Below are 72089 nucleotides of genomic sequence, written 5' to 3' on the forward strand. Positions count from 1 at the left end.
GCCTATGGAATCATCCTATGGTTTGGTCTCAAAATTAGGCCTTGGACACAATTTGGGTAGGATGTCTGGCAATTCTCTTCTTTTGGCTTTGATTTGTCAAAATTTGGTCAAATTTCCACTTTCCATGTGAAAATAGGGTAAAGCCTACCTTCTAAACACACTAGTAACCTCAGATTTTCAAAAAAATGCCCATATCACCCTGTAGAGTAGGATGTCTACGGCTGATTTTTTCAGACTGAAGTGTCCCTGATGCTTCCTTATGCTCTCAGCAAGTTCAAGTATGCTTCACAATTGCAAAAACATGCAAAAATCACTCAATGTAAGCCTTTTCTGAAATTTTACGTTTTCTGACTCCGCCTTTTGGCTTTTGGTCAACAAAAATTAGGAAAACCACCTAGTCAATATGTTACTAGGGTAAAACCTACCCTCTGAACCCACTGGTGCAGTCAGAATTTTCAAATTTGGTCCCTAGAACCCCCTTGAGACATCCTACGCGTAGGATGTCTATGTTTACAGAATTGCATGTTTTCTTCACAAAACCCTTGCAAATGCTCTTTTATATGCACAGCATCAGTCAGTCATACAAAAATATCCACAAAAGCTTGTTTAATGCATTTTTACCCTCAAAAGCACACTTTTCCGTGATTTCAAATGCAATCAAGCACTTTAGCAATGCTGAATAGCTCTAGATCAGAATCGGATCACTTACCTAAAGCTACTCCTACAAATTATATGGGGTTTTGCATCTATGAGTAGAAAAACGCTTTACTGGCACACACGGACAAGTAAACGCTTTTATCACCTCACAAATCACTCGACCACCAACAACTACTCTAATCCATAGATCGTAACTAAACCTATCTAGTCGCAGAGCCTTGGCAAGACACACGCTTCCTGGCTATCCACTCGATCGCAGAATATCCTCTTCCGGATCCACTTAAGAAAAACGCTTTCTTTAGCCGAAACTAAATCAAGCAACCATCACACGAGTGTTAGTAGGAAACCTACTTAGGTCCTTGTGTCCCCGGCAGCGGCACCAATGTTGGACGGGAGCAACTCACACACCCATGAAGTGCATGCAAACACTACCTAGATCAACTAATGTCAATCGAGGACACAGATGACACGATAGGCACACGGAGGAAATCTCTCTAGCTTGTCAGGCTGAGACCATCCTACACATACAACACTCTGGAAGGCCAACTAAACCACAATCAAGAACCTCACTGCTCTCAACTACACTACCTAGCCACATACACACATACGAAAGGTAACTCACCTAATCATGCCAGATTTGTATGAAGCTTAAGAAACACCATCCCCTCACTAGGATACACCTGTCCCAAATCTACTACACTCAAAACCCTCACTCTAAACCCATCTGTGGAAATGCGTAGGATGACAGAACAGAATTTTGAAAGTGCGTCGCCACGATTCTATAGACTACTAGCATGCAGAAAACAGACATCGTTTGATACACTTACGGCCACAAATAGCTCATAGATGCGTCGGTGTGTGCGCTTCATCTCGCGTGGAATGCTTGGCGTTGTCGCGTAGCTCTCCTCGAGCCTACATCAATGGTACAGTCGGATCTCCAATGTGCTGAGCGAGCCGGGTGTAGCAAGAGGATAAAGCTCATGCTCACTCTCTTTCTCTCTCACACATAGTAGACGGCAGCGCTAAAACTTTGATTATGATTAAAAGTCCTTTTACAAAATGACCTAGGTACCTTATATACTAAGGCTACCTTAGGTTTAACCAAAAAATGGGGTTGAAAGGGTCAAATGGCTTTGTATTTACAATCTGGAAGTGCCATTTCACCCCGGCTTCTGAAACTAGAATAACTACTCATTACAAATGACGTTTATAGCCATAATCCGTAGCATTTCATAACTCGCAAAAGATAAGACTTTGGTACGAAACTTGAGTTATGTTGTGTTGTTGACCCAGCGGTGAACAGGGAGAAAGTGAGAGATGCACATAATGAAAACCCCTCGGGATGTAAGGGAAAACTGTTTCAATGCAATATTTACTAAAACCTTATCTTTGGCGAGATGGCAACCATGGTGATAGAGAGATAGAGAGAAATGGTGAGCCTAATAGTGTGTTCTCTATGTGCTTTCATAAGTACGGAGATTCAACTCTCATGTATGTGTGGCAACCCTTGGAGTCTGGGTGTGGACATGGCTTCCTTCGCATAGTGCTAACTTCCCAAAGTCCCCTCTCTCTTTATGCATGTGTGGCCTATCCCCCGATAGTGACCTCTCAGTGACCTTTTATAGGTGTAGGCTGCATTAGGTTTTGGATAATCTGCTAGGTCCCTAATCAGAAAAGACAAAGCAAGGAGTTGGGTCCGAGATGGTTGACCCTTGATTTGTCTTAGGAGAATTTTAAAAATGATATCTCCTAGATGGGCCTTTGTGACCATCACCTAGAGAGAGGTGGAAATTTACAATGAGTTTTTTATACACTATTTTTGGCTTGAAACTGGAAAATAATAATAACTTACAGATGTTATTGTGAAGATGCATCGTGGACAAGATGTGGGTGAATGGAGGGCTTCGATGGTGCATTGGTGTAGCGCGTTTGCCATTTGTGGGGCTAGCCAAGGCATGCCTTTGGTGTGAATCTTCGATTTGATACCGTAGTCGCGTGCTTTTGATCGTTTCTTACTCTCTTTTCTTGATGTTGATTCCGACATCCTTCCGTTTTCCCTATGCATATGGCGATTGTGTATGTATGTTTTTTGTGTGTGCAAGAGTGTGAGTATGTGCTATGGTGTTGTATGTGTGTGTGTGTTGGCAAGAGTAGCTAGTGTGTGTGCATGGGAGCGAGGGTAATAAATTATATATTTTATATTTGTTTTTTTTTAACGTGCTAGCTTGCTTCATAGCAAACAACGTGAATGAGAGAGAGTGTGAGTGAGGAGAGAGAGAAAGAAATTGGCGAGAGACTGAGGGGGGTGAGAGGGGTTGGGGTGTGGGTGTGTGTGTGGCGAGGTAGGGTGTGTGTGTGTATCATGAGAGAGAGAGAGAGAGAGAGAGAGAGAGAGAGAGAGAGAGAGAGAGAGAGAGAGAGAGAGAGAGAGAGAGAGAGAGAGATACTCCTGGCTGCGCCTTCGGGCCGAACGAGAGAGAGAGAGAGAGAGAGAGAGAGAGAGAGAGAGAGAGAGAGAGAGAGAGAGAGAGAGAGAGAGAGAGAGAGAGACAGAGAGAGAGAGGTTGGGAGTGAGAGATGGGGAGAGGGAGTGTGTGAGGGTGTGAGAGGGATTGGAGGGGTATGGGGAGTGTTTGTGTGTGTGTGTGTGTGTGTGTCTGTGTGGATGGCAAGAGAGAGAGAGATTGTTATCTGTTGCAATGGGCTGTCCCGACACTAAAATTGGCGAGAGGGAGAGAGATAGTCAACGGGGGTGGGGGAGAGGGAGAGGGAGTAGCGGGCCAGGGGGGGCGAGCGTGAGGTTGAGGGAAGGGATGAGGGAGATGTGGTGTGTGAGAGAGAGATACCCTATCAATAATGGATGAGAGAGAGAGAGAGAGAGAAATATATATATATATATATATATATATATATATATAGAGAGAGAGAGAGAGAGAGAGAGAGAGAGAGAGAGAGGGAGAGGGTGGCAGGCTCAATGAGAGAGAGAGAGGTTTTGGAGAGAGAGAGAGAGAGAGAGAGAGAGAGAGAGAGAGAGAGTTGTAAGTGTGTGTCTGGTAAGAGAGAGAGAGAGATATACTTCCTTGTGCTCTATGGGCTCCATCGAAAAGAGAAGAAGAGGGGGAGGGAGTGAGAGTGAGTGGGAGAGAGATGTTGAGAGAGCAGGTGATGAAAGATAGTGGAAGGGTGAGTTGGTGGGGTGTGTGTGTGTGAAGTTTTTGCAGGATGGGGTTAACGGGCTAGGTCATGAGGGTAATAACGCTGGCCAAGTGAGGGGGTGGGGGGCATGTGACAAGGTCATGCCAGTAAAAGCCAGGGCTGTGAGGATGACCAGGGCTTTACTAAGCCCTTCGATAGTGTCGCCGTGCTTCAAGTAGAGGAAAAACAAGAAACGTTTCATTTTCTCGTTTTTTTCAAAAATTGGCTATCAGTGACACACAACCCAATGGTTCCACGGGCTCCGATATTTATCAAAGACAGAGAAGCCAAACAGGAGAGCTTGTTGTTTCACCGCTCTCACAATAGTCATACATTCACAGAAAACCTCGACATCGAATGGTGATAAGTATCATGTTTATACCTTCCTCCATGCAAAGCATCAATTTTTCCATGCATTGCTTGAGTATGCATATAGGGCCTCATTACATGGCCAACATTAGCAGAATGTTGATTCCTATGCACAACACATACCCTAGGGTAATACATCGTCGTCCAAGAGGACTACAACTAGGAAGGGGGGAGGCATTCTCAATGCGAACCCGACAGGCTTACAAGTGTAAAAAGGGACACTATTTTCAACTATTTCGGGGTTTTGTGTGTCCTATTGTGAGAATTCTGGTAATGTGGTACAACAGGAAACAGAGGATAAACACCAAAGATGAGCCTGTAGATGTGTATGCATATGTAAAAATCACTGTTTTTATGCCAAAAAAGTGAGAAAACGGAGCAACTCGGCCAAAAATACTACAAATGGATGTATACATTGGTTTACTATGCTATTATCTAATTATTTTTATTTTTCTAGAGAAAAAAAAAGAAAATAGAAAAAGCAGGTAAAATGGCGACATAGTGACAAAAGAAAAATATGGGAGTGATCAACAAGTCAAGAACAGCTTATGGTGAAGACAAGGTGCAATTATGAGAAAGTTACGAAAAGCTCGATATGGCCAATTTTTGGACGATATGACAAATTTTCCAAAAACAGAACAAACAAAGTCAAATGAAGAAATTTTTGACCCTAAAGTGCACTTCGGGACAAGATAAGAGAAGATGTCAAGTTTGACAACAACTAGTCGGGGAAACCTCGATATAAGATAATTTGGGCCAACTTATTAGCTCATCTATACTTCTGTTATGCAGCTTGAGACTTTCAAGCTCTTTGAGCCCCTCCACCTGTGGCATGCTAAAGGGGTTTGTTTTGGTTGGTTTTTCAAAAAAAAAAATGGTTCAAGCGCTGACTTGATTGGTTAGAGTCGTATTAGACTGCTCATCGTTCATGCTGCGTTTAATGGATTTGACAAGTTTGTGTGTGTGTGAGGTCTGTTCGCAGTGCATGTGCTGCCCAATCAAGGCTACGATGTTGGAGAGCCCAATCAAGGCAAGCATGTGAGAAGATCTCAAGGAGGGTGGACTTCTTGAAAATTATCTCAGCCGAGGTCCCCTGCTGTTGCGGCGTGTGAGAGTGAGACAGAGAGAGCGAATAAGAAGAGAAAATTGACGTCTTTGAGTGAGAGAGGGAGAGGGAGAGGGGGAGAGAAAGATAAGATCAAGGTGCGCGGCTCGCTGTGTGTGCGGCTCGAGGTCAGTAAGGTTTCTCTCTCTCTCTCTCTCTCTCTCTCTCTCTCTCTCTCTCTCTCTCTCTCTCTCTCTCTCTCTCTCTCTCTCTCTCTCTCTCTCTCTAAACCAACTCCTGCTCCCTCCTCCATGAGAGCAATGGTGACTTCGAATCGTATGTGTGTCGTGTGTCGTGCTGTCCAGCTTGCAACAAGGTGTCTCCTCTATCGTGCCCTTCAGGACTGCCCCCTCGACACAAAGTGTCTCCTCGCATGATCTGCAGACACGCCCCAACAACCAACACAAACACCATCACCTGCGTAGGGGTGAAGCCAAGATCCACCTACTCAGTAGGTTGTGATCGAGGAGAGCGACAGCATAGAGTCAGAAACGGGAGAGAAGCAGGGCTCTCGCACCAGAGCCAGGGGGTCAGAGAGAGACCGTCGCAAGTCTTGGAGAAAGAGCCGGAGATGGAAAGAGCCGGAGACAAAAACAAGGACATGCCTCACCGTCGATTTGTGCTCTCTCTCTCTCTCTCTCTCTCTGACACAAGGCAAGGCAGGCCACAGGAAGCGGGTGATGTGGCAAAAGAATCTCTCTCTCTTTCACTCTCCACTCCAAGTGGCCACCTCTCCCTTTTCTTTTACTACCCTCCAAACAAAGAATCTTTAGAAATTCCATGTAATAAAACATGCGTGCCAACCTATTGTATGGCTATTTAAAAGGGTCCATTCACAAGAAGATTTAGAAATTTTCTCATGTAGTAAAAGGAGGACTTTTTCAGTGTTTTTCATACAATGCATAACATCATGAGCTTCTGCTCCGAAGGCAGCGCGTCCCTAGCTAGGTACGATTGGGGGCACGGGACCACTATTCCCCCCGTCGGGCCAGCGGTCCCCTGCCCCCAATCGTACCTAGCTAGGTATGTCGTGCCTCCCTCACAGAAGCTCATGATGTTGCGTTAAGTCATAATGTGGGAATTATTGTGAGAATTTGTCCAAAACTTATTGTGATTGAGTCTACCCTCGAACGCGAATCATTTGCGTCGTGCGTGAGACAATAAAAAGGCTTTGGGGTGGAGGCAAATCATTATATCTTTTTATTTTCTCCATAAAAGGCGAGAGTGAGCAAGGCAACGGGCTTGCTGGAGTGGTTATATGCGCGCAAGGATGGGGACGGGGGTAGGGGACACCCAGAGTTTGGGGTGGAAGCAAAATTTTCTATCTTTTTTTTGCATAGATTGCCAATGTGAGCCATGTAAAGGGCTTGCTGGAGTGGTTGAGTGCGATTGTTGGGTGCGGGTTAGAATTCCAACCTTTACTTTTGTAAAGGTAGGAGATCCTTGTGAGAGAATCTGGTAGAAGAATCTAAGTGAAAATTGAATAAAATAGTAGAGGATCGAGTAGGCACAATATAAGTAATTCATGGTGCTCTTTGATGACTTAAATTCTTTCGCCTTGATATGGTTTCTTTACCATAGGGATGAGACTTGTGAGACCTTTATAAATGGCGCACACTTGTGGAGAAGTACTTCCAATGCAATAATGTAGTTCTGCTATCTGAGGGAAGCAACATAGAGAGACTTTATGAAAGTACTCTATTCGGTAAGCCTTGAAGATTTTGGAGCCTTCTATATTTCTATTATGCAACTTGAGATTTTCGAGCTCTTTGAGCCCCTCCACGTGTCGCATGCTGGAGGGGTTTGTTTTGGTTGGTTTGTCAAAAAAAAAATGGTCCAAGCGCTGACTTGATGGGTTAGAGTCGTATTAGACTGTTTATTGTGCATGCTACTGAGAGGCGGAAGTGAAAAATAGACCCGGCGGCCTCTACACCAAGACTATGCACAATGGCCTCATCATGGGGGATACACAATAGGGGCACCACCTAGCCAGATATGCGGCTAGGACGCATACATATACACAATGCAGCATGCCATATAAAACAATTTCAAGATCCACTGCCAAATGTGGAATGGGGTGGTCGGAGAATAAGGTGAGAGGAGTGGTGAATGAGTGAGTGGGCTTGCTACTCGTGCATGTTAGTAAGTAAGATAATGAGGTAGGGGAAACTTGCGAGTATGCTCACTTATCATACAAGAGGCGGAAAATCCGCACACCTCAAGATGGAAGTAGCAAGATGATAGGAATATGAGAGGGAGAGAGAGAGTGTCTGTGTATGGTGGCGAATCCACACACCCATACATAAGCAGAAAAAAAAGGCAAGGAACAAGCATATACCATACTCACAATGAGATGTATCCAAAGCGACACAATGTATGGCACCAAGATGGAGTGTGTTGATTGCTTGCAATAGATGAATACAATAGGTAGCGTATGGCAGGAAAATGAGAAGGGGACAAGATCATAGGAGGCATAATGGAGAGATGGGAGTTGATGGCGAGGAATATCATGAGTGTGTCCACCCTTCTTCTTCCTGAAATTGTGCCTTCAACCCTTAATTACAAGTGGTGTGGAGGTGTGGTGCTCATCTTTTGTGTATGGTTATGGTGATGATGATGGTGTTGTGATTATGTGATTAGGGTTCATTCTACAAGCATGTAGCACAAGAGTGTGTATGGATAGGTGTGTGTGTGTGTGTGTTTTTTTCAAGTGAGCTCTCATGGCCTCCTTATATAGGGAAGGAGGGGAGGATTTAGCAATATTTCTATTTGAGGTGAGTGTCCCACTTTGGTGACTAGGAAAATGGGGTGCATGTGACTGTGGCTCCCATCTTGTCTCCTCATTATTTAAAATACCAGAGTCAATAGAGAGAGAAGATGAGAGAATGTGGGTAGTATGTAGAGGATAGGAGATATTTACAATAGTCTAGCTTTGGCTAGACATAAGCTTATTAGGGAGAGAAGAGAGAGGTAAGAAATTTACAAGAGAGATTGTCAAAGGTGGATAGTTATTGATGAGGATGGATCCTCCAAAAATGGTGATAGAATCACTCTAGACTTGACAAGACCTCATTAAAAGAGCCTTGTCTCTTGTAATCATGCTTGAAGACTTGTAGAATCATAGCCATTCTAGAGGGAAGAAAATTGGGGATGGCCTGTGTCACCATTACACGAGAAAAATGGGGTCCACTACAAAACTCATATCTCCGTGTTCATAACTCCAAAAATTTTGAAAAAAATTGAGCTAAAAGTTGAGATCACGAGCTACATCTTTCATGTTGAACGCTCCTTCAGATTTGGGGTTCTTTTCTACTTAAAAAATTCAGCCAAATAATGTATTATTTGTGGCTGCAAAGGTCTTTTGGTGGTCCCCTTTGAGTGGACTTCTCTCTTGCCTTCAAGTGTAAGCTCCTTCATGTGTATGAAAACATGACCTAGAGTTTTAAAAAGATTGCCAATCATCTAGATGGAGGTATTATTGAAATTTGAAAGTGGGGTTGAGGTTTGAAAATGAAAACTAGTGAATAAAATATTTGGTAGGGTGGAATAATATACATACATGAAAAATATATTAGAAAATACTAAAATATATAATGTAGTTTAGAATATATATATTTAATATTTAAGGTCAAAAGAGATATCAACAAAGAAAGCTTACTTATTTATGCTACATCGTGATTGATTAGCATAAGTCTTATTTATTTAATAAAGGCTAAAACTTTTGTGAAAAAAGGAAGAAAAATCAAAAGTAACTTATATAATAGGAAATATTTTGGTAAAAGGGCAAAGATATATGGGGGGTTTCCATGCATGGAAAAGCTTGCCTCACTACGTTTAATGGATTCGACGAGTTTGTGTGTGTGTGAGGTCTGCCCATCGTGCATGTGCTGCCCAATCAAGGCTACGACGCTGGAGAGCCCAATCAAGGCAAGCGTGAAGAAGAAGAGAAACTGGACGTCTCTGCGTGAGAGAGGGAGAGGGAGAGGGAGAGAGAAAAATAACATCAAGGTGCATGGCTCGTTGTGTGTGTGGCTCAAGGTCAGTAAGGTTTCTCTCTCTCTCTCTCTCTCTCTCTCTCTCTCTCACTCAACCAACTGCTGCTGCCTCCTCCATGAGAGCAATGGTGGCTTCGTATCTTATGTGTGTCATGTTTTTCTAGCTTTCAACAAGGTGTCTCCTCCATCGTGCCCTTCAGGACTTCCCCCCTCGACACAAAGTGTCTCCTCGCATGATCTGCAAACACAGCCCCAACAACCAACACAAAAACCATCGCCTACATAGGGGTGAAGCCAAGATCCTCCTACTCAGCATGCTGTGATCGAGGAGACGAGGCCATAGAGACAAACACGGGAGAGAAGCAGGGCTCTCGCAGTAGAGCCACGGGGACAGAGAGACCGTTGCAGGTCTTGGAGCGAGAGCCGAAGATGAAAGAAGACGACGTCACAGGTCTTGGAGCGTGAGCCGGAGACGAAAACAAGGACATGCCTCACCTTGGATAAGTGCGTTTTCTCTCTCTCTCTCTCTCTCTCTCTCTCTCTCTCTCTCTCTCTGACCCAATGCAAGGCAGGCCGCAGGAAGCGGGTGATGTGGCAAAAGAATCTCTCTCTCTTTCTCTCTCTCCTCCAAGTGGCCACCTCTCCCTTTTCTTTTACTACCCTCCAAACAAAGAATCTTTAGAAATTCCATGTAATAAAACATCCGTGCCAACCTATTTGTATGGCTATTTAAAAGGGTCCATTGACAAGAAGATTTGGAAATTTTCTCATGTAGGAAAAAGAGGACTTTTTCAGTGTTTTTCATACAACTCATAACATCATGAGCTTCTGCTCGGGAGGCACCACGTACCTAGCTAGGTACGCTTGGGGGCACGGGACCACTCGTCCCCCCGTTGGGTTGGTGGTCCCCTGTCCCCAATCGTACCTAGCTAGGTATGCCGTGCCTCCCTCACAGAAGCTCATGATGTTGCGTTAAGTCATAATGTGGGAATTATTGTGAGAATATGTCCAAAACTTATTGTGATTGAGTCTACCCTCCAATGCGAATCATTTGTGTCGTGCGTGAGACAATAAAAAGGCTTTGGGGTGGAGGAAAATCATTATATCTTTTTATTTTCACCATAAAAGGCGAGAGTGAGCAAGGCGACGGGCTTGCTGGATTGGTTAGATGCGCGCAAGGATGGGGACGGGGGTAGGGGACACCTAGAGTTTGGGGTGGAGGCAAATCATTATATCTTTTTTTTGCATAGATTGCCAATGTGAGGCATGCGGCGGGCTTGTGGAGTGGTTGAGTGCGATTGACGAGCGCGGGTTAGAATTCCGACCTTTATTTTTGTAAAGATAGGAGATCCTTGCGAGAGAATCTGGTAGAAGAATTTGAGTGCAAATTGAATAAAATAGTAGAGGAGCGAGTAGGCACAATATAAGTAATTCCTGGTGCTCTTTGATGACTCGCATGGATATGGTTTTTTTACCATAGGGATGAGACTTGTGAGACCTTTATAAATGGCACACACTTGTGGAGAAGTACTTCTAATGCAATGATGTAGTTCTGCTATCTCAGGGAAGCAACATAGAGAGACTTTATGAAAGTACTCTATTCGGTAGGCCTCATGCCTATATACACATGCGCATTTAAGAAGCTCGTTCATGGGATTGACGGCGCGGAACTGGGGCGGGATCGGCGAGATGATCTGGATCGTCCACGTGGCGGGGCCGGGCTCGGGGTACGAGGTAAAATCAGGCGACGAATGGAGAGACAACGTGGCGTTGGGTGAGTGACGTGGCCTCAGGTGATGAGGTGCCACGTGGATAAAGGGGCAGGTGGGTGGCCGAGGCGGCTTTTCGTGCGCGGACAATGATTGTCGATTAGGGCGTTGAAAGGGATTGCTTCATGCAAGGTGGGGTGGCGGGCCAATTTCATATTTGAATTGGGGAAGGTCGTGCAACAGAGCAGATGTAGGGGTGGGGGTAAACCCGGGCTTCTGAACAGGGGGCGCAGGCGGGTGTTTTGTGTTGACGAAGATGCACGCCTCCGCCAGCGGAGGGGCAGCGGTTGGGGGGCCTTGTGGGTGGGATGTGAATGGGTTGAGTTTGCAACTACAAGGCAATGAGAGCTTCGGGGAGCTTGATGGTGCTTGGAACGAGTCCGTGGTGGGGGCGGTTGGCGCTTCGTAGGGAAACTCAAGTGATATGGATGAGTTCTTTGAAGAGCATCAAAGTGGGTGTTTGGATGCATTTGCTTTTGCATCAACTAGGTACTTTACTTTTGATAGACAAACATACGGGCTTATGTAGCTTCTATCGAAAGTGGCCAAACGATTACCATAAGTGCTCTCAAAGCCCATGACAAGCGAGGTGTGCTAGACTTGAAAAAATAGGCAAGAATGAGGGATTCACTCCACGTAATGGTTGACCAAGGTGGATCATCCCGTATTGTTATTGAGAATGCAAAGTTGATTGCATGTATAGAAGATTGGGAAAGAATTGTTTCCGCATGCCCCTCAAACGACCATTTATGCTTGCGGGCAATGATGGCATCCATTGCATGTACATGGTGCGCAAGTATTAGACAGCATGGAATCCCACTTGCTTATGTGAAGGAGTTTTTGTACTTGTGTGTTTGTGCATCGTTGTCCGGGTTGGGGGAGTTGGAGAGCCATGACACCACTTCCACTGAAAATTTCCCGGGTTTACAAGACAAGCAAAAGAGTCCCGGCAAGCATGAAGGTGGTGTTGAGGAGCATACAGCGCCGATGGATGATATTCAAAATGTGATCAATGCTATTGCCATCAAGCACAAGGCTAGATTCGTAGAGCGGCAATCATCGTCGTCGAGGGGCTTCATTCAACTTTTGTGTCATCGCAATGGGGAGGCACGAAGAAAGGGCTATGATCATCGAAGACTACGCACATCAAAGAAGTGTGGATACCCGTTTACTATCGTCATTCAACGCGTCTATGATAAATAGGAAAGTGTAAGGATAAGGGTTCATGTTGGCCACAAAGGTCAGGTGCCGGCATCACGCGAGGATCTTTGTCACTTGCCAGTGCATCCTACTGTGAGGAAACGATGCATGGAAGATTTGTTTGACGTTGGAACATATCGCCATGTCGCAAAGATGAGTGTCTCCAAGAGCTATTTCACTTCAATATGGCATTGCCGATAGAGCAAGTGTCACATAGATTCTCCATGATACCAAAGGAAATTCAAATGATGGCATATCAGCTCTGATCCAAAGGTAAATAAAGCCCTGAATGTCTCCTTGTTGGGATAATCATAGGTTTGTATGGGCTTATCTATCATGGTGCATGGGTTTATTTTGGGGTAGTGCCTGGGTTTATTTATTATTTTGCATGGGTTTATCTGTCAGATTCATTTAAGACTTGAGTTTAATTGACTGCTTTTGTTTAGGAAGGCTAGGAAGCGATGATTGGTCTTCAATGTACCAGGAGGCTCTAAAATTAAAAGAGCAAAAAAAGGTTCTCTATTGTCAACCCTACAACCCGGATGCCTTTGATGAGATGGAAATGCCATTCATACTCATTATTCAGAATGATTGGATGCTCCGCATGTGCTTGCATTTTTCAACAAACAATGCTTGGGCAATAGACTTCACATTCGAAACAGAAGTTTTTGGGATGCCACTCTATGCAGCCGTATTACCAAATCAAAATGGAATTGGTTTACCCTTGTGGTTTATGTTGTGCACACATGATGTAGGAACATCTCAAGAAAGCATTGCTTTGCAAGTGACACTAAGGCTTGTCTTCCACAGAATGAACAACATTCGCCCTCGAGCATTGGTGATTGACAAGTGTATGACTTCATTATTGGCCATCAATAAAGTTGTTCCTGCTGATCAATCTTGTTGGGAGGTGGACAACGATGGGACAACTCAACAAGTTGCATGTACTGTCTTGCTATGTTGGTTCCATACCAATAAATCATGGGTGGAGCACTTGCTTCCACAGGTTTGTAATATGGTTTTGTATATGTGTACGTGGGTTTATCAGCGTGTCAAAAGTTTATCTGTTAGTGCTCGGGTTTATCTATTAGTGCCTAAGGTTATTTGTCAATGCCTGGGTTTATCTGTCTATGCCTAGATTTATTTGTTGGTGCCTGGGTTTATCTGTCAATGCCTGGATTTATTTGTTGGTGCCTGGGTTTATCTGTCAGTGCCTTGGTTTTTCTGTGTGTGAGAGCTTATATGTGTGGACTTGGGTTGATATGGGTGAACTATAGATTATCTCGTATATGTTTCTTGATATGCCTGCCCACTTTTTTTGTAGGCTCCTAAGGAGATGCGTGAAACCCTATATGCATCAATGGTAAATCTAATGCAATGTGGTAGAGAGGACAATTTGAGACTCGGTATGCCCAGTTGTTGATAGAATGTGAAGGCCACCCTAATATTGTAAGGTATATCTGCAATGGTTGGGCCGCAAAGACATGCATCTGGCGATGAATGTGGCCAAAATACGGTCGTTTATTTCCACATGGGCATGTGGACACTACCAATTTGGTCGAGATACAATGGCAGTATGTGAAATACACGCTTAAAGATGCAAGGATCAATCGATCAGCCTTGGATCTAGCTAATGCATCCCGTGGTGGGTGACTCCAACAGCGGGACACAAATGGGTGGCACTGCTATCGAGTTCTTTCTTCAGAAGCAAGAGATTGGTATAATATTTTCTTTTCGTATTAATCAAAGCAAAGGCAATGGGTTTTTCTATGACTGCCTAGTAGGATTATTCTTTTGCATGAAGACTTGCATTTGTGCCTAGGTTTATAGTATGGTATAGGTTTATATGGTTGCCCAGGTTTATCTGTGTCTGGATTTCTTCGAAGCTGATCACTGTATATTTTGTGTAGTTGACTCTAGAAAGCACAACATTTATGGAAATGATCGGCTGCAGACCACAAGACTTGCACGAAGTGAAGAAATCTTAGGGAGATATGCAAATGACCCATTGACATTTCAAGTTATCCATGAAGCTGCACTCTTATTTAAGGTCTTGAGCATGTCATCCACAGGAACATGGTATCAAGTTAGTATACAGTCAGCATATTGTGACTGCCCAGATTGGTTTAGCAACTGGAAACATCTGTATGGAATGCAACTCATCTTAAGGGACTTCTTTTCTCATATAAGCCATATTCTACCCATCATTGACACATCCCGAGAGCTAGTCATGGAGCACGATCCTGAACAGTTTGAGGATACTACCATTGATGTAGAGCCAACACAAGATGCAGGTGGGCAAGGACCTCCTCCAACACAAGTTTTGACCAAATGCATTGACGAGCTAAAAGCACTCTTGCACAACATTGAAGAGGGAATTCCATCATATAGTGACTCAAAGATCTTGTCATTGGTGGGGCATATGCGAGCAGCATATGTTGGCCTCTTTGCTCAAAGAGCACCCATGGAGATCGATTTTCCAAAGAAGGGAAGTGTAACACAAGTACAGGCACATGTAACTTCCACTCAACATGGCCAACCTAGGCCAGAAGGAGTAAATATGCAAATCACGGTGCCCTCACGGCTTGCTAGACACAAAGAGGCCGTAAGCGAGTTTGGTTTTCTTCACAAAGGCGGCTTTACTGTCATCATTGTTTCACAAAGACTTTCTTGGTGGACAAGGGGGTCGATACATGCCACACTTGCAATGCATTGTTGCCTATGACTCCATGGCTAAGAGCTCAAGAAAATCTAGGAGCATTGATAGGCCGACAAGCCTTGTTGTTTCATGTGTCTAATGCTTATGAATGCCTTATTACATTCGTGGTATGCGGACCAAACAATGACGAGGAGCATTTGTTTGATCGGAAGTTCAATGATGGGGAAACCATGCATGGAGTATTGGCATCAGCTCATCGAATTGTACTTTTGTAAAGATAAGCAGTAAACATCTTTCTCTTGTCTTGCTGTTTTTCCCGAGTTTATCTCTATCCCATGTTTGGTTATTTGTGCTATTTTTGGACCTCTCAATCACCTACCATATCTTTTCACTTGAAACTGAGCAGTGAACATCTTCCTCTTGTCTTGCTGTTTTACCTGGGTTTTATCTGTATCCCATGCTTGGTTAATTGTACTATTTTTGGACCTCTCAATCACCTACCATATCTTTTCACCTGAAACTGATCAGTAAACCTCTGCCTCTTGTCTTGCTGTTTTCCCGGGTTTATCTGTATCCCATGTTTGGTTATTTGTACTATTATTGGACCTCTCTTTAAACTTATTATTATGGTGGTAAAGGAGTGGACTATTCTTACTTTCTACAACTTGATAGGGTTTTTGTTTGTCTTCTTTCAATCAATCTTATACCTGTTTTGGGTTTTTCTCAACTTATCGACACTACTTATTGTCTTGTGATGGAGAATTTTGACTCGTTACCTTCCCTAAAATAATTTTCAATACCTCTGCTTTATACACTTAATTCCATACCTATTTTGATTGACCATGGGCTACCTCTTTGTGGAAGTTTCATTCTCGATGTCCTCTTAGGATTGTATTTCTTGTGCAACTATTAGGTGTATAGTTTTTCTCAACTTTGATAGAGATTCCAGTGTCTATATAGTTAGATTTAAGTTATACAATAATAATTTTTTATGTTAATATTAGACTAATTAGTTTCAAACACGGAGAGAGAGAGACTATCAACATAGTTTAGTTGTAGAAATGTACGTGATGCAAGTGGAGAAGAGATTTGTCCTTCTAGTATGATTCTCTTATACTCTTGGCAGTATCTTCCTTTCCTCTTTCTACCATCATCATTGTGGATTTTCACTACTACCACATCTACTAATAGCAGCAGACAAACCTGCAGGTTATACGTCACCATGTGGCAAAGATGAGTGTCTCCAAGGATCTATTTTACTTCAATATGGCATTGCCGATAGAGCAAGTGTCACATAGATTCTCCATGATACCAAAGGAAATTCAAATGATGGCATATCAGCTCTGATCCAAAGGTAAATAAAGCCCTGAATGTTTCCTTGTTGGGATAATCATAGGTTTGTATGGGCTTATCTATCATGGTGCATGGGTTTATTTTGGGGTGGTAGTGCCTGTGTTTATTTATTATTTTGCATGGGTTTATCTGTCAGATTCATTTAAGACTTAAGTTTAATTGACTGTTTCTTTTTAGGAGGCTAGGAAGCGATGACTGGTCTTCAATGTACGAGGAGGCTCTAAAATTAAAAGAGCAAAAAAAAAAATCTCTATGTCAACCCTACAACCCCGATCCTTTGATGAGATGGGAATGCCATTCATACTCATTATTCAGAATGATTGGATGCTCTGCAAGTGCTTGCATTTCTCAACAAACCAATGCCTGGGCAATAGACCTCTACATTCAAAAACAAATATTTTTTGGATGCCACTCTATGCAGCCGTATTACCAAATCAAAATGGAATTGGTTTACCCTTGTGGTTTATGTTGTGCACACATGATAGTAGGAACATCTCAAGCAATCATTGCTTCTGCAAGTGTCACTAACGCTTGTGTTCCACAGACGAACAACATTCGCCTCGAGCATTGGTGATTGATAGTGTATGACTTCATTATTGGCCATCAATAAAGTTTTTCATGCTGATCAATCTTGTTGGGAGGCTGGAACAAAGATTGGACAACTAACAAGTTGCATGTACTGTCTTGCTATGTTGGTTCCATAAGCAGGAAGCATGGGTGTAGCACTTGCTTCCAGAGGTTTGTAATATGGTTTTGTATATGTGTACGTGGCTTTATCTGCGTGTCAGAGGTTTATATGTTAGTGCTTCGGTTTATCTGTTAGTGCCTAAGGTTATTTGTCAATGCCTGGGTTTTTTTTTCTATGCCTGAGATTATCTATCAATGCCTGGATTTATTTGTTGGTGCCTGGGCTTATCTGTCAGTGCCTTGGTTTTTCTGTGTGTGAGAGCTTATCTATGTGGACTTGGGTTGATATGGGTGAACTATAGATTATCTCGTATATGTTTCTTGATATGCCTGCCTACTTTTTTTGGAGGCTCCTAAGGAGATGCATGAAACCCTATATGCATCAATGTAAAATCTAGTGCAATGTGGTACAGAGGACAATTTCGAGGCTTGGTATGCCTAGTTGGTGATAGAATGTGAAGGCCACCCTAATATTGTAAGGTATATCTGCAATGGTTGGGCCACAAAGACATGCATCTTGCGACGAATGTGGCCAAAATACGGTCGTTTATTTCCACATGGGCATGTGGACACTACCAATTTGGTCGAGAGACTATGGTAGTATCTGAAATACACGCTTCTAGATGCAAGGATCAATCGATCAGCCTTAGATCTATTGCATTCGTTGGTGGGTGACTCCAACACCGGGACACAAATGGGTGGCACTGCTATCGAGTTCTTTCTTCAGAAGCAAGAGATTGGTATAATATTTTCTTTTTGTATTAATCAAAGCAAAGGAAATGGATTTTTCTATGACTGCCTAGTAGGATTATTCGTTTGCATGAAGACTTGCATTTGTGCCTGGGTTTATAGTATGGTATAGGTTTATATGGTTGCCCAGGTTTATCTGTGTCTGGATTGCTTCTGAAGCGGATCACTGTATCTTTTGTGTACTTGACTCTGGAAAGCACAACATTTATGGAAATGATCGGCTGCAGACCACAAGACTTGCACGAGGTGAAGAAATCTTAAGGAGATATGCAAATGACCCATTGACGATTCAAGTTATCGATGAATCTGCACTCTTAATTAAGGTCTTGATCATGTCATCCACAGGAACATGGTATCAAGTTAGTATACAGTCGCATATTGTGACTGCCCAGATTGTTTTAGCAACTGCAAGCATCTGTATGGAATGCAACTCATCTTAAGGGACTTCTTTTCTCATATAAGCCATATTCTACCCATCATTGACACAGCCCGAGAGCTAGTCATGGAGCACGATCCTGAACATTTTGAGGATACTACCATTGATGTAGAGCCCACACAAGATGCAAATGGGCAAGGACCTCCTCCAACACAAGTTTTGACCAAATGCATTGACGAGCTAAAAGCACTCTTGCACAACATTGAAGAGGGAATTCCATCATATAGTGACTCAAAGATCTTGTCATTGGTGAGGCAAGTGCGAGCAGCATATGTTGGCCTCATTGCTCAAAGAGCACCCATGGAGATCGATTTGCCAAAGAAGGGAAGTGTAACACAAGTACAGGCACATGTAACTTCCACTCGACTTCGGCATGGCCAACCTAGGCCAGAGAAAGAGTGAATATGAAAATCACGGTGCCCACACGGCCTGATAGACAAACGGGTGTCTTGCAACATAAGCATCAAAGGGGCCGTAAGCGAGTTTGGTTTGCTTCACAAAGGCGGGTTTAGTGTCATCATTGTTGCACAAAGACTTTCTTGGTGGACGAGGGGGTCGATACACGCCGCACTTGCAATGCATTGTTTCCTATGACTCCACTGCTAAGAGCTCAAGAAAATCTAGGAGCATTGATAGGCCGACAAGCCTTGTTGTTTCATGGGTATTATGCTTATGAATGCCTTATTACATTCGTGGTATGTGGACCAAACAATGAAGATGAGCGTTTGTTTGATCTGAAGTTCAATGATGGGGAAACCATGCATGGAGTATTGGCATCAGCTCATCGAATTGTACTTTTGTAAAACTGAGCAGTAAACATCTTCCTCTTGTCTTGCTGTTTTTTCCGAGATTATCTCTATCCCATGTTTGGTTATTTGTACTATTCTTGGACCTCTCAATCACCTACCATATCTTTTCACCTGAAACTGAGCAGTGAACATCTTCCTCTTATCTTGCTATTTTGCCTGGGTTTATCTGTATCCCATGTTTGGTTATTTTTACTATTTTTGGACCTCTCAATCACCTACTATATGTTTTCACTTGAAACTGAGCAGTGAACATCTTCCTCTTGTCTTGCTGTTTTGCCCGGGTTTATCTGTATCCCATGTTTGGCACTATTTTTGGACCTCTCAATCACCTACCATATCTTTTCACCTGAAACTGAGCAGTAAACCTCTGCCTCTTGTCTTGCTGTTTTTGCCTGGGTTTATCTGTATCCCATGTTTGGTTATTTGTACTATTCTTGGACCTCTCAATCACCTACCATCTCTTTTCACTTGAATAAGGCAATTTTTATACTTATTATTATGGTGGTAAAGGAGTGGACTATTCTTACTTTCTACAACTTGATAGGCTTTTTGTTTATCTTCTTTCAATCAATCTTATACCTATTTTGGGTTTTTCTCAACCTATCGGCACTACTTCTTGTCTTGTGATGGAGAATTTTAACTCATTAACTACCCTAAAATAATTTTCAATACCTCTGCTTTATACACTTAATTCCATACCTATTTTAATTGACCATGGGCTACCTCTTTGTTGCAGTTCATTCTCGATGTCCTCTTAGGATTGTATTTCTTGTTCACCTATTAGGTGTATAGTTTTTCTCAACTTTGATAGAGATTGCAGTGTCTACATAGTTAGATTTAAGTTATACAATAATAATTTTTTATGTTAATATTATACTAATTAGGTTCAAAACGGACGGAGAGAGAGAGACTATCAACATAGTTTAGTTGTAGAAATGTACGTGATGCAAGTGGAGAAGAGATTTGTCCTTCTAGTATGATTCTCTTATACTCTTGGCAGTATCTTCCTTTCCTCTTCTACCATCATCATTGTGGATTTTCACTACGAGCACTAATACTACTACCACTACTAATAGCTTAGGCTCAATGGCAATGTCAATGTTTTTTTTGAAACTTGTCCAAGGAAAACCAAATGCATGACTAACGCACCAAAACATAAAACACGATGAGGCCTCATAAAACATTGGATGAGTTTTCGTGTGTGTGTGTGTGTGTGTGTGTGAGAGAGAGAGAGAGAGAGAGAGAGAGGCTTTCAAACCATATGGTGAAATTTTCCATGACACCAAAGAACACAACTTGCAAATACAACTTGAATGACAGCTTGCAAATACAACCACAAAATCTACGCACTTCACAAGCTCACATATACCATGGATGTCTACCCAAGGCACACTATTCAAACTATGAAGCAACTGAACGTCATAACTTAAGCCAAGAGAGAGAAGGGAAAGCAAACACATTGCATGGTAAAGCTGATGAGTATGTGATGCAAGTTCATACAAACAACATTTTCTATGTTTGCAGCACACTATACAAATAACATATAAACCATAAATGCAAACCACTATACAAATAACATGTAACCCCAACAACATATCAACCCAGGAAATCCATAAAACCTAGACTTATTTGATAATTGATAAAGTAAACCCAGTACACATATCAACCCAGGCAAGCCATAAACTCAGACTTAATTTAACATGCGAACATGTAAACGTGGATAACATGTCAACCCAAACAAATTGTAACACAAAAGTTTTTTAACCACCTAGCATAAGACGAGGAGAGAATGAAAAGTTCGCATTCCATGTTAGAGCTGATAAGTATGTGAAACAAAATCATACAAATGACATAGTCACTCAAAACAATCTCAAGCAGCTGAAGATAAAATCTCTTGCGCCTCATCCTCGTCACTACTAACATCTGGGGCACCATCCTCACTGTCCCCTTTGCCACTTCCACCGCCGTCATCCTCGTCATCAGTCCCATCATCCTCACCATCATCACCGCCACCACTTATGTCACCCCCACCATCATCATCACCGCCTCTCCAGGTACATCCGCCTATAGAGGAGCATCTTGGCCCTGAGGCGTTGCAATCTTCAAACCCTGCACACGTTGGAACAAGTAAACCCAAACGTCCACAGATAAACCCGGACATTCACAGGTAAGCCCGGGAACTTTCTTACTTGTTCTGGCTGTTGGGCCTTTAAAGCCCCCTTCTTCCCTTCCTTGGTCATAGCAGCAGCAGGCTTGCATGGCTCCGGTTCTACAACCGCCAATGGAGGAACATCGTCATTGTTTGGTCCATTCCCCGCTTTCTTCTTCCTTTCCCCAGTCAGAGCAACAGTCTTGACCGGCGAAGGCTCCGAAACAACATCGGGCTGAGACACTTCAAAAAGGAGCCCCCCCCCCACCTCTTTGACCTCCTCAACCAGGGTTGGGCCCCGCTGGCCTCGCCCTCGACCGTGTGGCTCTCATCGCAGGCGGCTTTTTGGCTCCCCCCCCTAGTCCTTCCAGCAGGCTTCTTTGGTGGAGGTGTAGAGTAGGCGCCCCTCATTCCCTTCCTCCCTCCCTTCTTTGCCTTGCCCGCCATCTCTGGGCAATCCTGGACAGAGCTCCCCCTTGCCTGCGATGCCCTTCAAACCCCTTGGACAGACCTGCGTGATGCCCTAAAACACCCCCTCAAACCCCAAAATAGAGATGGCAATGTTGAACGCCCATCTCCTAAGCTATACACAGAAGGTGCAAAGTGAAAGCAACCCGTGCGACATGGCGGGACGACCTGCAGGCTCCCGAGTTGAGGTGACACACCCCACTTCAAAATCATGGCGGTGATCATGTCGGATTCCCCCCCCCCGTCATAATTAATGCCGACATGGATCATTCGTGGCCATCTCACGCCCGTCTGGAGGCCACATCACCCACTCGGCGCCACATCGTCCCGCCATTCGTCGTCCGAGTTTACCTCCTACCCCGAACCTGGCCCCACCACGCGAACGATCCAGATCATCTCACTCATCTCGCCTTAGTTCCGCACCGTCGATCCCATGAACGAGCTTCTTAAATGCGCATGTGTATATAGTCCTGACTCCTGTGGGCAAGTAAGCCTTGAATATTTTGGAGCCTTGGTGTACCTATTGAAGCCTTGAAGATTTTGGAGCCTTGGTGTACCTATGCAGGCTCCATCACTTGAGAGTGCCCTTTATTTGATGTTACTTGATGACTCCAATCATTTCACCTGGATATGTTTTCTTTATCGTAAGGATGAGAGTCATAAGACCTTTGATAAATTGGTATATATGCTCATGAAGCAGTACTTTCGATGCCTCAATCCATTTCCAAAGAAGTAGAGGGGGAACTTGGGAATTTTGTCTTGAAAGTCCAATAAAATTATATATGCTAGCTATAACACTTTTTTTCAAAAGCGCTTTTATGGTCTGGTGTAGGAGGATATCATAGTCACAAAGATGATGTCTTTGACAAGAATCTTCTTAATGAAGTAGCACAAAAAATATTTAGGGTGTAAAAAACATTTTTCAAACATACAAAATTCCTTTCCTTTAATTTGCCAAGGGGAAATTTTGAAAAAATAAGTTTATTTTTTGAACTTTTTACACAATTTTGACTATTTCGGAGCAAAATTTCACCTTTTTGCCTTGCCCTCAACCGGCAGTTTTGAAATTGAGAATGGCACAATATTAAGTTGAAACACATTTTTCCGGAACATTGCGGGCCATGCGAGACGAATTCATGTCCTTTGACGGTTATCTTGCACTGATGCTTTTGGGATAGAATTTGGCCTTTTCCCCTTGCCCCTCACCTTATTGCCAAGCGTTGCATAGATTTTCTTGATTTTTTGGAGCAAAGTTCCACTTTTTCCCTTGCCCCCAACTGGCTCTTTTCAATTGCTAGACCGAAAGTTTATTTAAAAGAAAGGTTGTTATCCAAGGTTTTGCGGCGGAATTTTGCCTTTTCCTTTCCCTAAAATGAAACTTTGGGAAATAGTTGTTTTGAAAGTTTGGACATTAAGGTGTAAAAACCTTTTAAAACATACAAAATTCCTTTCCTTTAATTTGCCAAGGGGAAATTTTAAAAAAATAATTTTATTTATTCTATTTTTATACTATTTTTCTCTATTTTAGGGTAGAAATTCTCCTTTTCCCCTTGCCCTCAATCAGCATTTTTGAAATTGAGAACAACACAATATTGTGCTGGAACTCATTTTTCCTAAACACTGCAAGCCATGTGAGGTAGACCCATGTACTTTGACGGCTATCTCGCACCCATGCTTTTGGGGCAGAACTTGGCCTTTTCCCCTTGCCCTCACCTTGCTCTTGCATATAGAAAACCGTTTTTCATTCATACAAAATTCTTTTCCTTTAATTTGCCAAGGGGAATTTTTTTAATCAAAGTTTACATATAATGCCTTATTGGTGTGCGAGGCACTCTAGAAAGAGATCACTAACTGTAAATGCCCTCGATTGGCATTTTTGACATTGAGAACCACACAATATTAAGATGGGACACTTTTTTTCCAAACATTGTTGCGAAGCGAACCCCATGTACTTTGACGATTGTCTTGCACCCGTGCTTTTGGGGCGGAGTTTGGCCTTTTCCCTTTGCCCTCAAGTTATTGCCAAGCTTGCACTAATTTTCTCAATTTTTTGGGGTGGAGTTTCACCTTTTCCCCTTGCCCCCAATTGGCGCTTTTCGATTGCTAGATCGAAAGTTTTTTTAAAAATTGGTTGTTTTCCAGGGTTTTGCAATACTTTTTCTCTATTTTGGTGTGGAATTTCGCCTTCTCCCCTTGTTGAACTTATATGTGAAGCTACTCAATATATGGCTTCTCTATATATGGCACCCAGGTCCCCTCTATATATACATCATCTCATGTGTGTATTCTACACACTTTGGGGTTCTACTTCTGTGCTCTCTCCTTCTCTCTCAACATGGTATCAGAGCAGTACGTTTTTGTTTTCGATTTTTCTCCTGATCAAAATCGATTTTACAGAAACTACCCGCGTGAGAGACCGGAATCGTTCACGGACTGCGTACATACCTGAAAAACAGCTTTCGTGTTTTGTTTTTGATTTTTCTGCTAATTGGAAACGATTTTGCAAAAACTACCCATGAAAGAGATCGGAATCGATGTGGTCTACAACTTTGCAGGAGGAAGTTTCTTCAAATTCTACACCGATTTTGAGTTATCGTTCACGGACTACGTACATACCTGAAAAACAGCTTTCGCGTTTTGTTTTTGATTTTTCTGCTAATTGGAAACGATTTTGCAGAAACTACCCGCTGTAGAGACTGGAATCCATGTAGTCTACAACTTTGCAGAAGGAAGTTTTTTCCAATTCTGCACCGATTTTGAGTTATCGTTCGCGGACTGCGTACATACCTAAAAAGCAACTTCTGCTTTCTGTTTTTGATTTTTTTGCTAATTAGAAACGATTTTGCAAAAACTACTTGAGAGTGAAACCGGAATCGATGTGTTCTACAACTTTGCAGAAGGAAGTTTTTTCAAATTCTGCACCAATTTTGAGTTATCGTTCGCGGACTGCGTACATACCTGAAAAGCAACTTCCGCGTTTTGTTTTTGATTTTTCTGCTAATTGAAAACGATTTTGCAGAAACTACCCATGAAAGACCGGAATCGATGTGGTCTACAACTTTGCAGAAGGAAGTGTTTTCAAATTCTGCACCGATTTTGAGTTACTGTTCGCGGACTACGTACATACCTGAAAAGCAATTTTTGCTTTTTGTTTTTGATTTTTCTGCTTATTGAAAACGATTTTGCAGAAACCACCCACGTGAAAAGACCGGAATCGATGTGGTCTACAAATTTGCAGAAGAAAGTGTTTTCAAATTCTGCACCGATTTTGAGTTATCGTTCGAGGACTGCGTACATCCCTAAAAAGCAATTTCCGTTTTTTGTTTTTTTTATTTTTCTGCTTATTGAAAACGATTTTGCAGAAACTACCCACGTGAGAGACCGGAATCGATGTGTTCTTCAACTTTGTAGAAGAAACTACTCGCGATGCGGATTGGAATCGATGTGGTCTATAACTTTGCAGAAGAAAGTTTCTCTAAATTCTGCACCGATTTTGGGTTATCGTCTCGGACTGCGAATATGTTTGAAAATCAAAATTTTACTTTTTGCTTTTGATTTTTCTCATAATTGAAAACTTCTCAATTATATTTTTCTTCATCAATCATATATTTGTTTCTGACGTAACTTTGCTGCAGAAGCCAGTTACACATCGTTCCGATTCAGTCGAGCCGTTGATGATCGTCCAAATTCTATCGAGCTACTGTTGGTACATGATCTTTTGTTATATGATATACTCGTTCATTGATTCTCGTATAATTATTCTTTTAGAGATATAGTTTACGTCGTTTTATTGATAATTTCTCATTGATACCATAGTGATTTTGATGGTACCATGATGATGTTTTGTTAATACTTTGGTCATGGTGATTTTCGTTGATACCATGATGATATGTCATTGATACCATAGTTATTCTCGGTGGTGCCATGAAAATATTTCGTTGATACCATGGATATTCTCGGTGATTCCATGATGATATTTCCTTGATTCCATGGTGATTTTTGTTGATACCATGATGATGTTTTATTGACACCATGGTTATTCTCGGTGATACCATGATGTTGTTTCGTTGATACCATGGTTATTCTCGGTGATGCCATGATGATGTTTCGTTGATACCATGGTTATTCTCGGTGATGCCATGATGTTGTTTCGTTGATACAATGATTATTCTCGATGATATCATGATGCTTTTCGTTGATACCATGATCATTTATTCATTTTTATTGATATAATGATGATATTTTGTTAATACTTTGATGGTATTCATTGATCACTACATTGATAAATGTTGTTTTATGTAGTATATACACATATCATTTGTATCACGTAATCACACATTTTGTACTTTTACGTTTATACTTTATGTACCATATGTTGTCGTGCGTATATATGTCATCAAAAGAGTGGCGTCGCGAACCATCTCTTATGGCATTGTGAACGTAATTATTTCATTAACGATGCTAATAATTTTCATGACATGTTTTTTTTTGGAGTCTATGATCTATGTAGGATTGATCAAAGAATTGATTTTATGAAGACAAACTTGGTGACAATAAAAGATTTATGAAGATATGTTTGGTGATGCCATATTGATGACAACATGAAGACATGTTTGGTGATGCGATATTGATGACAAGCTACACAGCAGATTCACAGAGACACTTTTGATTACAAGCTAATCGATAGCTTTTACACCTCTTTATTGAACCTTTGTATTCATTATTGTATTGATAGGATAGGAGTAATGTAACTCCTCATAAAACATTCATTGTAAAAGGAGTGATGTAGCTCCTCGTAAACATTTGTATATTCAATGATTTTTATAATATAACGGTGGGTGTATATAGAGCTGTGGGTTTTTCCCTTGATCCCCCAAGGGTTTTTTCATCCATAGTTATGGACCCTTATTTGAGCAGGGGTGTTGAACTTATATGTGAAGCTACTCAATATATGGCTTCTCTATATATGGCACCCAGGTCCCCTCTATATATACATCATCTCATGTGTGTATTCTACACACTTTGGGGTTCTACTTCTGTGCTCTCTCCTTCTCTCTCAACACCCCTTGCCCTCAATCGGGACTTTTTATTAACGAGGGGAAAGTTTGGAAACTAGGGTGTTCTTGCATTGTTTTCCTCGATCTTGGGGCGGAATTGGTGTATAATCTTAGGAATTCGTGTGATAGTGGACATAGTTGCCCCACAACTAAGTCTATTATTATAATGGTAGAAAATGGTATGATGTTAAGCCGAGACACATTTTTCCCGAACACATTGTGTGTGTGTGTGTGTGTGTGTGTGTGTGTGTGTGTGTGTGTGTGTGTGTGTGTGTGTGTGTGTGTGTGTGTGTGTGTGTGTGTGTGTGAGAGAGAGAGAGAGAGAGAGAGAGAGAGAGAGAGAGAGAAAAAATAAGATGCTAATTCTATATATTGGTTTTTGTCATTGACAAGGCCCAAAGCAAGAAGCCAAGTCCAAGGTTGAAGGCAAGCAAATCCGAGGCAAAGAGTGAGAAAATCCAAGGCAGCATGAGTGAATTCGAGGCGACAAAGGTGGAGGAAAATCTTGACTAAAGTTGAAGGTTTTCTCTAAACTGTATGCCATTCTCACCTTTGATTAGGGATTTCAAGGTCTAAATGAAAATTTGAAAATTATATAATTTGTCAGGTGGGATTACACTAAACCGGTCCTCTTGACATTGCTTTTTCTTTGCATTTCGTGGGTGCAATCACCTTATGGTGTTCTCAAGGTCAAAATGAAAATCTCAAGGTAAATATTAAAATTTGTTAGGTGGGACTACACTAAGCTGATCTTTAGAGCACTCTCATAGCCAAATATTTTTTTTCAAAACACTGATGATGAAGGGAACGACGAATTAGGCTAGCCCTCCACTATATTTGGAGATTTCTAAATTAAATTCCTCCAAGTTTCATGCGTGCTATCACCTTGGGGTCAAATTTAGAGATAAATCTCAAAACTCGTAGGTGGGATTGCACTTAAGTTAGGATGCTTTTCTCCAAAACATGGGTGCTTTGAGTTTCATGGGTGCTATTACCTTTCGTAGGTGCTATCATCTTGAGGTGAAAGTTTAGAGGTGGATCTCAAAATTCATAGGTGGGATTGCACTAAACTTGGATTTTTCATGTGTGTCAATGAGTGGCGGTCTTTTGACGTGGTGTGTTTTCCCTTGGGCCCAGAAAGAGAAGCAAAAGCCTTTAATTTGGTGATGGTTCAAATGGTCTCACCTACAGTCAATGTTGTGTGGTTGACTTTATCATGATTGAGATTATTTGGCCCTCTTTTTTAAAATAAGATATCCATGGATGGAAGTACACTAAACCAATCTTCAAGCACTCCAATACAAAATGATTTTGCCTAAAATGTGAGTGGTGAAGATGGGTGGTGGCAAAGGGAAACCCTTGCGTATATTTGATGTTTTTTACACCCTAAATTCCTTTGAGCTTTGGAGGTGTTCTTGCTTTCCAGTTGGAATTTAGAGGTGAATTCCAAATTTGCAAGTGAGAATGCACTAAACCTAGGTTTGAACAATGTTTAAAGAAAAATTATAGCTTTTGAGACAACTGTCTCCCTCCCCCCTCCCTCTTTCTATCATAGCCACTTTTGGCCACGAGCTATCCTCTATGTCTTTGTAGGTTTTCTCAACTTCAGATAATGATTTCAAAGGTAAATTGTCAAGTAAAAGCTACGTGGGATTACACTAAACATAGCTCTTTTTTGAGCACTTGGATAAAAAATATTAATGCTACAATACTTGAGAGATTTAAGATTTCTTTTGGAGTGATTTAGTCTATCACCCTGCTAAAACATCTCTCTCTCTCTCTCTCTCTCTCTCTCTCTCTCTCTCTCAATCACTTTTGACCACTAGCTACCTCTCTACACCTTTGCACCATAGCCTTCGGGACCATTGGGACTACTACACCTATGTTATATCACGCTGCCATGATGTCTAAATTGATTATACATATTGAATTGCTAAAAGAGGCCCAATGGAACCTCGTCTCAACATCTCCAAGCATCAGGAAAGTGCATGATTCACGCTCATGAGAAAAGCCGCTCTATTTCTTTTTTTTTACACATGAAACATGCAATTGCTAGCCTATGCTCTATCATGCTGCCATGATGTCTAAATTGATTATACATATTGAACTACTAAAAGAGGCCCAATGGAACCTCGTCTCAACATCTCCAAGCATCAGGCAAGTGCATGATTCACACTCATGAGAAAAGCCGCTCTATTTCTTTTTTTTTACACATGAAACATATGCAATATATTCCTAGCCTTGTAAAGCGCACGTGCGCGCGTGCGCGCGCACACACACACACACAGAAAAAAGAGGTCGAATACAACCGCATCTCAACATATCTTAACATCAAGCAAGTGCGTGATTCACACTCATGACAAAAGGCACTCTATATTTCTAAAAAACTACATGACACGTGCAATTCCTAAAAAACTATATATATATATATATATAGATAGATAGATAGATAGATAGATAGATAAAGAGAGAGAGAGCAATCAAGAAAGTTTGTGCCAAAAACTAGCCGGAATATTTTCTATTTTAGAGGAAACCCAAGTAATTCCTCTTACTACAGTCATAAATGTAGAGCTCATTACCTCATTTGTGTTAAGCTAAGAAAGAAATATTGCATGAGACAAGTAAGGCCCCTTGACATGTCCACATGTCAATGAACTAGAATTTTTCTCTTAATCACGAGCAACGTAGCTGTCCAAAATGGAGAAGGAAATGGGAGACCCAATCTATTGCAACGGGGCAAGAAAATCTGATAACCAATCTACCAAACTTCAAGCTTCCTCTCCTTCTTAATGTATGTAGCCATGATAAACACATTTTCTAGCACCATAGAGAGAGATAAAAGACTCCAAATGTTACCTCATCTCAACATTCCCTACTATAAAAGAAGGCAGTCTGCATTTCAAAACAAAACACGTACATGGCACATGCAATTCCTAGCATTGTACATGTGAGGTATAGATAGATAGATAGAGAGAGAGAGAGAGAGAGAGAGAGCGGTCAAATTTGTGACAAAAACTAGCCCCAAAAGTTTCTATTTCAAAGGAAACCCAAGTGATTCCTCATATTACAATGGAAAACGTAGAGCTCCTTACCTCATTTACGTTATTCTGAGAAATACTGCATGAGACAAGCAAGACCCCTTGAAACTCTTGCTCTTAGCATAGCAGTCAAAAATGGAAAGGGAGCTGGGAGAGCCACTCTACTACAACAGGGCAAGAAACTCTGATAATTAATCTACCAAACTTTAAGATTCCTCCTCTTCTTCATGCAGGTAGCCATGATAGGCACGTTTTGTAGCACAATAAGAAGACCCCATTACGGGGCAGGTTTTGAATGTCATACGGGCAATGCTAATAGGCTTGCACGATGAGTCTTGATACCTAAGTAAACTATTCAATGGAATTTTGAGAACCAACCTACTATATTTGTGAGAAGGAATTGGAAAACCCAATCTATCACATTGGGTGAGAAAACCAACAAAACCACTCTTACCACACTTGGGTGGTTCAACCTTTCTCTCCTTCTCTCATGCAAGAACCCATGAATAATATGTTCTTGATGTCATAGAGAGAACCAATGATAGAGATGCTAAATAACCTTCAAGAAGTCTCACAACTGAGTCTTCAACTCCAATGTGTCATTTCATATTCAATTTATCCTATGACGTCTATAAAATTTAATATATCTTACTGATAGAATAAGTGGGAGGATGCATGAAAGGAAATGTTTGTCAAGCAATAGAAAGGATCTATCAAACAAGCCTTGAACTCATGCGCACAAATTCCTAACTCATCTTATATTAAAAGTATAGAAGCTTACACTATTACAAGAAGATTTAGAAATTTTCTCATATAGAAAATGAGTCTTTTTCATAGTTTTTCATACAATGCATAACATCATGAGCTTCTGCTCGAGAGGCATTGCATACCTAGCTAGGTACGATTGGGGCAGGGGACCTCTGTCCCCCCCCCCCAAAACCAGGCCGGCGGGGCCCTTGGCCCCAATCGTACCTAGCTAGGTATGCAGGCCCTCTCTCATAGAAGCTCATGATGTTGAGGTAAGTCACAATGTGGGAATTATTGTGAGAATCCGTCCAAAACTTCTTGTGGGCTGATATGATGAACAGGAGACGTCGTGTTCACGCAAAGGAAGGCCCTTCGTGCAGTCAGGACTCAGCACTAGTGTGTAAAGGCTGAGCAGGAGATGTACACGTCGATGTGGACAATGCTTTCTTGTTATTAGATGCAACCATTTATTCCCGAGTTGGCCGAGAAGGAAGTTATCTTGGACTGTAGACATCGAGAGTTACAGTCTCTATTTGCTAGCTAGTTATATAGCCGAGCGACTATAATTAAAAGCAAGCATGGAGATCAGAGTGGCAATACGTCTAGCTGTGCAGCAGACAAACCTGCAGGTTATTGAATAAATTTTGTAGGCCTTTAGATTTTGAATAGTTGCGTTTAAAATTTGACGTGTTGTTTTTTCTTTGAAATCTGTTCAGAAGTCGAAGAAATCATTGATGTGCCGAAAACCATTGCTGACCTAATTCTGGGTAACTTTCAATGGACTAGTCACTAGACCGCTAAAGCTAATTACTCTGGTGAAAAAAAAAAAAAAAGACAAACCTGCTGGTTATTGAATAAATTTTGTAGGGCTTTAGACTTTGAAATTTGAATAGTTGCAATATCCTGGGGGAGATTACAAAACCAGCGAGGTACAAGTAGCTGGGAGATATTGTAATTTGTAACCTTGTTTCTTATCTAATATTCACTCTCAATGCTTTTTATGGGAATTTTTTTTTTGTTTTTGAATAGTTGCGTTTCAAATTTGACACGATTTTTTTTGTGAAGTCTGTTCAGAAGAAGAAATCAATCGTTATCATGAGATAATAATTGGTGTGTCGGAAACAGAGGAAGAAATCGTCCCCAAAGAGTTGGTCTAACGGTAAGGCTTTGGCCTCTCAACCTACGAGTTGTGGGTTCAAATCCCCTATTGGGTCACACTCTAGAGGGACACCTTGTGCTCATCTGGTGTTCACGTTGCTAGGGCTCTTGCCCTTGGACACTCGAGTGCATCCTCCTCTTGGGGTGGGTCACCCGAGGAGGACATTCCTAGCTGGTTGCTACGAGTTCTCTCCGTCGTTCCCACCATGTGGTGCATCAATTAGGTGGCCATGGTGATGCCTATGCGTGGCTCTTGCCCGATGGTACACGGCCCTTCCCCGACCATGTAACATGGCTAATATTTGGAAGGGATAAGCACCTCCCCCTGTGCCCTCTAGTGTGTCGAAAAAAAAACAGAGGAAGAAATCATTGGTGAGCTAATTCAGAGTGGCAATACGTCTAGCTGTCTGGCAGCAGACAAACCTGCAGTTATACGTTATTGAATAAATTTTGTAGGCCTTTCGATTTTTTATTTATTTTTTTACCTTAAAGGGCGTGAGAACGTTATATTGAGTAGAGAACAAAATCACATTGTGGGGCTTTACAAAATGTTGCTTCCATATGAACCAATAGTAATGAGGTAATTACAAAAAATTGGGGAGCATCAACACCATTCTGCATACATTTTAGGTTTTCAGGCCTTTTGATTTTGAATAGTTGCGTTTAAAATTTGACGTGTTGTTTTTTGTTTTAGAATGTAACTCTCAATGGACTAGACGACTAAAGCTAATAACTCTGGATTACCTGCAAATGGACATGGACTTCGTAGACAAGTGGATTAAATCTAAGGTATCTAGAACAATCAATATCTAGATCTTTTTTTTTGTTTTGAAAATGATTTCACTCAACACAGTACAGCAGCCAGCTGGTAAATTAGGTTGCACTTAGCCTAAAATCGGTCCCATGCAGGCTGAAAGATATGGGTGAAACCTCCTCAAATTTTCAAGATTTTAGTTATCCCACTTTCATTCTGAGTACGTACCTGCAAGAGAGCCAGAATTAGCATATCTATAGCTTGCACAGCCAACCGTTAAAAGGTCCAGTAAACTCGGATCGGGTTAGCTAGGAAGGAGGGAATCATAAACACAACGAACCATCCAATGTAAAGACGGTTTTCGGTTCTCAATCGCAGAAACAACACCCCATAAACTTAGGTTGCACGTTCGGGTGATTCTAAAGTTGGGGGATGATGATGATGGTCTGTTTTCGAGAGATGATGGTCTGTTGCGCTGGGGTGGGACGTGTCGATGGTCCGGCCTACCTCCCACGGCCAGCGCCTGTGTGGGCTTTGATAGAAAGCAAGGTCTCATAGTTTTGAACTGTAGAACAGATTACTCCCAGCTTGAACTGTAGAACAGATTACTCCCAGCAACCTCAGTTTTGGCTTTACTTTTAATTCGATCGAACGGTCGATATAACTGGGGCTAGGGGAGAATGTAGCCTAGAAAACGTTTGTTTTTCAAATGAACTTCATGTCATGCAGAGTACATGTGTGATTCTAACTCGACTGAATTGTTGCAAGTATAGGAACACAATTGGCTATTATATGATAAGGAACGTCATCTATTCGAGGCATGGCTACAAGTGTAGCTGAACTATGTCCGGATGATCATCAACAACAGCTGGCAGCTTTCTTAATCCTGCAGTCCGATAAGAAATATATCCCTCAAACATATCTATGGTTTGCTGCAAAGACAGCGGCCCTAAGCAACAACAAGGAACTGGTGCTTGGCCTCATCGACAAGCTCGACCCAAAAAGCGCATGTGATCAGGTATCACAAGCTACATGGCTTGTAATATATGGCTTGTAATATATTCGTGGCTTTACATTATATGGCGGTTTCTTGTCAACCTCGATGAAGAAAAAGTGAGTAAGCTTTTCTTCTGCCTTTTTTCTTCTTTCAATAAAGTCCTTTTGTATTGAGCTTAATAAGGTGCATAGAAGGTAGAAGCCTATGACATAATGAGGGGGAAGGCGGAAAATTTAATAACTTTTTTCCTTTTCAACTAGATAAATTTTAGAAAAAATTACCAAAATACCCCTCTAATTTGAGGAAATTCTCAAAATACCCTTCAAATTTCAAAAATTCTCAAAATACCCTTGTACCTATTTTGGCTGCATTGTTCAAGATTTTCTAATCTTCATTCGTTTTTGACAATTGAGATCCGTTTTTTAGCGTTTAGCATGTAATTTGTCACCAGTTACAATCGCAAAAAAGGCAATTATGTTTAAAAATAATGAAGCAATTTATCTCCAAAGCCTACATAACCAACTCAAATTGTAGTTTTAGCATCTTGTACGATAGACAATCACTCTTCTTGTGAAACCCTACAATAAATTTTATTTTTTGAGAAATTTACTCTCACAACCGGGGCTATTTTGGGAGTTTTGGTAAATTTGAAGGGCATTTTGGCAATTATATGACAAAATATCGGAGGTATTTTGGGAATTTTTGAAATTTGAGGGGTATTTTCGTAATTTTTCCTAAATTTTATTACAATTGAAAATAGATTTCCCTCATCAAAAGTGTAATTTGCCAATTATAGCTTCACGTTCTAATCTTTCACATACTATATATTGCACCTTTTCGTAAAATGAAAATATGAACTATATTTTGATCATCTACTATTATGGCATAAAAATTAGATTCTTAATAGCAAGAAACCATGGTAGTTGCTATCAAGAAACCCCTTTATAGAGATATCACTATCTCACATTCAGCACATATTCTGCAATGAACTTAATGATAAATGCATCACCTATTGAGCAATGAGTAGATGCTCAATCACTTCATATGAATTTTTGTGAGCTTATCTCCCACGACACTAAGTGACATCGAAGAGGGTAGAACTGGGCTAGTGGGATTGATGGTACCTAGACCAAGCACAAATCACGAAGTAAATCGGTGTTGGCAAAGAAAGTGCCAACCAACCGGACCCAGATTGTGCACTCACTATGAAAATATCAAAACGTTTACCGCACCTTTTTACCACGTTTTGTAGAGTGAGAGAGAGCCCAAAATGGGTAGGCACAATGTTATCTCCTAGTCCACTTTGAAATCCAAGCATACAAATAAAGCTATAGGTTTTCAACTCAAGAATGTAACTTTTCCAAAGTTTAAGGGTGACGAATGAGAATCCAAAAAGGATGCAATTTTGACCTTCTTATACAAGTGGCACGACATTCACGAATAGGGAGGTACCTTAGATCAGGAAACAACCACATATACTAGTTTATCTCTAAAAGGAAATCGTACAAGTGTTGGATGCCTTTTCTGCTTGAGGCTAGCCAATGTCTTCGGATGAGTTCAAAATGGTTCTACGCAAGGAGCTCTTGACAGACAACAAGCAATCAAATAAAAAATATCATGGGACACTTGTTGCATGGGTTGCATGTCTCTTATAGATTATATATCCAAGTATAGGGATATTACACTAATTGTGGATGATCTAAATGAATTCTAGAAGCAAAGGGCTTTTGTTCAAGGTCTCCAACAAGAATACAAGCTTCACATTAAGTATCAATATCCAAAAACATTGGATGAAGCAATTAAACATGCTGAGAAATTTGATGATGATCTACAAAAGGAAAAGAAGGATGGAGGCCACTCTAGCAACAATACTTGGTAGCGTTCTAGTTTTGATTTCTCGTGTGTCAAAGGATACAAGAAGCGTGAAAGCCTTCTTTTTCATTTTTGAAAATGTCGAAGTTATTACTATCACCGACACTTGATAGTGACATCTTGTACAAGCGTCGAACATATTTTTATGACCCGATGTTACTATCCTATAAAGTGAAGTACTTGTACGTGTACATCTCGCATAAGCATCAATCATCTTTTTATGAGCTACTTGCAATGCAAATTTGAACGGATCTTGCTTGCTAGCAATTAATATGTACTACTTAAGACAATGAAGGGGTCAAAACCAAGCGAATAGATGTCCATAAGGGGTCTCTCAAACTTCTATTGATTTGATTCTGACCTCCGGAGGCCCTAGGCTTAAAAAGGCTATATCTTGAGATAGAGATGTCATATTTGAGCGTTTTAAAGTACTATACTAAGATATTTGGACGTTCCAAATACATATGTGGTATTCTATTTGTACTTTGAAAACATCTCTTATGTGTTTTCTCTCATCGCACATCACATCACTCTTTAAGATTTATGGACATGGTTTTTTGTGCACACTTAAGTTGAGCTCTCAAAAAGCATCTTTTACGAGTATGCATTTAAGTGATTGAGTAAAATTTTACGTATGTACTATGAGAAATACAATTTAAAAAAGTTAATTTTGTATTTTTCAAAATTACCTCTCTCTTTGCTGAGTTGGCATTTTTTACAAGGCCCAAAATTGAGTCCAAATTTCTCGTAATGATTGATCTTATTTGGAGCATACCAAGAAGGAAAAACTTTGCTAAAAATTTCTTTCTAATAAGCATTCAAAGAATGATTGTCCACGATTTCAAAATAAGCACGTAGAAGCATCCAAAGGAAAGTGAAGGCTTTACACATGGTACAACACTTGACCCTAGATTCATCGCCAAAGATGTTGTGTCTTTGTAGCTATGTGGTAGTCCACTTTTGGTCCACATAGGTTGTTTTATATGCATGACACTATTAACGAAGAGAGAGTTTGCATTTTAATGGATGACGGAGTGACTCATAACTTTCTTAATTACAAGCTAGTCAAGAAATTGAAGCTTCCCCATACTACTTGTTCTTATGGAATAGATGATTGGACATGATAAGGATGTTTGGGACACAATTTTACAAGGAGTTTAGCTTAATGTTTAGCTTAACGAAACTTGACTTGAAGTTCTAGGTCACGAACATGGACAAAGCTGATGTGGTTCTGGGACATTAAGAATGGTTGCATAGTTTAGGAAATAATTTGCACTGCAATCATAAACACGATTACTTTTTGTCACTTTTCGTAGATGGAAAGCATGTGCATTTTAGTTTTTTTTGTTTCTTCTTGTGAAGAAGATAATGTGAATTCTAATGTGCAGTATGCTATGAATTCTTTAAAGACAGAACAAGATGTTCCTAAGGTTTGAGTTCTTTGTCCTCAAGCAAGGGAGAATTTAGATCCCAACCACCCTCTCAGGATGTGTAAATGTTATATCCAGCCATGTATCCATGATGTTGAGAATTCTCCTTAGTGGTAATTGTGTTGTGGTGGTAGCTTCTAGGGTGAAAACTGAAGCTCTCTTTTTGATGGGCATGCCCCATTCCCCCCTTATTGGTTCCCCCCATTTTAGGTATCAGAATCTAGCCCCTTCGCACTTGTCCCGTGCTGTCTTTTTCATGGCACCCACCGTGGGTTCTTGTATAAGAAACATGGTTCGACAAAGGTAGCAACTCTTCAAACATAAGAGTTGTACCAATAGCTCATTGAAACCTAGCTCGACGCTCTGTTGCCTTGACAGCCTTGGTGCTACTGCATGAGCCAGGAGGGGCTCCCGGCGGGATGTCCTGGGGTCAAGGAGGGAGTGCTGAGCTGGGGAGGTTTTGGCTATGGTAGATCGGCATCGACTTGGACTAGTGCTTCGACGACCATCCATTTTTGGAATCAGGGTTGATGATGGACAGGCAAAGCAGATGGTGTCAAAACCTCTACTCGCTCTGGTTTGTGTGTTGTTGTCCTTGTTCGGTTCTGGTGCTGCGAGGTTTTCTCAGATACAGTGGTACGGTATGATGGAACTTTTGTTCAGTTGCGAGGACTGTGGAGGGTTTGGTTGCGTCTGGTTGGGCCTTGTTGTGGAGTCCCAGCTTCGTGGGTCTACTGCTTTGTAGGTTATTGGCTTCCTGGCAAAAAGCCTATGTATGGTCATTATTGGTTGTAGTTGTTTGGTCATACTGTATGGTTACGGCTCCATGTAAAATCCGAGTCGAATGTACTTGTCTTGTATGCTTGGGAGTTTATGTTGTTTAGGGGTTCCCTAGAGGGTGAGGCTGTCTCGTGAGTAGAAGTCATGATAGTCTTGGTGGCACCCCTTCGGGGTTATGTAACCATTTCTTTTTTGTTGTCTGTGGTCGGATTGTGGTAGTATCCTTTGTGTATGAGCTCCATGGCTCGTGTTGAGCATGGACAGGATGTAATCTGTTTTGTTATTATGCTAATAGTAAAAACACTACTCACAGTTGTGAGTTTGGCAAAAAAAAAAAAACATGGTTCGACAGAGGGGTGGGCCTGGGTTTAGCTTGCATTTTACCCTTCCCGCGAGGTTGTAGAGTTGGGGAGCTCATAGGCGACGCCTGCCGGCAGGGGGCAAGCTCAGGCAGGATGGTGGCATCGCGCCGATTTCAAGCTGGTGGCTCTGGTGGTGGGGTTTTGCCCTGGTGGGGGCCTTCTGGCGGTCGCTTCCCCAGCCTTGGCATGCCCTCTCTTTCCCCCTAAATTTTTGCCTGCAGGGAGAGGCCATCCTCCCTCCTCTTTCCCGAGAGGCATTGGTGGCCAGATCTTATGATGCTTGTCTGGCAGGGTGGGCTCGTTGTGGCAGAATGTGCCTATCGTGGTGGCACAGGTGAATGGTCTTTGGAGGGGTGTGCTTCCTCTTAAAGCTTGGCTTCTGTGCTACTCGGCTCGATCAACGCTGTGACTGCTCATCCTCGAAGTTGGGGCTGTTGGTTCTTCTTTCGACTTGTGTTTTTGTTGGTATGTGTTCCTTCGGCTTTAATCGGTTGTATGCTTGCTGGTTGGGGCCTGGGCATGGTCTGCCCTCGTTTATAAGTGACACGGGGTGTGTAATAGGACTAGTCTTTGAAGTTCTTAAAGTTGAAAAGAATGTAGCAGGGCATATCTTTCGTTAGCACGATTTGAAAGATTGTTGAATAGTCTATTAAATAGAGCTTATACGAATGAGTTGAGATATTAAGAGAGAACATATATTCTTTTTTTTAAATAATACACTAAAGACGGATTTGATAAAGATTAATGAATAACAGATAGTCTGTCTATGAACAGTAAAATTGAGATTTTTATTAATATCAATGTTTTATATTTATGTGTTTTAACTTAAAATGCATGGGTAGGCTTAAAATAAGTTGTAAAAGTAGTGGAGACCCAAAAATAGAGGTTTTATGAGTCGCGACCTAAAAGTTGCGTTTTTAGCCAAACAGAGACGTTTTTCGCAATTCTGTTCGCGTTGCCTTGTAGATAAGACCTATTCCCGTCGTTTTGAGTACCTGGATTGCTCTGTTCTGAGTTCGTTTGTAAAAGTTATGATGAAAACAAACAGAAAACAGCAGCAGTGTAGTGTACACAGGGACAAACAGACATACAACATCATACAGTTCTCCCTGCTATCAACCAAGAAGTGGATTGTTTCTTCATGGTAGAGTATGACAATTGAGATTATGAAGGTATATAATTATGTTTTTTTACTTTGATTATCATGTTGAATTGGTTGCAGGAGTATGTTCTTTTGGCTATTTTGTAGGCGATGCAGAAATCAATGTGTGAAACAGGATCTGTGCAAAGTGTCATGATAGAAATCTAACCTTTACGGATCGCTTAGCGATCACGTTCTTATATTATTCTCGCAGGTATACTTGGTACGAAGATCGTGCAAGCTTTTCGAGGAAAAGAAGGATAAAAGCACGACGGGTGGTGCGTTTGGGATCATTCATTGATCTCTTCTTCTGCGAGTGCGAGTGCAAGTGCGAGTGAGAGTGAGAGTGAGAGTGCGAGTGCGAGTGCGAGTGAGACACTGCATGCAAGCGAACTGAAGCTCGGGGGTGGTCGGGAGGTTCGAGCTCCGTACAACGGAGTGCGCCCATATATTTTGCTCCTCTGTTGTATCAAAACTCTACAAAGATTCATCAATACAAAGATCTATTTCTCTATCTTTTGCTATCGATCTCTATTATTCGATTCCCGTGACAATTGGTATCAGAGCAAGCGGTTGATTCTGGACATGGACGGATACGAGAAGAAGATAAAGGAGCAAGAATACCTGATTCGATGACTACGAGAGGATCTGGAAATTTCAAATCGGGAGCGTGCTGAGGCTCTGCGAGGCAAAGCAACACGAGACCCTGATATCTATGTGGAAATTAATGGTGAACAGGAAGACGAAACCATGCTCTTCCACCAGGAAACAATAATCAACGAGTGGGCGCTGGGGCACCGAGCGGTGGAGATGGTGGTGATGATGGAGATGATGATGATGGGAACGGTGGTGATGGACGTCGCGGTCGTCCACACGAAAGAGAGCGGAATGACGGCGAAGCGGAAACTAAGGAAAGGAAAGGACGAAGAAGGGAACGTGATGAAGAAGATGCAGATGAAGATTCTGAAAGGGCAGCTTTGCAGCAAGTCTTCAAGAAGGCAAAGATTAACGAGTTTAATGGCATCGAGAAAACTGGTGAAGATCTCGAAGCATGGATTGAAGAGTTAGAAGATTATTTTGCATTGAAGAAGTTCTCTGAAGAGGCAAAAGCAAAGGTTGCAGTTGTTCATCTTCGACAAACCGCAAAGCTTTGGTGGAAAGCATACCTTAAACAACGAACAAAGGTTACTCCAATCACTTGGGAGGAATTTAAAATGCAAGCGTATAAAAGGTACTGTTCTCCACACTATGAGATGGATAAAAAGATGGAGTTTTACAAGTTTCAGCAGCAACCTGAGGACGAGCCAAGTCTTACTGTACATGAGTATAAGGAGAAGTTTTTGCGACTTCACAAGTATGCACCGGAAGTAGAAGGAGAGGCGTTGACAAACAAATTTATCGAAGGACTGCGTAAAGATCTGTATTATCAAGTAAAGGGCAGGGGCTACCGATTTTCTGGATGCTATTGCGAAGGCCAAAAATTATGAGAAGAAGGTGAAGTATGAGAGCCGCAACCCTACTCCAAGCAGAATTATACCTACCAGGCATAGAATGCAGAATAGGCCTGTTCAGACAAACACTGAGTTTCCCCGAAGAAATTTTACAAATAATCAGAGAAGACCACCTAATAATTTTTCAAATCAGAATCAGAATTTCAATCGAAATCAGAGTACAAATCAGAATGCTGTAACCAACCGCAATCAAAATTTGGGACAGAATACTGTAAACAACCGCAATCAAAATTTGGGTCAAAATGATGCAAATCAGAATCAAAGAAGACGACAACCGCTGCGGTGGCAACATGATCCTGCTTTTCTAGAACGAGCAAGGAGATTTGGGTTATGTTTTCGTTGCGGTGAGCAAGGTCACAAGACGTTCGAATGCCCAAATAAGGAGATCGATCAGGCTGTTCTTGCACGAATGGAAGCCAATATGAATGCGATGGACACCACGATTGAGGAAGCGAGCGAGGAAGGTAAGTGCTCTGAAATTCCTATGAAATGCATGACAACGTCTGTCCATCATTTAAGGGCATCCGTTATAAGAATTCGGGGTAAGATAGGAACTGAAATTGTGAATTTTCTCATTGATTCGGGTAGTACGCATTGTTTTATGTCTAACAAGCTTGCACAGACTTTGAAATTGAATTCTGATTCCCATATTAGGAGACCTGTAGAATTGGCCAATGGGAAGAAACATTATACACAGGGTCATATTCAGAACTTACCTTTTTTGCTGAACAAAGAGAAACATTCGGGAGAATTTTATGTTATTAGCATGGGTGAACGGGATGTAATTTTGGGAATGGATTGGTTGGCTGCGAACCATGCATTGATTGATTGTGAGAGGGGTGAGTTGGTTTTTAAAAACAGAGATGGTCATGCGATTAAAGCTGAGGAGAGAAATACTAAATCACTTCTGATTTCTGCCATGAAACTTTTGAGGGGGGTGAGACAAGGGTGTGAGACGTTTCTTGTGTTTCCCGTGAAAATAACTGATACTGCTTTGACCATTGCACGCTTGTTGTGAAAGAGATATTTCGTTTGCATGGCATGCCCAAGAGCATAGTGTCTGACAGAGATTCTAAGTTCACTTCACATTTCTGGAGAGCGACTTTTGACTCTATAGGTACCCAGCTACGCATGTCTACTGCTTTTCATCCTCAAACCGATGGGAAACAGAGAGAGTGAATCGTATTTTAGAATATATGTTACGAATGTATGTCAATGAAAACCAATCTAATTGGAATGAATATTTGCCTTTGGTTGAATTTGCATATAACAGTTCATATCATTCATCTATTAGGATGACCCCGTTTGAAGCAATGTATGGCTATAACTGTCCCACACCATAAATTTTCTTAGCTCAAGGAATAAGGTAGAACTGTCACGTGAGATGCTTGAAAAGATGGATAACGAGTTGGCCAAAATCAGGGGGAATATTAGAGAAGCCCAAAAGAGACATAAACTGTATTATGACAAGAAACATCGTGTTGTGGAGTATGAAACTGGTGATATGGTTTTTTAAAGGTTATTCCTGAGAAGTCTCATTTGATTCTTGGAAATGATAGAAGATTGTCTCCACGATTTGTTGATCCATTTAAAATTTTGAAGCGCATTGGTTCATTAGCTTACAAATTGGAACTGCCTTCTCATGTTTAAGTGCATGATCATGTATTCTATGTGAGTTTATTGAAAAAGTATGTTCCTAATGTGCATCATGTTTTAGAGGACAACTCTAAGTTGAAAGATGACGGACCATTGACTGTAGAACCAGACTTAATACTAGATAGGCGTTTTAAACATCTGAGAAATAGAGACATTGTGGAAGTTTTGGTTAAGTGGCAGAACTATCCATAGTAGAGGATGCATCATGGGTTGATCTTAGTGTTTTGCAAAGAGAATTTTTCTCTTTTTAGACCAACTCTGAGGACAGAGTTAATTTTGATAAGGGGAGAATGTAATAGGACTAGTCTTTGAAGTTCTTAAAGTTGAAAAGAATGTAGCAGGGCATATCTTTCGTTAGCACGATTTGAAAGATTGTTGAATAGTCTATTAAATAGAGCTTATACGAATGAGTTGAGATATTAAGAGAGAACATATATTCTTTTTTTTAAATAATACACTAAAGACGGATTTGATAAAGATTAATGAATAACAGATAGTCTGTCTATGAACAGTAAAATTGAGATTTTTATTAATATCAATGTTTTATATTTATGTGTTTTAACTTAAAATGCATGGGTAGGCTTAAAATAAGTTGTAAAAGTAGTGGAGACCCAAAAATATAGGTTTTATGAGTCACGACCTAAAAGTTGCGTTTTTAGCCAAACAGAGACGTTTTTCGCAATTCTGTTCGCGTTGCCTTGTAGATCATACCTATTCGCGTCGTTTTGAGTACCTGGATTGCTCTGTTCTGAGTTCGTTTATAAAAGTTATGATGAAAACAAACAGAAAGCAGCAGCAGTGTAGTGTACACAGGGACAGACAGACATACAACATCATACAGTTCTCCCTGCTATCAACCAAGAAGTGGATTGTTTCTTCATGGTAGAGTATGAAAATTGAGATTATGAAGGTATATAATATGTTTTTTTTTTACTTTGATTATCATGTTGAATTGGTTGCGCGAGTATGTTCTTTTGGCTATTTTGTAGGCGATGCAGAAATCAATGTGTGAAACAGGATCTGTGCAAAATGTCATGATAGAAATCTAACCTTTACGGATCGCTTAGCGATCACGTTCTTATATTATTCTCGCAGGTATACTTGGTACGAAGATGGTGCAGGCTTTTCGAGGAAAAGAAGGATAAAAGCACGATGGGTGGTGCGTTTGGGGATCATTCATTGATCTCTTCTTCTGCGAGTGCGAGTGCGAGTGAGAGTGAGAGTGAGAGTGCGAGTGCGAGTGCGAGTGAGACGCTGCATGCAAGCGAACTGAAGCTCGGGGGTGGTCGGGAGGTTCGAGCTCCGTACAACGGAGTGCGCCCATATATTTTGCTCCTCTGTTGTATCAAAACTCTACAAAGATTCATCAATACAAAGATCTATTTCTCTATCTTTTGCTATCGATCTCTATTATTCGGTTCCCGTGACAGGGTGTCACTCGAGGGATCAACGGCGGGGGCGTATTTTCGGCGAGGAGGAGAGCTTTGGGCGGTCGGCGGATCAACACAGCGGGGGGGACAAGAGTTATATAGTACAGGCCTCGCATAGCTTTCAACGTGGCGCGCTAGGCGAGATGGATTGAGTGTGGGTGTGTGAAGGGGTAGGTCGCAGGGTCGAACCCTGACAGTGGATGAGGACCATTCTTTTTTGTGCTTCCTTGAAATGAATCGATGGTGGATCCGTTGCGCGTCGTTGATCCCTTGAATCAATCCCGTGACACCTATTAACGAGGATGGTCTGCCTTGTGGGAGGTGGGAGGATCTTGTATCAGCAGGCCTTAAAGTTGACTCCCTCCTTTAGATTTTGGTTAAATATATACGACTCCTAGTCTACATTTATCGAGCTTCAAATTACACTCAACCTATAAAAGTTGAGCGTCAATCGATTTTTGAGTTGTGTAGTTCAAATGACGTTTAACATTGTACGATACTATGTCACTACAATATAACAAGTGACACCTCTACACATGCATGCATTCATAATAAACATTTGAAACATGAGAGAGCTCATATTCAAAATTGCATAGTATTTTGAAGTATCTAACCTTGAGATAATAAGAATACACAAGTTACAACACAAGTTACAACACCCTACTTCTTATACTTGGGAGTCTAATGACACCTTGCCCTTAGTAAGAAAGTTTCATGGTGAAGCCTTTGTGGACCATTCTAGCCTTCATTTGATGCCCAAAATGCCAATGACGCCCAAAATGGCCTCCAAATTTAAGGCCTGTGTATCAGTTAAAGGATTCCGTGTAAAAAGCCTACATATCTGGATTGTGTTGTGGTTTTATGGGGTGTTTATATCATGTAACCATGCATATGATGAACGTTTGTGGTGCTTTTGTACCGTCTGAGCATGGGTTTTATGTACTTTTGTTTAGCTTTAATACAATATCACTCGCTCGTTTTGAGTGAGTATATATGAAATTAAAAAAAAAAACCATGGTTCCTTAGCCCTGTACTCTCTCTGTCTTTTTATTATGATTTCTGCTTTTGTAGAAAAATAAATAAAAGGTAATCAATAAACCGTCTTAAAATTAAAACGGTAAATTTATTATATATATAAGATTAAGGGTAAGATCTTGAAATTAAATAAAAAATGGTATAATTTTAATTTGTCTCGTTTTATGTGAAGCTGCGTCCTACAGTTCAGGATTGGCAAAATATCTTGTCACGTACAGAATATTCCCTTGATGCAAAATATTTCCCCTGATGATGGATGGGCGTCCTTACATTTTGCTGCTGCATGGGGAGATGCCAAGTGCGTGGAGAAATTGCTCAAAGTGCCGTACAGTATTGTGCAGGTGAAGGCGAAGACCAAAACATTAAAAGGCTATACGCCATTACATTTAGCAGCTTACCATGGGAATGTTTCCATTGTGAAGTTACTTCTACAGGCGGATGCAGGTGGGAGTAAAGTAAAAGACAGCAAAGGGCGCAAAAGCATTGTTGCATATTACAGAACATGACGTGGATGCAGTTGATGAAAATGGAATGACCCCTTTACACCTTGCCAGCTGCCGAGGTCATAGTGCAGTAGTAAGAGAGCTGTTGTGTCATGCGCATCGACCCGATAAACAATGTGACAAGAACCTTACTGCAACGATCCAAAGACTATTCATCCCCGTTCTTCTTCAAGAAAGAAGGGAACAAGTGTGGTCTAGCCGGTTTTCCATCTCCGACCTCGACCTTGAGTCTTGTTTCGCTCCCAATGCCGTCTTCCTAGAACCTAACCAACTGCAGTCAGAAGTATGGTGCCCTGGAGGATTCAATGCTCTACATTTTGCTGTTGTTTATGGAGACAAGAGCACCGTGACGGAGATCTTGCAAAAATATGCCCCGGACAAGGAACTACAAGCTAAAGACAGCTTAGGTCTCACTACTGCTGATTGGTTTGGGCCCAAGCTATGGAAGTACCTGAATTATATAGCAAAAGCAACTTGCTGATGCAGCCCATCAATTTTGAAAAGGCCAAAACGTACCGCCATCATATTAGAGAAGCCGAACAAGAGAGAAGGAAACTAGAATGGGCAATTGACATGACCGAGGCTATACTAAGCAGAAGATGGCTAGCAGCAGGATGCATAGCGCGCCGTGGGGTGACAGATAACATCGGCATTGACAAAGCTGTCTGGGGCCATCTAGAGACCGCAATCAATAAGGTATTCGAAAATAGCTGCACGCAAAAATATCGTCAGGATCTCATTGAGAGGATGCTGGCGGAGTTGGTGAGTGGGGGGGCTTTCTCCAAGAGTAGCTTAGTAATTATGCAATGTTTCGTGAAGTGGCCAATTAAGCAGGAGATGGTGCATCTAGTGAAGGATATTGTGAAAAACACTACGAAGGTAGGTGAATTCCTGATCAATACTGTGGAGGTGGATCATCACGGCATAATTCAATCAGCTGATATTGACTATCCATTGGAGGCACAAATGGTGGATCATCACGGCATAAGTAATCAATCATCTCATAATGACTCTCCACTGGAGGCAGCCAGTAGGATAAAGGGGACAAAGGGATCACAAATGGTGGCAGCGATAGAGGAACAGGCAGAGGTGAAGAGGATTCTACTTGAAGACCGGCAGGTGTACGTGGAATATTCCAACACAATCTTGGTAGGGGCGGTGCTGGTAGCAGCACTGGCATTCCAAGGGTGGGTGCAGACACCGCAAGGGTATGCAGGGATTCCACTAGACTCATCCAGCAACCGCATGCTACGCTTTGCACGCTGCAACAGCTTGGGTTTCTTCTTCGCGATGGGGGCATTCATGGCCGGTGCGGTGGGTGCGATGCCACCCAAAAGTGGCGAGTTTGTTAAATACAGCGAGAAAGTGATTCGAGCAGCGTGTGTGGCCAGCCTCCTCATGGCGGTGGCGGTGGCATGTCAGGTGGTGGACTTCCCTTTGACTTATGTTTCCACAGTGTTCACCATTATCAGCTCTACAGGCTAGGCGTAGCATAGGTAGGCTGTAGCTACATGCGGACTCCCCAACCGCCACCTAGTTAGATATGCTACGCCAGTGGCTTAGCATATCTAACTCGGTAACGCCAGTAGTACGCCTTGCCTAGAGACGCTCATGATGTCATCATAAATGCAACGTGGGAATTTGTCTAAAACTTCTTGTGTGCAGGTGGTGGGCTTTGCCAGCGCCCTGGTAGCCATTCAGTCGGGCGGCCGACACAATATTCAAGACATGCTTGTCTTCAATAAATTTGGAACAATCATTATTTTCATCCTCTCCTTCTGGTTTCTTGCTCGCCTCAACAATGTGATAAATATTTTCTGCCTGCTTCTGGAAGCTCTGCCCAGAACCTTCCACTACATCTTCATGGTCATGTTTAACTTCTGGCGCACATTCCGAAAGTCCCCACCCTTTCGGCGCTTTGTCCTCTATCCTTTCTATGGACTTGTGTTATACCCACTCCCTCTTCACCTTCGTCAACATGTCACAGAAACAACTCGCTCAATCTCTTTGACATTTCAATTAAACACTGATGATTTCAAGCTCAAATTAAACCGTCTGAGAAAATCTATCGACAGCTGGTTGCTAAAGCAACAAATATTGTACGAAGGAAAGGAAGGTGATGAACGAGAGGTCGGCTTAAAGAGCCCGGAACATGGAGACGAGCATATCTTGGTAGAAAGAAAGGTGTACACGAGGCCTTCTCCCCTTCCCACCCACCTTTAGTGGTCTAGCCCTACACATGTATGTCACTACTTTTGTGCAAGGCCTTCCCGACGAAAAGCATACCATTCAGACACCCCTTCTCAATGGACGGGTCCTTTGAAAAAAAGGGTGCTTATATAAAACTTGAGCCTAAGTTCTAAGGTGTAACTCGAATGTGTTGCATTCGGGATCGACTCGTTTGTGTTTGAGCCTTGTGGTGGTAGGAAGTTTCTCTTGGGAGCCTATGGTTTGCTATTGTCATGCTTCATTTTGTCTTTCTGTGTACTCGACATATTGCGGGTTCATGTAAAAGCCAAGATGTTTGTAGTGTTTTTCTCCATCAATATACGTAGCTCCTATTGAGCATTGTTTGTAATTAGAAAAAGAAAATCAAAGCTTGAGTTCTAAGGTGGTAAAATATAAGTTTATAATTATTTAAATTTGAGTCATACCTCCTAAATCAAAGAAGAGAAAACAATTTGGATGTCTTATTTTTAACAAAGACCTTCAAAAAATCAAAATGCGATCAGACTCGAGTCACAACTTACTTGTCGTGCTTTTTCTACAACTGTAGATGCTTATCAATGCAAAGATAATTGATGCAACCATTCTTTTGATGTTTGCCATGTGTGTGTTGGTTTTAGAATCTAGCTAAGATACTCTTTTAATGTTCTAGCCTCGAGTGCAGGTGTGAATATAAGCTATCGATTGTGAGAAAGCACAACACACACAAGAGATAAGGGACCAAATGTAGATAATCCATACGTTGTCGTGTCGTTGCATGTGCATAATGTGAAAATTAAAATATCTACCTCACTCTCAATGATTTTGTTATGTGGGACCAAATGCTATGATGTACATAGTGTGATATATGTGAAAATAGATGCCACGACTACAACCGTGTACATACCTTGTCGGGCAGACGAGGCGCTAGACGTGGCACTATGGCATGCTTTTTTACATAAATATATGCCTATTTTGCTTTAGAAATGTACAAATTTCAAGTGTATCGAAGCGGCATGCTCGTTTTGCCTAGAAAGTTCAATGCGGACAATCTTGGCAAAAAATAGCAAGTTTCGTACGCTGACATAAAAGACATGTCCAAAGTACTTACCAAATGGAAAAATGTGGTTCAACATGAAATTTGAACCCAATGGGATTTTTCCTCAATTTTAGGGATTTTTTCCAGTTCGTGTGGGCTTTTTACGGGCAAAAAGGGACATTTTTGGTCTAAAAATGGCTAAAAATGGCCTTAAAATGGTCAAAAATAGCTCTAAATGCCACACCAATGACGGTGCCGTCGTTGCCTACATTGTGAGGAAAGTTTTAGAGAAAAACATGAGCTCTTTTGGACATGTGAGCAAGGAGATACAACCATTCCTTCACAGGGTGCTAGTGCAGTCCCGTGCTGCTTCCTCTATATGGTTGAGGCTGTGAGGCCTCCAATTAGGGTTTCTTCTCCTCAAATAACTAGTTGGGCTTTTCCAATGAAGTATTGAAGCTTCCATGAAATAGTCATGATGAATAATCGAAGCGTAAATTTAGGGTTTTTAACTGTGCAATTGGGAGCAAGGTTACACCTAATATTCACACACACAAGAGTTTTGAGTTAGTATTGGTTCTTTTTCAAAGTGGAGCTTTCATGGCTAGAATTTTGTTCTTTTTCAGTGTGGTTTTGGATTCAAATCATCTACGCCTTGCTTGATTTTGCTACGAATCCTCACAGTCGGAGGCCCTACGTTTTCCTAGTCACACTATGCACTTCTTGACACATCTTTGGTGAACTCGACGCGAAGTAGGATAGGGTGAGGGTTCAAAGGCTTCATTGAAGGTATCAAAACAAATTTTTAAATCTATGGAGCAACAAGAGCAACAGGGGGTTCGGTTTGATCCAGTCACAATGCAAATGTTTCAAGCTTTTGTAGTGTTTATGCGCAGTAGCAAGCTGCATAAAGGAGGGAGCTCTCCTCAACCAAAGCACTTCAATCTGTGGTGAAGAAAATGGATCAATTTAAAGGTAAAGATGTAACAAAGTATCTTTGTGGATATGTTAAGGAGATGGAGCTTCATGGAGTGTCCGAAGCAGAGATGGTGTAAAGTTTTGAACTTGCTGTGGTTCCTGAGATCAAAGAGCATGTAAGGGGAATTAGAAATGAGTATGGGGAAACTTGGGAAGCATTCAAATTAGCTTTGAAGGAAGATTATTTCATGGAGGACTCCAAAAGGGTAACAAAGAGGAATTTTTTAGAGTGGGTAGTTCGGCCAAAAGAGGGGCTCTCATCTACAGAACTGCTAAGGAAATTCGAACGTCATTATGATCAAATTTCAAGGACTGAAAAGGCTACCATAAATTCAAAGAATACAAAGCTCTTTTTGCAGGCTGCAGGTAAAGAGATTCAAGAGAAGTTAAAGGTATTACTTGAGGATAAGGATGCGGAACAAGGCTTGAAGACCAATTGGAATGAGGTTGAAGATGCCATTTCACTGCTTGCTAAGCGACAACGATGAAGAGACAAGATAATAGTCAACCCTACTCAAGTCTCAAGTGTTCCCGAGAGTCCTATAAACCCTATGATTGTGGTTCCAAAGAGTGACAAATCCATCCTAGATGATATTGTCAAAGGAATGCAAGAGCTCAAGTTAAAGCTTACAAGGCTAGAAGAAAAGGGATAACCATCAGGACAATCTACAAGGCAAAGACCTCAAAACAGAGAAGGCTTTGTAAATAGATGCATATGGTGCGATAGTACTAACCATAGAAGGTGGGATTGTGAAAGTTTTAAAGACGCTTTGAGAAAGGAGCTTGTTTTCTTTAAAGATGGAAAAATTCACTTAAGTGAAACAGGTAAGCTCTTGGGGACGAACTTTGGAAAATGCAAGATGAAGAAGCTAGTTGAGGACATGGCTGCTAGCCATGCCATCTCAATGGTTGAGGCAGCCGCCTATGGGTTGAAGGTGGATCCTATTAAGAAAAAAGGACTATTAGAAGTTGGAGAAGAGGAGTCTAATTGTATTGGAGAGCTATGGCCATGTGCTATAGAGTCTGCTATGAAGGGTAAAATGACTACAGAGGTTTTACATGAGGCTGGAGATTGCATTTGGCTTGAAACAAGTTGGAATGACCCCGTGGACTCTTTGTCAGTGCATGCATACATTTCCAAATGTCAAGCAAATGAGGCCACTGTTGAAGAGAAATGTAGGCACGAGAATTGGGATGAAGGGCCTTCAAAGTAGGCTACGAGGAGTGGAGATAGAAATGACACAGTGCCTCCTAGATCACCTTCCCCGCAACAGATGCCTCTCCTCGAAGTGCCTATGCAAGAAGCCTCTAAAGAAAAGAAGAAGGATGCAACAAAATCCAAAGAAAAGGGTCCCGGCCTACAAAATCCAATCCGATATAGAGGCAGCAATGGATCTCAAAAAGGTTTTGGAAGAGAGGATTCTAAACAGTAAGTTGGAATTTACCTTGGGTGAGGTCCTTGGTATAGCAAAGTGGGAATTCCACGAAGAAATAATTGATATCATAAAGAGGAAGTGGTAGCCTCTTTCTAAATCTATCCATGTACAAGGTGAAGAAGAGATTTTAAATGCACAGCGTGTATAGGTCTATGGCGAGCAAGGTGAAGAAACTATTGTTGGATGCTACAAGTCTAGGGGAGGAATAAAACATGTTCGCTTCTTGGATGATGAAGATGAAGTTGAGACCACTCACAAGAGTTACTACTATGCAAGACTTGTAGTCTTTAGTGGATTGAAATTTGCCAATGGGAAGTGAGGTCGTGAAAGTATGCTCAATAGAAATGTACAAGGTCGTTGAGGATTTCAAAAATGCTCAAGGTGTTGATGTACGAGTGGAGACTAAGTATAAGTCCGTGGCAAAGAAAGTGAAACTAGTGGCATTAGCTCTACCAAAAGATTGCACAAATAAGATGGAACAAGCAGCTTTGCAACCGAGCCTTCGTGACCCAAGCAAGATTGGACACAAGTTCACACAGGATTGTTTGAAGGAGTTAAAGGTTGGTTGCGAGGACAGTTTGACAAAAGCTGAAAAGATATGCTTTGAAGACATGCTTGCCAAACACGGAAAAGCTTTTGCATTTAAGCCGCATGAGATAGGGTGTGTTGATACATCCGTTGTTGCTCCGATGGTGATCTTCACTATCCCTCATGTACCTTGGAACTTGAGGCCTATTCATGTTCCAAAGGCTCATTTGCCAAAACTCATTGATTTGCTTAATGAAAAGATCAAGATGGGTATTTTGGATCCTTCTTATGCTCCATAGTCAAACATGTGGTTCACAATTCCGAAGAAAAATGGTTCTTTACGCTTTATTCAAGATATGCAACCTGTAAATAAGACGACAATCAGAAATGTGGGTATAGGGCCAGTTGTTGATGAGTTTGCAGACGCATTTTCAAGAAGGGCAATATATTCTATGGGATATTCGTACTCAAGGTATGATCAGTTCCAACTACCAATGGAAAGCAGGGACGTGACTACCATGAAGACACCCTTGGGTTTAGTAAGGGTGTGCACCTTACCTCAGGGGGCAAAATGTGACAAAGAGTATTTGATAGGAGCAAATGTAATAGCAGAGACTGATTGTCTACCCCTTCTTGGAATGATCACAAGCTGCTCAACTTCCGACATTGCTATGTTAAGATGGATTGCCTACATAAAGTCCTTGAATCCAGAATTTAAGCATATTGTAGGGAAAGATAATCCAGTTGCGGATATGCTTTCAAGAGCAAGGTATGAAAATGAAGAAGATATGGTTGTCGAGGGCGATGATGTAGGCACACAATTCTATAGTATCTCTCATGCCAAGGGTGATCATGTTTGGCTATCAAATGCACTTGAATTGTTTACAGAGGACCTATATCAAGGTGATTGGCTTCTCATTGGACGCTACCTTAGCACTTTGACAAGGCAAGAAGGGTGGACTGATTAAGAGTTCAAAAGAATACAGAGAAAGGCCTATGGATACTTTTTGAAAGATGGGTACTTATGGAAGCGTCTAAAACAAAGAGATGGAATGCCGATGAGAATTGTGAATGATAAGGACGCTCAAAATGAGCTTATGAAAAAGTTTCACGAGAGTCTTTATGCTGGACATAGAGGTGTATGGGCCACCTTTACTAAAATCAAAGAGAGGTATTGGTGGAAAGGTATGTATAAAGATGTATCTCACTTTGTGGAGTCCTATGAAACCTCTAAAATGTACTCAAATGTACGTCATCGTGATGGGTTTCACTCTACTTACCCATTGGCCATGCACTATAAGTGGGTAGTAGATTTGGTTACAATGGCGTTAGGCTTATGGCAAATGAGATACATAGTGCTTGCATGAGAAGACTTAACTAACCAAGTTGAAGGTCGTGCTCTAAGAAAAAAAGCAAAAACGGATATGTAAGTTCCTCTTGGATGATTAATTAGCCATTATGGTTGTGTTGGGAAAATAACAGCAGACAGGGGTGAGTTGGATGCTAACAAAGCAAGCGAGTTTTTCTCTAGGTTGGGCATTAAACTTGCTCTCACTACTACATATAATCCTAAGGAAAATGGTAAATCAGAGCGTGGAATCCTCCTATCATTAAAGCTTTGGCTAAAGCCTGCAAAGGTAAAATGGGAGAGTGGCCTAGGTTGTTGCCTTATGCTTTATGGGTTGATCGTACAACTCATAGCTCAGTTACTGGTTATATGCCTTTTGAGTTGATGTATGGTCAAAAACCTATAATGCCAATTGAGGATTTAATTACCACATGGAATGTATTACCTTGGGAAGATGGAATGAGAAAGGAATACCTTCACTACAAGAGGCTATTCATATAAGCGACGCTCACACAGCGACGCTCAAAAAAAAAATCCCGGCGTCGCTATGAGCGTCGCAAATTTCTTTGGAAATTTGCGACGCTCATAGCGACGCCGACTGGGCTAAAAAAATAATAGAGCGTGCCCAAAAACTCAGATCTCATATCTGAGTTTTTCGGCGCCCTCAAGCAAGGAGCAGGTAACGCTCTCTCTCTCTCTCTCTCTCTCTCTCTCTCTCTCTCTCTTTCTTCTCCACACACACACACACAAACACACACACACAGACGAGGAGAGGAAGGAGAGCCAGGTATGCTCCTTCCCTCTCCTCACTCTCATGTTCCCTTCCCCTCTTTCTCTCTCCCTCTCTCTCTCTCTCACACACACACATAGTTTTTTTGAGAGAGAGAGAGAGAGTACAAACATAAACAAAAACGCACACACACATACATAAACAAAGAATGCACACACACATTGAGAGAGAAAAAGAGAGAGAGAGCATGCATAAACAAAAAACGCACGCATTGAGAGAGGAAAAGAGAGAGAGAACATGCATAAACAAAAAACGCACACATTGAGAGAGGAAAAGAGAGAGAAAACATGCATACAATCCAAAAAAACGCACACACATTGAGAGAGAAAGCGAGAGAAACTAATTTAATGTCGTAGGAAACTAATTAAAATTAAAAGACCTAAAGATCTAGCCGACGAGGAGTTGAACTCAAGACCTATTAGTCAAGAGGGAAATGGCATAACCAATCTATCATACTTGGCATGGGTGATAGAAAGGTTATACCATTTATCTCTTTTTTTGGCACACACATCCACACACGCGCACACACACAAGAAGAAGAGAGTTATAACGTCGTAGGAAACTATCCTAAAAGACGTTAAAGATTAGGTTAGATGTAGACTTACGTTAAATTAGATTTAGGTTTATTTAAGATAAATTAGATTAGATTTAGGTTTATTTTTAATTAGATTTACGTTTATTTACGCTAGATTTAGATTTACGTTATATTAGATTAGATTTAGGTCTCCATAGACTGCGATGCCTGCATGAAGCGGGTGAAGAAAGCCCTCAATGGAATATAGGGTATTGCTGCCTTCACTCATGGTGGGCTCCATCGATCCAAAAGTACTGGTGAAATGTCTTCAGAAGATAGGGAAGAAGGTGGATCTTCAGGGCAGCAAGAGTCACTACATCCCCGACACAATGACCATCTAGACAACCTCTAGTCATTCAACAGCAACTTCAAAGTTAGTAACAAGAGCAAGAACGGTCTAAAGGGCCGATTGCTGTCGTCAGATGTGGATGGAGATGAGGCAGCGTCACCGCCGGAAGTTAACTCTCACATCTTTAGTGATGAGAATGCCAACTCTTGCCGAGTTATGTGAAAAACTATGTGTTAAATCAGTTTTAAGGTTCTTATAATCCCTGTTAGTTTAGTTCTTTGTTTTTAATATAACATAATTTACGTTAGATTTAGATTTATGTTATATTAGATTAGACTTAGGTTTATTTAGGTTTACCCCCCCACACACACACACACACACACACAAGAAGAAGAGAGTTTTAACGTCGTAGGAAACTATCCCAAAAGACGTTAAAGATTAGGTTAGATGTAGACTTACGTTAAATTAGATTTAGGTTTATTTTTAGTTAGATTTACGCTTCTTTACGTTAGATCGAGTCCACGCAAGAATTACTTACGATTTAGGGTTTAGAGTTAGACGAACAGTGAAAAGATCTACTGTGAAAACATGTTAAGATGCTGTGAAGTGCTACAGCTAGAGAAGAGGCAAAGGGGTTTTGTCCACTACATGCAGTATCATGTAGACGTGGGTCTGAAGATTTCTTGTACCCACAAATATAGGTATTGACCAATAAAGACAAGATTATAACCCGGTGGTTCTGATCTCCGTGCACCTCTAGACCGAGGTGTGCGGGGATTGGACATGACTAGAGAATGTGAGGTAAGAGAGAGAGAGAGAGAGAGAGAGAGAGAGAGAGAGAGAGAGAGAGAGAGAGATAAGACGAAGAATGCCAATAGAATATTAAATTTGTTGTCTAGGTTATAAGATTTTTATCCTCATTATGAGTAGTGACGAGGATGTGGGACCGTCCAACCGAAACACCTATCTCTCAACGAGGGTCTTATGTCCTTGTAATCAATGCAAGCATGCTGTGCGACGGACAAGACGTGTTTCTTTGCAGCACGTTCGCGAATTTGGCGAGTTCGATCCATCTATTATAGATCGAGTTGTTGCCAATTATAACTCGTCGGACTCTGACGCTGCCCAACAAGCAGCAATCTTGCAACCCAATAGACGTGTTCGCAGGCGCTTTGGTCAAGCAGCATATGTGAGGCCACAAGATGTAGCCTCTGACATCTCGGGGGATGATCATGCAGAGCACATTCCCAACGAGGCAATGTTTGAGCCTGAGATTGATGAAATGATCGAGACGATCATGGATTCAGAAAGGCTTATCTATGATGATATGAAAAGTGAAGCCGATACGCCATTGTATAATGGAGCACGTATGTCTAGATTAAAAGCACTCCTGGTTCTTCTCAACATGCAGGCAAAGTTTGGATGGAGTGACACTAGCGTCACAGCGCTTTTCAGGTGATCTATTACAATTAGTTTACTTTAATAAAACTCTAAATGTATAATGATCTGATAGATTTTTACACGAATGTATCGTATTTTTATGTTGTGTAGATTTCTTAAAGAGCACATACTACCAGGTGACAATGTGATGCCAGATTCCCGAGATGAAGCAAGAAAGATTTTACGAAACTTGGGGATGGATTACAATTCTATCCATGCTTGTCCTAATGACTGCATTCTTTTCAGAGGGGAATACATAGACATGGAGAAGTGTCCGAAATGTGATTCCAAAAGATATCGAGTAGATCTCCACGGGACAAAAATTCCACAAAAGGTTTTGCAACATTTTCCTCTGCTTCCTCCCATCAAGCATTTCTTCGAATGTAAGTCCATGGCCGCCCTAGCATCATGGCATGATGAGAATAAATCTTCGGATGGTGTGCTACGAATTCCTGCAGATTGCGCAGCCTGGAAACATATAGATGGAACATGGTCGGATTTTGCCAGGGAAGCTCGAAATTTGCGCTTAGGCCTGGCTATGGATGGAGTAAATCCATTTGGTCAAAGATCAACATCTTACAGTGTATGGCCCGTTGTCATCGTCAACTACAACATTCCCCCGTGGTTGACTACGAAGAAGGGGCACCTATGGCTAAGCTTGATTGTGCCAGGGCGATATAAAGTGGAGAATATGGATGTGTATCTTCGTCCACTATTGGAAGAGCTACAACAACTGTGGATTGGCATAGAGGTGGTGGATATGAGCCGACACACAGGACGACGGAATGCTTTGATCATAGGCATTTTAATGTGGACCATGCATGACTATCCCGGGCTAACAGAATGCTCAGGTGATCTATTGACAATCCTCACTCAGACACTGTAAATCTTGTTTTTTCCCATAATTGATCTATTATCATGTGTATACATGCAGGGCTTCAAACAAGCGGATACAGAGCATGTGTCACATGTGGACCTAGACTAAATTCACGTAGGGAGCCCTCACTGAAGAAGCAAATCTACGAAGGTCATCAAGCGTATCTTCCAGACCTTAGAAATGTGGATCGTATGGAGCAATATTGGCCGCAAACAGCGTCTGATGGATCGATAAAACTCCCTAAAGCACCATGGATTTTCACAGGAGCCCAAGAACGCAAAGTAAAAGAGACCATTCGATCTTTGCGGACCTCCACTGGCGTAATGCACTCGCTCCGAACGTGTTTTACTAAAGACGGAAAGCTTATCGGTTTGAAGTCACGCGATTGGCATAAAATGTGTCAGGTACGTTCATAGTGGACTTTAATATCATTGCATAAAATGTGGACTTTATTATCATTGCTGCACATACTTTACAGTTTATTTTACCGGTTGCCATTGAGGGATGTTTGTCTCTCGACATCCGTAACACAATCTACAAACTTGCAAAGCTGGTGCAATGGATCTCACAAAAGGAGATCAACGTAGACTCCATACCATTCACCAAACTAAATGCTGCGGAGCTTGTGTGCATGTTTGAGAAACATTTTCCTACTACCATGCTAACCATTCAGGTGCATCTTCTTGTTCACATAGTTGATGAGGTGGAAATAGCTGGCACAGTTCATTCCAGATGGATGTTCTTCTTAGAACGTTTCATGAAAACGCTTAAGGGATATGTGCGTCAAAAGGCACGTCCGGAGGGTAGCATGGCAGAAGGTTGGTTGGTATCAGAGTCCCTAGTGTACATTGGAGAGTGGCTAGATGGATTTGATAAAGCCCGGGACATGCTATGGCGAGCCATAGATGATGAGCGCATATCTGGGATTGTCATGTGCAATCTTGGTGTTGAGAAGAAGATGACCGAAGATGTAGAGGCTAAAATCAACCGATTTTGCATGCTTCACAATCCAGTGATGCAAAAGTGGATTTCACAATATGAGGATGCAAAGCAAGAGCGACAAAGGGCACAAATCGAGTGGAGACGGGGAAGACGACCACCGATGCACTATCTGACGGGTTTGGAGAGCCTACCAACCTTCATGAGCTTAAGACGGTTGCACAACCAATTGAAAAGCGCACAACAATGCGGTGAGGAAGTGACTGAGGAAGAGTGGGAGTACTCTCGGGGTTGCCCGACCAAGGTAAGTTTGCAATGTACGACATGCTAATGAATTTATTTCTAAATGTTTGAACGGCCACTCATAATCTTTGTTCGTTGTAGTATAAGTCATACACAGCAGCATGGTGTAAAGGTCGACATTTTAGGGTGGAACGGATCGACAAAAAGCGTTTTCTCAAGATTGTGGAATCATGGCAAAATTTGAACAGTCTAGTCGACGACGTTCCTCTGATGCAGATCCTGTGGTGGCGGAACTCACTTACTTCGGCACGCTGCAAGAGATTTTGAGGATCGATTACAGAGGATTTTTTGTCGACTTGCTCGACGTGCAATGGTTCAAGATAATCATGGAGGGTCGCAACGCTATTGTGCGTAGAGGAGAGCCTGGTTTTCTTGAGGTGGATTCTACTAGGAAATGGACTGACCTAAGAGACACTTTCGTACTACCAGAGCACTGTGAACAAGTAAGTATGTAAATAGTTAACATCCCCCTTTTACAAGTTATGTGCTTGAAAGATCTCATGTAAGTTATGTGGCTCTGGCAGGTAATATTTCATCCTACAAAGTCTACATCAAACTGGTGGTACGTCATAGAGGTAGCCCCTCGTAGTGCAAGGACGTATGAAGGCTACCATGTGCCAATCACAACGGCATCAATGGAGGAGATCAGAGAAGATGCTCAATCAGAAGCCGCTGGCAGGTAATATTTCATCCTACAAAGTCTACATCAAACTGGTGGTACGTCATAGAAGTAGCCCCTCGTAGTGCAAGGACGTATGAAGGCTACCATGTGCCAATCACAATGGCATCAATGGAGGAGATCAAAGAAGATGCTCAATCAGAAGCCGCTGCGGTGGTGCCAGACGAGCATCAAGATGCTACTACTCTATATGGGGTGCATGCAGAGGAGTTACAAAATGAAACAGAGGATATGTGTTTAAACGGAGAGCTCTATATAGATATAGGAAGTTATGTTGAGTTATGCGAGGATGAGAGAGAGATCTCTTAAAGCCACAAATATTGTATTTGAACAATTTTGCTCCGTGTTGTAAAAGCTCTGGCTCTCTAAGTACCTTCCATGGTGTATAACGATCTTTTCTACTCGCGCTCACATCTTTTGATTGAAAATTCTAAGTTTTCGACTTGCCTCTTCTATCACTCAATTCATTGCATCATTGTATTTATATGCGTCCTTACGTCATTGTATTTAATGGTCTTTGCGTCATTGTCTACTCTATTCATTCAATATTAAGTTTAAATATTCGTGTGTTTAATGCAGGTATGGATGATGAGGAGTTTCTTTCTTCTTTGTCACCGCAGCACAGACAGTGGTACGTGGAGCATCATCGCGTGTTCCTACTCCATCCGCATCTCCCTCTCTTTCGGAGCATTCGGCGCGCTCCGAAGCTTCGGCGTCGACGAGACGATCTTCACACTCGTCTAGACACCGGCGCTCTAGTGGTGGCGGTTGTTGTGGGGATTCCGCCGCCGATGCCTCCACACCGCCTCGTGTTCGACGAGGCTCTTTACCCTCCCCTTCTTTGCCCGCCCCCACACCAGCCACAGCATCGCCATCCATGCCAAGTTTTGTGCGGCTGACTGTTCCTAGCAGCTACACACCTCTACCTACTCCGCCAGGAGCCACCCCACTTGACACTCCTCGCTTTGGGGCCCAGACATCGGTGGAGACACCTGACGTCCGTACCCCCATCGACACGCCGCTAGAGACCCCTGCCGGGACACCTAGATTCACGCGTCACCGGCCAGAGGGCTTGCCTTACTCCGTCGACTTCAGCGACGGCATCATCATGGATGATGACGGCAAGAAGGTGATCTCGCATATGCGTGGTCTTTGCTCTCAGCTGTTTAGACACTACATACTAAACAAATGGAGTGAAGTACCAAGTGATTTAAAAAACAGAGTCATCAGCATACTTCATGATGAGTTTCCCGTTCCAACACGGGATCAACGCTTCAATGAAGACCTGATGAAGATTTGAATGCGCGAATACTGCAAACACAAGCGTTCCGAAGTGCAAAAAGCAATCAAGAATGGGTGGAACAGGCCAGATTGGCTGGCCAAAGAAGATTGGAAGAATGCGAAGAAAGCAGCGCGCGAGAATCTCGACAAGTGGAAGCAACAAAAGGATGCAGCCAAAGCGCGAGTAGAGGCAGGGAGCTCGCACCACCTGGGGAGCGGTGGATGGGCATCATTTGAGGCCGATTTTGTAAGTGTTTTCGCATTGCTCTTTATGTTCGATAGTTTAGGGTTTATGAGTTTTTTAATTCTAACATAATGAAATCTTTGTATGTTTTGACAGTGGTCGATGACAGGACGTGATCCCACACCGTACGAGCGTGAGTACGCATGCAGGAAGGGCTTAAACGCCCTGATGGACATTCTCAGTTCTCGCGGCGGCATGGTTAGTATTAGGGTTTACTCTTTTCTATTTTTTGTATTGTTTTATAAATGTCGTTATATGTTTATACTTACTGAAAGCTGTCTTATTGTCTTTTTTTGCAGAATCCGACAGATACGCCGCTTGGACGCGATGAGACGTCTGACTAGACGACGTCAGTTTAGCCGTAGCTAGATAGCATTAGTTTAGGGTTTCTCATAGCTTATGTATCATGAGACGGATTTTATACGTCTTTTTGAACCATGTATATTATTACATTTGTCACCGTAGTTCCTTTTTCCAATCAATTCTTTATGCCTATGAGGTTGTACAATTGTCATTATTACATTTTCCAATCAATTCATTTTGCCTATGATGTGTACAATTGTCAATTTTACGCTTGTCAATTTTGCAAACAATGCGTCTTGTGGCTAACTATTTTGGGTCTATTATCTACCCTTGCACTTTTTTTAAAAAGTGAATCAAGTACAATATGGTTGATGGGTGGCAGGGCATTCAATGCCCTATCACCAAAAAAAAATTCTCTCAGGCGTCGCTATAACCGTCGCTATTTATGGCTCTGTAGCGTCGCTATGAGCGTCGTTATGAGCGTCTCTATATAGCGACGCTTATAGCGACACATATAGCGATGCATATAGCGATGCTCTCGTAGCGACGCTACTAGCGACGGTTTTAGCGACGCGGGGGTTATAAAAACCAAGTGTATTTCTGTCGCTAACAGCGTCACAAGAGCACACAACCTCTTGTAGTGCTTCTTGCTTTGCGTATACAACAATTAGAAAGAAGGCCTCAAGATATTGAGAATGCAGTAGCACGATTGAAAGATGCAAGGTTAAAGAATAAAGACAGATTTTATAAGATGCATAGGCTCATACCTAAAGCTATTGAGGAAGGTGATTGGGTGTTGGTGTATGACAATAGTCTTGAAAACCAACTTCAACAATAAGAAAGCTTTCAAAGAGATGGTTTGGTCCTTATGTGGTTCAGCACGTACATGGGAATCACTACAAGAGGTTGTGTGCTCTTGTGACGCTGTTAGCGACGGAAATACACTGGGTTTTTATAACCCCCGGCGTCGCTAAAACCGTCGGTAATAGCGTCGCTACGAGAGCGTCGCTACATAGAGACGCTGATAGCGACGGTTATAGTGACGTTTACACAGAAGTCTATAGCGACGCTCATAGCGACGCTACAGAGCCATAAATACCGACGGTTATAGCGACGCACGAGAGAATTTTTTTTTGGTGGCAGGGCATTCAATGCCCTGCCACCCATCAACCATACTGTACTTGATTCACTTTTTAAAAAAAGTGCAAGGGTAGATAATAGACATAAAATAGTCACCCACAAGACGCATTGTTTGCAAAATTGACAAGCGTAAAATTGACAATTGTACACATCATAGGAAACCATCTTAAGCTCATGAATGTTGGTAGGCTCTCGAGACAATTGTGCAACCATCTTAAGCTCATGAAGGTTGGTAGGCTCTCCAGACCCGTCGGATAGTGCATCGGTGGTCGTCTTCCCCGTCTCCACTCGATTCGTGCCCTTTGTCGCTCTTGCTTTGCATCCTCATATTGTGAAATCCACTTTTGCATCACTGGATTGTGAAGCATGCAAAATCGGTTGATTTTAGCCTCTAGATCTTCGGTCATCTTCTTCTCAACACCGAGATTGCACATGACAATCCGAGATATGCGCTCATCATCTATGGTTCGCCATAGCGTGTCCCGGGCTTTATCAAATCCGTCTAGCCACTCTCCAATGTACACTAGGGACTCTGATACCAACCAACCTTCTGCCATGCTACCCTCCGGACGTGCCTTTTGACGCACATATCCCTTAAGCGTTTTCATGAAACGTTCTAAGAAGAACATCCATCTGGAATGAACTGTGCCAGCTATTTCCACCTCCACCTCATCAACTATGTGAACAAGAAGATGCACCTGAATGGTTAGCATGGTAGTAGGAAAATGTTTCTCAAACATGCACACAAGCTCCGCAGCATTTAGTTTGGCGAATGGTATGGAGTCTACGTTGATCTCCTTTTGTGAGATCCATTGCACCAGCTTTGCAAGTTTGTAGATTGTGTTACGGATGTCGAGAGACAAACATCCCTCAATGGCAACCGGTAAAATAAACTGTAAAGTATGTGCAGCAATGATAATAAAGTCCACATTTTATGCAATGATATTAAAGTCCACTATGAACGTACCTGACACATTTTATGCCAATCGTGTGACTTCAAATCGATAAGCTTTCCGTCTTTAGTAAAACACATTCGGAGCGAGTGCATTACGCCAGTGGGGGTCCACAAAGATCGAATGGTCTCTTTTACTTTGCGTTCTTGGGCTCCTATGAAAATCCATGGTGCTTTAGGAGTTTTATCGATCCATCAGACGCTGTTTGCGGCCAATATTGCTCCATACGATCCACATTTCTAAGGTCAACTCTGGCTCCCAAAGTATCTTTCTTGCCGGTCAGATGGTCCCATAGTAGATTACCCACATTCTTGAATATGTGCATTGGATCGAGCAAGTGATTGATCATGAGTCGGGGCCAGTATGGTAACTCGTACCATAGAGATAGTCTCTTCATCCCTGGAGGCAATCCGTCATCGCACATCTCCTTCTGCTCTAACCATGCTTGTGCAGACATACTTGGTGGCTCTCTTCCCAAAAAGCCGTCGCGTAACACATGATTCTCTGGAAGATACGCTTGATGACCTTCGTAGATTTGCTTCTTCAGTGAGGACGCCCTAAGTGCATTCAGTCTAGGTCCACATGTGACACATGCTCTGTATCTGCTTGTTTGAAGCCCTGCATGTATACACATGATAATAGATCAACTATGGGAAAAAACAAGATTTACAGTGTCTGAGTGAGGAGTGTCAATAGATCACCTGAGCATTCTGTTAGCCCGGGATAGTCATGCATGGTCCACATTAGAATGCCTCTGATCAAAGCATTCCGTCGTCCTGTGTGTCGGCTCATATCCACCACCTCTATGCCAATCCACAATTGTTGTAGCTCTTCCAATAGTGGACGAAGATACACATCCATATTCTCCACTTTATATCGCCCTGGCACAATCAAGCTTAGCCATAGGTGCCCCTTCTTCGTAGTCAACCACGGGGGAATGTTGTAGTTGACGATGACAACGGGCCATACACTGTAAGATGTTGATCTTTGACCAAATGGATTTACGCCATCCATAGCCAGGCCTAAGCGCAAATTTCGAGCTTCCCTGGCAAAATCCGACCATGTTCCATCTATATGTTTCCAGGCTGCGCAATCTGCAGGAACTCGTAGCACACCATCCGAAGATTTATTCTCCTCATGCCATGATGCTAGGGCGGCCATGGACTTACATTCGAAGAAATGCTTGATGCAAGGAAGCAGAGGAAAATGTCGCAAAACCTTTTGTGGAATTTTTGTCCCGTGGAGATCTACTCGATATCTTTCGGAATCACATTTCGGACACTTCTCCATGTCTATGTATTCCCCTCTGAAAAGAATGCAGTCATTAGGACAAGCGCGGATAGAATTGTAATCCATCCCCATGTTTTGCAAAATCTTTCTTGCTTCATCTCGAGAATCTGGCATCACATTGTCAGCTGGTAGTATGTGCTCTTTAAGCAATCTACACAACATAAAAATACGATACAGTCGTGTAAAAATCTATCAGATCATTATACATTTAGAGTTTTATTAAAGTAAACTAATTGTAATAGATCACCTGAAAAGCGCTGTGACGCTAGTGTCACTCCATCCAAACTTGGCCTGCATGTTGAGAAGAACCAGGAGTGCTTTCAATCTAGACATACGTGCTCCATTATACAATGGCGTATCGGCTTCACTTTTCATATCATCATAGATAAGCCTTTCTGAATCCATGATCGTCTCGATCATTTCATCAATCTCAGGCTCAAACATTGCCTCGTTGGGAATGTGCTCTGCATGATCATCCCCCGAGCTGTCAGAGGCTACATCTTGTGGCCTCACATATGCTGCTTGACCAAAGCGCCTGCGAACACGTCTATTGGGTTGCAATATTGCTGCTTGTTGGCCAACGTCAGAGTCCGACGAGTTATAATTGGCAACAACTCGATCTATAATAGATGGATCGAACTCGCCAAATTCGCGAACGTGCTGCAAAGAAACATGTCTTGTCCGTCGCACAACATGCTTGCATTGATTACAAGGACATAAGACCCTCGTTGAGAGATAGGTGTTTTGGTTGGACGGTCCCACATCCTCGTCACTACTCATAATGAGGATAAAAATCTTATAACCTGAACAACAAATTTAATATTCTATTGGCATTCTTCGTCTTATCTCTCTCTCTCTCTACCTCACATTCTCTAGTCATGTCCACTCCCCGCACACCTCGGTCTAGAGGTGCACGGAGATCAAAACCACCGGGTTATAATCTCGTCTTTATTAGTCAATACCTATATTTGTGGGTACAAGAAATCTATAGACCCACGTCTACATGATACTACATGTAGTGGACAAAACCCCTTTGCCTCTTCTCTAGCTGTAGCACTTCACAGCATCTTAACATCTTTTCACAGTAGATCTTTTCACTGTTCGTCTAACTCTAAACCCTAAACCGTAAGTAATTCTTGCGTGGACTCGATCTAGCGTAAATAAGCGTAAATGTAAATAAACATAAATCTAACTAAAAATAAACTTAAATCTAATTTAACGTAAGTCTACATCTAACCTAATCTTTAACGTCTTTTGGGATAGTTTCCTACGACGTTAATACCCTATATTCCATTGAGGGCTTTCTTCACCCGCTTCATGCAGGCATCGCAGTCTATGGAGACCTAAATCTAATCTAATATAACGTAAATCTAGATCTAGCGCAAATAAACGTAAATCTATCTAAAAATAAACCTAAATCTAATCTAATTTAACTTAAATAAACCTAAATCTAATTTAACGTAAGTCTACATCTAACCTAATCTTTAAAGTCTTTTAGGATAGTTTCCTACGACGTTATAACTCTCTTCTTCTTGTGTGTGTGCGCGTGTGTGGATGTGTGTGCCAATAAAAAGAGATAAATGGTATAACCTTTCTATCACCCATGCCAAGTTTGATAGATTGGTTATGCCATTTCCCTCTTGAATAATAGGTCTTGAGTTCAACTCCTCGTCGGCTAGATCTTTAGGTCTTTTAATTTTAATTAGTTTCCTACGACGTTAAATTAGTTTCTCTCTCGATGTGTGTGCGTTTTTTTGTTTATGCATGTTTTCTCTCTCTTTTCCTCTCTCAATGTGTGGGTTTTTTGTTTATGCATGTTCTCTCTCTCTTTTCCTCTCTCAATGTGTGCGTTTTTTGTTTATGCATGCTCTCTCTCTCTCTTTTCCTCTCTCAATGTGTGTGTGCATTCTTTGTTTATGTATGTGTGTGTGCGTTTTTGTTTATGTTTGTACTCTTTCTCTCTCTCTCTCTCTCTCTCTCTCACTCACTCAAAAACACTATGTGTGTGTGTGTGTGTGAGAGAGAGAGAGAGAGAGGGAGAGAGAAAGTGGGGAAGGGAACATGAGAGTGAGGAGAGGGAAGAAGCATACCTGGCTCTCCTTTCTCTCCTCGTGTGTGTGTGTGTGGAGAAGAAAGAGAGAGAGAGAGAGAGAGAGAGAGAGAGAGGAGAGCGTTACCTGCTCTTTGCTTGAGGGCGCCGAAAAACTCAGATCTGAGATTTGAGTTTTTGGGTGCTCTCTGTTATTTTTTTAGCCCAGCCGGCGTCGCTATGAGCGTCGCAAATTTACTTGTAAATTTGCGACGCTCATAGCGACGTCGGGAGATTTTTTTTGGAGCGTCGCTGTGTGAGCGTCGCTAATATGAATAGCCTCTTGTAGTGAATGCAACTTATACCTTGCATGAATTAGATGGGACAAAAATGAAGATTCCCATCGCACGGAAAAGAATCAAGTTATTCAAAAGAAGAGGTGATACAAATCCCTTTGATTCACATGAAAGTTAGAATGAAGCCTCTGCTGAAAATGTTATGGATGTGGATGAAGAACAAGAGGATGATGCGCTAGATTTTTTGGCAAGCGATGATGAAATCAACATGTATGTTGACTTAAATGAAGACTGAACCTACAAAAGATATCTATGGCACATGCCAGAGGATGTCCACGTTTAGAGGGGGTGGATGTCGTGCCGTGGCACGTGCATAATGTGAAAACTAAAATATCTACCTCACTCTCAATGGTTTTTTTATGTGGGACCAAATGCTATGATGTACATAGTGTGATATATGCGAAAATAGATGCCACGACTGCAGCCGTGTACATACCTTGTCGGGCACACGTGGCACTATGGCATGCTTTTTTACATAAATATATGCCTATTTTGCTTTAGCAATGTAAAAATGTCAAGTGTATCGAAGTGGCATGCTCATTTTGCCTAGAAAGTTCAATGCGGGCAATCTTGGCCAAAAATAGTAGGTTTTGCACGCTGGCGTAAAAGCCATATGCAAAGTGCTTACCAAGTGTAAAAATGAGGTTCAACATGAAATTTGGGCCCAATGGGATTATTCCACAATTTTAGGATGTTTTCCCAGCTCGTTTGGGCTTTTTACGGGCAAAAAGGGTATTTTTTTGGTTAAAAATGGTCAACAATAGCCTAAAAATAGCTCAAAATGCCACATCAAAGATGATGCGATTGTTGCCTACATTGTGAGGGAAGTTCTAGAGCCAAGAATGAGCTCATTCGGGCATGTGAGCAAGGAGATACAACCATTTCTTTACAGGGTGCTAGTGCAGTCCCGTGCTACTTCCACTGCATGGTTGAGGCTCTCAGGCCTCCAATTAGGGTTTGTCCTCCTCAAATAACTACTTGGGCTTCTCCAATGAAGTATTGAAGCTTCCATGAAATGGTCACACCCAAGAATCAAAGCGTAAATTTAGGGTTTTTAATAGGTCGAATGAGCACTGCATTTGTACAATTGGGAGCAAGGCTACACCTAATCTTCACACACACAAGATTTTTGAGTTAGTATTGGTTCTTTTTCAAAGTGGAGCTTTCATGGCTGGAGTTTTGTTCTTTTTTAGTGTTTTTTTGGCTTCAAATCATCTACGCCTTGCTTGATTTTGCTACGAATACTCACACTCAGAGGCAACGCGCTTTTCTAGTCACACTACACACTTCTTAACAACGTGTGAGTAAGCACTTCATGATCAACTTAGCCATTTTTTCTAGTTCATAATCATATCTTAAGGATTCTGGCTACAAAGTGCAGAAACAAGCGTCAAAACTTAGGGACCATCAACATATTTTTCTTGAATTTCATATTGTGTTAATTGATGGTAAACTCAATAATTTTTGGGTGGGTAATAAGTATTTTTAACTTTTTTTTCACTATTTTTTCTCAAAAAATGATAACAAGAGGAAGGGAGGTCAGAAAATTGTTTCGATTGCAAGCGCCTTACGTACAAGACAAGGCAAAACAACCATAAACGTCACGTATCAATTGTAGCATGTCCAAAATTTCACTTATCACCGCGGCATTGATTTTATAAAACGGAGCTAATGGGAGCTCATAATCTCGAAATCAAGCACGATTCGATCCGTAGCGTAAGTATAAGGTCTACAGAGCACAATGGTGCATTAAAACGATATAGGTTTGTCGGGAAAACACTTAGAGCCAAATTCTCCAACCGTTGAAAGATTTAGAGAGAGCTAAACACACTTAGAGCGATGAGCACCTACATACGCATGCCCACACGAACCTATGAGAGGTATGCCTTATAAACACTACATGGTGAAAGTATGTATAGGTGGACCGCTTTCGCCACTATATAGTATATGGTTTTTGGGGTTGAGAAATGGGTTGGTTAGGCGGTTGAAACACTGGGATTAAATTCAAAATTTATGGAAAAAAAAGGGTTAAAATTTTACGTGTACTAAGTGAAAGCGCTTAGTGGTTAATGGTCACCTCAAGGTACTTTCAAGCACTTAATGCAAATATTCTCTCGAGTCTCGTCCCTCCCTCTCTGTCTCTCTCGTTCCTCCCCCCTCTCTCTGTGTCGCCCGCACCATTCAGGTTTCTTATTCCCACTTTCCTCCCTCCTTTGCATTTCTCTACTAGCCGAAGCAACAAGCAGCAACACCACAACAACAGCAAGCAAATTCACGAGGAGTACTTTTTGCTGGGCTGGTCATCAACTTCAGTAAAAATCCCCTGCAAATAGCAACAGGTATGTGGCATCATGTAGCTTGAAGCATTCTATCTCGAATGTTGGTTGAATCTGAATGTGGCTGGTTTTCCTAGGTAGCATTTCCAGGTAGCATTGATCCATGTTTTAACATGCTTCATGCAGATGTAGAAGCGCTGCATGCTTGTCTGTGAATGTGTGGCAAGATAACCAAAGGGGGCTTGGCCTAGTGGTTAAAGTGAATGGGTGGGTGCGTAAGGACCCAGGTTCAACCCCTGGCGATATGGTCTGCCCTCTGTTGGGGAGGGTATTGCAAAAAAAAAAAGTGTGGCAAGATAATCATGGATTGTAACTATTAATGATGCATGTGTGAGTTTAGAATTTATTTCTGGAATGTATATGCATTGTGCATATCTAATTGATCGCCCTTGTGAATGCTTTATAAAAATGCATCATCCAGTTTGAAGCATCATGCAGCTTGAAGCATGAATGCAGATTTTATCAACTGTGTGTGCATGCTTATACCAATGCATCATGCAGGTTCAAGCATGAATGCAGTTAACTAATGATGTTGTATCTATGTGGCATTTGTGATTTTTCCAGGATGAAGAACTAGGCTACAAAAGGAACTTCAGACTCTGACAAGGGTACACCTAGGAAGGGAAAGAGCTCTACGCAGGAGTCTCCTATCAAAACAGGTTAGATGCATCATGAATGCATTTCTAAATTTGGTTTTATGTCTTGTAAAATTTCTGAATTTTTTGCACATGCATGCTACAAAAAGAACTTCCGAGTCCCCCAAGGGTACACCTAAGAAGCAAAATGTTCAGCAGGTATTTCCCCCATGGATTCAATTAAAGTGTTTCTTTAGTAGGAAAAAGTAGTGTGCACACCACTAGTAAATATCAAGTGGGTGAACCCCACTTTTTATGGGTACAACACCACTGATAGGCTGTGTTGAAGTGGTGCACCTGCAACACCCTTTAAAGTTGGGCAGAAACCATGGTTGCATCACTACATAGTTATGCTGATATGGTGCACCATCTTTTAAAAGTGATACTGGACCACTTTAAAGTGATGGACAACACTAAAAAGAGGTAAGGCTCTAGTAAAAATTGGCGATACAATGGGTGCATCACTTTCTAGTGGAAAACCCTAACTATTTTGTGGTGAAGCATTATGATGGTGCGCCACTTTTTAGTGGTTCTACACACTTTTAAGGTACCGAATAACGTTCTAGTTAAGAAGCACCACTTTATAGTGGTGAAGACCACTATAAAGTGGTCAACATCACTATAAAGTGGTGAACACAACTATAAAGTGGTGCTTCTTAACAAGAACGTTATTCGGTATCTTAAAAGTGTGTAGAATCACTGAAAAGTGGTGCTTCTTAACCTGAACATTATTTGGTATAAAGTGGTAAACACCAATAAAGTGGTGTTCACCACTTTTTGTGGTTCAAATCACATTTAAGTGGTGATGCATGATGGTCATCCACTTTTAGTACTGTAGAACCACTTTTTAGTGACGCTTTACAGAAGTGCAATAATCTTTAGTTCTGCATCTTTGCTAAAAGTGGTGGTTAAGTGCTTTTAAGTGATGAGGCTTTACGATACCACATTCTATTGGTGTAGCACCACTTTTTAGGAGTGTAGCACCAGTTTTAAGTTGTGTACAACAATTCGTATCGGTGTAGCACAACTGAAAAGTGGTCAACATCACTATAAAGTGGTAAACACAACTATAAAGTGGTGCTTCTTAACAAGAACGTTATTCGGTACCTTAAAAGTGTGTAGAACCACTGAAAAGTGGTGCTTCTTAACCTGAACGTTATTTGGTATAAAGTGGTAAACACCAATAAAGTGGTGTTCACCACTTTTTGTGGTTCAAATCACATTTAAGTGGTGGTGCGTGATTGTCAACCACTTTCAGTGCTGTAGAACCACTTTTTAGTGATGCTTTACAAAAGTGCAATAATATTTAATTCTGCATCTTTGCTAAAAGTGGTGGTTAAGTGCTTTTGAGTGATGAAGCTTTACAAGGAGATACCACATTCTATTGGTGTAGCACCACTTTTTAGGAGTGTAGCACCAGTTTTAAGTTGTTGTTGGACGGATACGCCGCGACGGACGTCAGCACAGCGAGAACTCACCTAACAAGATTTGTCAGCTAAGGATGAAGCTCGACCTGTAGGCGCGTGGAAGCAAGTATAAGGTGTCAACCTACACTCGACCGACTCCTAACTAATTCCTATAGAAGTCTCTACCCAATGTCTAAGTCACAGCCTTCAAGAGTGCATAAGAAGAAACTTCCTACAACGCTTTCTAGAGCCGAATACCCATCAAACAATCTCAAAACATCACAAAACTTGAAGGAGACCCTACTAACACCAATAGGTCGCTCTCTCTAACGCCTATGAACCAAAACCCCAGTCCAAAATATCCGGTGCAGAATCGCGTAGGATGTCTGGCCGAAATTTACAGGTCATCGTTTCCGAAATCTAAAGTGCCTAATGTGTAGCTCTACTGAATGCGAACACGTGGATATGCTGCAATGAAAAATCGGACAATGTATGCTCACTGAATCACCAGATGAAGCTCGTAGATGGAGCTCACCAAACCGGAACGTACGCGTGCAATGTAGATCGGCGCGTAGCTCTCGTTGGGGGTAACACGCTACATTTCTCTGCACTCGATTCCAACCATCGATGCTCGCGTAGCATCAAGATGAAGTTCTCACTCTCTCTTGTACACAATACGTCCACTCACATACTTTTTTCAACTTGACAAAATGTTTTTCATTAAGGTCAAAATGTGGTATAAATACCTTACAATTCTCCAACCCTAAAGTTCCAATTTAACCATCTACTCAATCTAAATGTCAAAACTGGGATACAATCTGGAAACTTCTGTAAGCCCCAATATTTACAAGGTGAAATGTCGAGTTTTCTCAATAAATGAATAATTACAAAAAATGATAATCTGCCGAGAAGTCAGTTTCCGTAGGGTGTGTCCAGCTTCTAACACTCCCCCCCTCCTTGCTTAGGTTGTCCCCGACATGGCCGTTGAGCTGCTTCTTCATCGTATGGTTTTGCGCATCTCGATCAGTGATTCATATCTTGCATGTAAATTCATCATTGTTGGGCCAAAAATATTAGTGTTTATGGTGAAGAAGCCGGTGTAGAATGCTTCTTCAAAGGCCTGGAGGTGATAGGATGGTAGAAACATTATCCTTTGATACAACGCATGTATCACCTCCTTGGAAGGCTGACGAGACAGATCATAGGCACATCTATAAGTATCTTGGAAGAAAAAGATATTGTCTATCACCTGGCCTTGCTTGAATGTCTCAAATACTTCTAAAAGAGTTTTGCTGATTTTCTTCATCATGATGCACGTAAGGTCAGGTGAGCCAGTGAACAATTTGATGGTGCCCGTTAGGGTTTTCACCATGTACTGAACACTTATTCTCTCACCTGCCTTCAAGCCTGGAAGCTTAGGATGATTCAGCCAAGTGGGTTGGCTCCTTTGTAATATCTCCTGGGCCTTCCACGTCCTGATCCTTGGTAGAGGATACAAGCTTAGGTTGTCTCTGATGTTTTTGGGTGCCTCTACCAAATGGATTAGGTACTGTGGGTACTTCTTCAGCCACGCCTTCCTCCATTTTGGCTGAGAGTCAACTATTAACCTGGCCCCTTCT

General features: G+C 41.7%; 1 pseudogene; it reads left to right on the forward strand.

The window, feature by feature from the left end:
* The first annotated feature begins 21687 nt into the window (after positions 1 to 21687).
* On the forward strand, positions 21688 to 47295 carry LOC147433155 (uncharacterized; annotated as a pseudogene).
* Positions 47296 to 72089: the final 24794 nt, after the last annotated feature.

The sequence above is a fragment of the Adiantum capillus-veneris genome, chromosome 20 (genome assembly GCF_014529385.1).
Source record: "Adiantum capillus-veneris isolate H3 chromosome 20, ASM1452938v2, whole genome shotgun sequence".
Classification (NCBI taxonomy): Eukaryota; Viridiplantae; Streptophyta; class Polypodiopsida; order Polypodiales; family Pteridaceae; genus Adiantum; species Adiantum capillus-veneris.